A 72,089-nucleotide genomic window follows, 5' to 3' on the forward strand; every position below is an offset into this window, starting at 1 on the left:
TTACTAAATCTGTATACATGAAGAAACAATATATTAATCATACTTTATTCCCTTTCAGCTGCCTTTACCAACGCACAGTTCATACTTCTGTGTGTCAGCATAATGTTTATAATTTCTTCCTTGTCACATGTACATTCATTTATTAGTAGCATTAATACAGAATATCATTCAGTATCCATGCAGAGTGATTTCCCATTTTGTGTATGTCAAAGGTGTTTATCCAATATTTTTATTGATATTTGTTTTGATATCAATGTCTTAACCACTTTTGATCATTTTTGGTTATATAAATCAAGCAGTACGCTTGCTGATTGTCCATCTATATTTTTGATTAAGAATACTCTGGCCTATTATCTGTTTCCTAAGATGCCTGTAGGTCAGGGCCATTTTTGTTGCTTTTAGGAATATGCTCTCTGTTACAGCTATCATTGCAACTAGATGTAGAAACAATGGAAACCGTGAAGGACTTTATTTTCTCGGGCTCCAAAATCACTGCAGATGGTGACTAGAGCCATGAAATTATAAGACACTTGCTCCTTGGTTGAAGAGCTATGACAAACTTAGATAGCATTTTAAAAAACAGAGACATTACTTTGCTGATAAAGTTCTGTATAGTCAAAGCTATGGTTTTTCCAGTAGTCATGCATGGATGTGAGACTTAGACCATAAAGAAGGCTGAACACCAAAGAATTGATGCTTTTGAATTGTGGTGTTGGAGAACACTCTTGAGAGTCTCTCAGACTGCAAGATCGTCATTCAATCCTAAAGGAAATCAATCCTGAATATTATTGGAAGAACTGATGCTGAAGGTGAAGCTCCAAAACTTTGGCTACCTGATGTGAAGAGCTGACTCATTAGAAAATACCCTGATGCTAGGAAAGATTAAAGGCAGGAAGAGAAGGGGAAGACAGAGGATGAGATGGTTGGATAGCATCAGTGACTCAATGGACATGGGTTTGAGCAAGCTCTGGGAGATGGTGAAAGATAGGGAAGCGTGGCATGCTGCAGTCCAGGGGGTTTCAAAGGGCTGGAAATGACTGAGCAATGGAGAAACAGCATCGCAATCATGTCCATTTTGCCTCCTTCACTTAAGTACTACTATTTGACCTCTGCTTTTCCAGAATCCTGTCACTGACACTGGAGTGCCCAGTTTCTTAGAATCCTCCCTTTCTGCTATTTCCTAAAAAAGACTACACAAACTGTGATGTCAGTGATCCCCTGACTAGCAAATTGCTTTTATAATTAGTAAGTGATATGTCTTCTAATAACCTGTCCTTATATAAAACATTTATTCTAACACGTCTCTTTTTGGCATTTCAATCCTCACTTTAATACTCTGTTTGTTCTTGTTCCTATCACAGTTTTGGTAGACATCACTTTTTTTTTTTTTTTAATCCTTCAAGAAGCTAGGCATCTTCAATTGGAAGCAGTATCAGATGTATTTGCATGATGTTAATTCCTGAGTCAAAGGAAAGTTCCTCCATATCAATAAAGTTTCCCTTACTCAGATTTATACTCTGTACTCTCACTGGTCCAGTATCCTCAAGATCCGTTACTAGGAGTGTCCTCTCATTTCTTCTTGTTTAGTCGCTAAGTCATGTCTAACTCTTTGTGACCCCTTGGATTGTAGCCCATGAGGGTCCTTCTGTCTGTGGGATTTTTCAGGCAAGAATACTGTAGTGGATTGCCATTTCCTCCTCCAGGGGATCTTCCAGACCCTGAGATGGAATCTGTGTCTCCTGTGGCTCCAGCATTGACAGACAAATTCTTTATCACCTAGGAAATCACAATACATGACCTTATTTTGTGACTATTTTTTGGATACCCAGAAGCTATTTTTTGTCATTTTGTTTATACAGTTTGGTAAAATCCTTTACTTGATTATATTATTGATTAATTATTAGATTGCCTATTATAATTATTATTTGATTATTTATTATATTCTTATATTTAAGAATATTTTTTGTCCAGTTGATGTCTTATTCTCAAGAGGTGTATGAAGGTCTCTGGTTATTAGGATATTTCTGCTTATGTCTTTTTGTATATCATAAATGAAGAAGTAAATGACAAGCCATTCCAATATTCTTGTCTGAGAAATTCCATGAACAAAGGAGCCTGATGGGCTACAGTCCATGGGGTCTCAAGAGTCAGACACAACAACTAAACCAGAGTATCACAAAATACCTATTTCATAAAAGTGATTGCTATGTAAATTGGTGCATATTCTTAAGTGCTATATATTTCTCCTGTGTCATTTAATGTCAAAAGATATCCTTTTTTAAAACTGTCTTTTTTAGTTTGAATTTTGTATATTATATCACTATTTCTTTCTGTTTATTGTTTCGATTTACCTGGCAGAATTTTACACATACCTTTATTTCAGCCTTTCATAACTTTGTTTTACATGTGCAGGGCATGAATTTTGCTTGAATTGCCAAAATGAAATTTAATTTTAACAAAAAAGAAAAGTGAATTGATTGAATCCATTCAGATTTATTTATTTGATTGACTGGTGCTGGCTCTGTAAAAATATTTTATAATTATAATGTGTTCATTTTCTGTATTTCTTTTGCTGAAAGCTGTGTATTCTTTCCTTTTAAATTTATATTTTGTTTATAAAAATGTAAATGCTTATATGTTAATATAAATATGATTATGTATTGTATTTATGTGTTTATGACTTGTATTTTTTCTGTGAATCATTTTTTTTTAAGTCTTTATTGAAATTGTTACAACATTGTTCCTGGGTTTTTTTTTTTTCACATTTTGGTTTTTTGACAATGAGGCATATGAGATCTTTGCTCTCTGAGTAGGGATTGAGCTGGCACTCTCTACTTTGGAAGGCAAAGTCTTAACTACTGGACAGCCAGGGAAGTCCCCTGGTTTGGTTTTTAATTTTTTCACATGCAGGTATATCAGGTTTTATGGTATCTTTTAAGTTTCATCCATTTTCTCTGCAAACATCAATAATTATTCTACTTTCCTATTGTATATTTTTTATTTTGTCAGACTATATACCTGGACATTGAGCTTCCAGTTTGCCGTTCCTTTGTTATAGTCTTATATTATACATATATTCACATAAATTAAAATGTTCATTATCAGACTGTTTGCTGACTTTTTCCATATCATTAATTGCTTGGGTGAGTTCATTCTCAGCTGCTGCTGCTGCTAAGTTGCTTCAGTCGTGTCCGAGTCTGTGCGACCCCATAGATGGAAGCCCACCAGGCTCCCCCAAGCCTGGGATTTTCCAGGCAAGAATACTGGAGTGGGTTGCCATTTCCTTTTCCGAGTTCATTCTCTAGTGTATTCTGTGAGAAGGGCTCATAGTTGCAGCACTGCCTAATTTCTTGCACTTCAAAAATTGTTTTATATCACATTAATATTGCAGTAGTTAAAAATAGATTCCAGTACCAAGATGCCTTACTTTGATTCTGTGCTGTGCTAGGGCTTCCCATGTGGTGCTAGTGTAAAAGAACCCACCTGCTAATGCAGGAGATGTAGTAGACATGGGTCTATCCCTGGGTCTGGAAGATCCCCTGGAGAGAAAATGGCTTCCCACTCCAGTAGTCTTGCCTGGGAAAGACCATGGAAAGAGGAGCCTAGTAGGCTAAAATCCACAGGGTCACATGTGGACATGATTGAAACAATTTAGCATGTACACAAGCATAATTTGTTCTCTAGGTATTTACCCTTCTTATATTTCACCTTGTTCTAGTCTAACAGTTCAGTTCAGTTGCTCAGTCGTGCTTGACTCTTTGCAACCCCATGGACTGCAGCATGCCAGACCTCCCTGTCTGTAACCAAGTCCCACACTTTACCCAAACTAATGTCCATTGAGTTAGTGATGCCATCCAACCATCTCATTCTCTGTTGTCCCCTTCTTCTCCTACCTTTAATCTTTCCCAGCATCAGGATCGTTTCAAATGAGTCGGTTCTTCACATCAGGTCGCCAAAGTATTGGAGTTTCAGCTTCAACATCAGTCCTTCCAATGAATATTCAGGACTGATTTCCTTTAGAACTGACTGGTTGGCTTAAAACTCAAAATTCAGAAAACTAAGATCATGGCATCTGGTCCCATCACTTTGTGGCAAATAGGTGGGAAAACAATGGAAACAGTAACAGACTTTATTTTTCTGGGCTCCAAAATCACTGCAGATGGTGACTGCAGCCATGAAATTAAAAGACACTTACTCCTTGGAAGAAAAGTTATGAACCACCTAGACAGCATATTAAAAAGCAGAGACAATACTTTGCCAACAATGGTCCATCTAGTCAAATCTATGGTTTTTCCAGTATTCACGTATGGATGTGAGAGTTGACTATAAAGAAAGCTAAGTGGAGGAGAATTGCTGCTTTTGGACTGTGGTGTTGAAGACTCTTGAGAGTCCCTTGGACTGCAAGATCAAACCAGTCCATCCTAAAGGAGATCAGTCCTGAATATTCATGGAAAGAGTGATGCTAAAGCTGAAATTCCAATACTTTGGTCACCTGATGCAAAGAACTGACTCACTTGAAAATACCCTGATGCTGGGAAAGATTGAAGGTGGGAAGAGAAGTGGACAACAGAGGATGAAATGGTTGGATGACATCACTGACTCGATGGACCTGAGTTTGAGTAAGCTCTGGGAGTTGGTGGTGAACAGGGAAGCCTGGCATGCTGCAGTCCATGCGGTTGCAAAGAGTTCGACATGACTGAATGACTGTACTGTTTGACTTCCCATTTTCTGAATTTTAAGAACATTAAATTCCCCACTATTATATATACTTTCCTCTACTTGAAGCTTCTGCTACTGCTGCTGCTAAGTCACTTCATTCGTGTCCGACTCTGTGTGACCCCATAGATGGCAGCCCACCAGGCTCCCCCATCCCTGGGATTCTCCAGGCAAGAACACTGGCGTGGGTTGTCATTTCCTTCTCCAATGCATGAAAGTGAAAAGTGATAGGGAATTTGCTCAGTCATGTCCGACTCTTCGAGACCCCATGGACTGCAGCCCACCAGGCTCCTCCATCCATGGGATTTTCCAGGCAAGAGTACTGGAGTGGGGTGCCATCACCTTCTCCTTGAAGCTTCTAGTTCAACTGATGTTAAGATCTATGTGTTTCATCACTGTACCTGAGTGCCGCATCCTGGATCCCTTTTCTTTTTCAGCTCATACTAATAGAAAATCTTCTATGTGATGTTGACGGATAGTGATTAATGGATCACTATTAATGAATAAAGATAGAGAGTATAAATGATTCCCTGAAATGTTTTTTCATATATCTGCTATAGTTATTTTATATGAGTAAATACTGTGTTAAAATGGTATTATGAAAGGAAAATCAGCATTAATTTTTAGCTTTTAATTTTTATATAAATATATATTATAAATATATATATATATTTTACTTTGGGAAAGCAGGCAGATGAGTGATACCAAATAGATAAAGTCTGATCTAAAGAAGAGCTGGGAAATTGTCAAGAAATAGAGCACTGAGGATCTTCAGTCCAAACTGAGAGCCTTTGCCAGGGGATTGCTTTGGGGATCAAGTGACAGAGCTGGGAAAGAGAAGCCTTGGAGTGCAAAGGGCATCTCTGAAGACATACTTCATCATTTTGCCCAAGGTCAATTCCCAGATGAGGGGGAAATTCACAGCTAAGACATTTATTTTAATGGCTTCATGTCTTAACCACTATAATTTAAAGAAAAAGCATTGGTTTGTGCCTATACTCTATTGTTCTACTGTAAAAGTTGACGAAAATTAGTACAATTTTGACATTCTATAGATTTTTTTTGGGGGGGGGGGCTAGAATCCTAAATAGCATTATTTTCTATCAAAATGCTAATAAACAAATCTAACCTCCAGTGAAAGTCCTTATTTTGTTATTTTGTTTACAACTCCTTGAAAATGAAAGTGAAAGTGAAGTCGCTCATTCCTGTCCGACTCTTTGCGACCCCATGGACTGTAGCCTATCAGGCTCCTCCGTTCATGGGATTTTCCAGGCAAGAGTGCTGGAGTTGATTGCCGTTTCCTTCTCCTTGAAACAAAGTACCTAAATTGGAACTCATGCTACCAGATACAATAAAGTGGATTAATGGGTTTATCTGCTTTAAGTGAGTCAAATTGGCAAAGGTTTGAGGATAGAATATGATTCTGATGTGTTTGTGTTCACATGGGCATACACATGTGTATATTAACTGGGAATGGGAATAAGATAGAACTATGAATATGATAGCTTGCATTTGGTAGTTCTCCTGTTATTCTATTCTATTTTATTTGCTAATGATTGCATGTAAATTCAATGCATAGAAATGGACATCAGAAAGGCCAGAAAAACAGAGGTAAAAAAGAAAATGAACACAGTGGAAAGGTAGGTATGTACTGTAGAATGGGGCACTGATGAGTCATTTGTCACTAAGCTAAATAAAGAAAATCAGAGATCATAATCCAAAATGAGCCCAATACTCAGTGTACAGGCAGCTGTGCATGGTTAAGAATAACATCCTAATTTCTTTTAATAAAAATCCAAATATGATGACAAGAAAATTATGTACATTACCTTTTTTGATACGTTTGACAATGTCAGACACACTTGCTAATACAGCTCCTTCTATAATTGTTCCATTTAATATTTACAAAGTTGTGAAGTAGTTTCGTTTTGCTTCAGTTTAATTGATTTTGACCTTTGATTTTTTTGAGAACTCAGCCACCTGACTTCAAGCACTGTACTCTTCATATAAAATAAATATTACACATTCTTGGATTAAGAGAATCAAATCAGCCATTTGAAAGGGACTATTAGTAAATGTTAAAAGAAGGCCAGGACATTTGCTGTCTTCCTGTCTTCTCACTCTCCTCTATCATTATATTGATGTTAGAAATTCTCACTTAACTGCCATATATTTAGCTTGGAAAGACAAAAGTCTTGTCAAAACAAAATCTTCCATTTAGTTTGTAATAGTTAAATTTGTAATTTAATCACTTATACCATAGTATGAATTATTCATACATAAATATGTGAGGAGGAAAAAAAAAAAACTAGTATTAGGCTCCTAGGCTTCTGTGATAGGACAGACAGAGAAATTATCATTTTCAATAATTGTTCTAGGTCAAGAATTGTTTTGGATGTGAATTCTCCTAACAATCTTGAGAAATACTAATGGCAAGTTTGCAGATGAGGAAAATGAGGCTTTTTAAGATTTGTGTGGGTTTGTGTGTGTGTGTGTGTGTGTGTGCTTTTTACCCACATTGTCATGAAAGAGTACAGCAAAAGTACAAAATAAGTACAGCAAAGAGAGACCAACACACCAAAAGATATGTTTTACTTACTTTTAAAATTTGCATGGAAAATGGGCCAAAAACTCTGAAACTAAATCTGTGCATTTTAAGCCACATTACTTTTTTGTATTAAATGAGTTGCTTATTATCTTGCTATTCATGCCTTCTTTGCTAGTCTTTCTAAATAAAGCAGGGGTTTGAAGTAATATTTTTGAGCTGTGAGAGGGACATTGGGATTCTCTACAATGCAGCAGATCTTTTTCAAGATCTTCTTCTATTTTTCAAGACCATTCATGTTTGAACAAGGCAAAGTTGCAATATAGGCTCAAAGTACTTGTGTTGTTTATAAAACTTTTCTCAAGTATTCTTTTGACAACTTTATTCTTCTTAGTATTACTTTCTTATGCTCCTGCTCACTTTTGGTATACTACTGCTGCTAAATTGCTTCAGTCGCGTCCGACTCTGTGCGACCCCAGAGACAGCAGCCTACCAGGCTCCTCTGTCCCTGGGATTCTCCAGGCAAGAACACTGGAGTGGGTTGCTGTTTCCTTCCCCAACTCTTGGTATACGTTAAAGCAAAACAAACACATAGTAGGATATAAATGACTGATAATACTAATCATATAATAATTATTTCTTTCTTGATTATTATATTCTATTTAAAAAAATAAATTCAAATCTTAATGAGTGTTCCTGTTACTTCTTTCTCTACACAGTACCACCATAAATCAGATCTAAAGTGTTAGCTTTCTATTACTCCTGCTGCTGCTGCTAAGTCGCTGCAGTCATGTCCGACTCTGTGAGACCCCATAGACGGCAGCCCAACAGGCTCCTCTGTCCCTGGGATTCTCCAGGAAAGAATACTGGAGTACGTTGCCATTTCCTTCTCCAATGCATGAAAGTGAAAAGTGAAAGTGAAGTCGCTCAGTCGTGTTGGACTCTTAGCAACCCCATGGACTGTAGCCTTCCACGCTCCTCCATCCAAGGGATTCTCCAGGCAAGAGTACTGGAGTGGGTTGCCATTACTATTACTCCTAAGTACATCTAAAAGTGTGGCTTTACAGCTATATTAGATGGTAAATATATGGGTCTGTAGTTTCTCCTTCTTTTACATATTTAAGCCAATCATTTTGGCTCAGTTCAAAAATCACTCCCTCCAGGAAAACATTAACCTTAAGCTACGAGAAGTACATTTTCCATCTTTTATCTATGGGACATTCCATTAATTTAGTGTATGGTATTAAAATAATTTTACAAGGTTTTTAAATATTTAATTAATTTATTTTTAATTGGATGATAATTGCTTTACAATACTGTGTTGCTTTCTGCCATACATCAACATAAATCAGTCATAATCCCCTCCCTCCTGAACCTCTTTCCCATCTCCCACAGTGGGGGAAGGATAGAGTGAGACAAACTGAGAGAGTAGCACTAAAACATATATATTACCATATGCCAAATAGATAGCCATTGGGAATTTGCTGTATGACACGGGGAACTCAAACCCAGTGCTCTGTTACAGTGTTGTTTTTTTACATGCTAAACTCATTGAAGGCAGAAACTATGCCTTATTTTTCTTTGTACCCACAATGCACAGTGCTTGATACATGCAGTGTATCATGTGTACATGTTCCTTTATATAAAATATTAAATTGATTAAAGGGCATATAGCAGCCTTTTCTAACAAAATCTTTAGAAATAGGAAATAATTGGGTCACAGTAAATTTTAACTTATTTGTTTTGAATTTTACTGCTTTCTTTGAAGCTTTCTGTTAAGAAATTTGAAATATGTTAGAGACAAAGATAGTAAGTACATGAATCATGAGGAGAAATCTATATCTTTAAAAGGACAGTTATTAAAAATTATAACAAAATATTTTGAACATTTTGTAATGATTGTCTCTTTCATTAAGAACCCTCATCTTATTAAACATCAGTGTTTGCCTTTTAATTATATCTACAGAAATATTGAGTGCAACAAGCCTTCTATTAATCATTAATTAAAAAAAATTTTATCTGTAGTTTCTAATACAACAACAATACTCTGTGCAGTGTTGCAATTTGTCTTTTCCTACTGATACCATGAGCTCTTCTAATACTGAAAATTGGCTTCTGCAAGCAAATAATTTTTGTCAGATGACTCAAAAGTATCCAACAGGTTATTTTTGCAACTCCAAGAAAAGATGAGTGTGAAACAGTTGGATCCTCAAATTACAGTTTTCCTATGCAGAAAGAAATAGGATCTGTTAAGGTTTAGTATGTCAGTAAATCTTGTTTCCTGTGAAGAGACCAGACAGGCAAAGAGATAATAAAATTGCTCCACAACCTAGCCTGGCAGCACATGAAATACTACATATCAACTAAGGCAGAATTAGTTCTTTTAAGTGCGGTTTTTTACTGGTTACTGTTTACCTGATCACCAAAAATTGGCACTTAAATCATAATATCAAAATTCCTATTGACACAAAAATATTAATTTTTTGATTCAGAATATTTAGTCAAGATTCTCTTCTTAGTTACCCTTAACAAATCTTAACTAGACATTTAAAAACAACAACAAAAACATTGTCAAGAAAAACTAAATTCAAAATTTATAGTTATCTTCATATCATTAACTAAAGAGGTACTTTCTATCTAAAATGATATGACAGAAACAATATGCAGGTATATTTAAAGTGTGATTCTTTTCTTGACACCAGCTTTTTAAATTATGTAAGTTTGGACAGCTTTATCATATCTGTTGCCATATTTCTCTCAGTGGGGCTTCCCTGGTGGCTTGGTGGTAAAGACTCTGCCTGAAATGCAGTCTATGGGATTGCAAGGAGCAAGATGCCATAGCAAGATGCTATAGAATAGATGGCTTAAACAACACACTCGTTCCTTAGACCATCTTTTCACCTGGTCTGTTCACAAAATAGAAGAGCTAGTAAGTGAGCTCCAGTGTCTCTTCCTCTTCTTATAAGAACACCAGTTCTATCAGATGAAGGCTTAACTTTATGATCCTTTTACCTTACTTACCTCCTTAAAGTACTTATCTCCAACTACAGTCATATTGAGGGTTCAGTTCAGTTCAGTTCAGTTAAATCGCTTAGCTGTGTCCGACTCTTTGCGACCCCATGAACCACAGCACGCCAGGCCTCCCTGTCCACCACCAACTCCCGGAGTTCACCCAAACCCATGTCAGTTGAGTTGGTGATGCCATCCAACCATCTCATCCTCTCTCATCCCCTTCTCCTCCTGCCCTTAATCTTTCCCAGCATCAGGGTCTTTTCAAGTGAGTCAGCTCTTCACATCAGGTGGCCAAAGTATTGGAGTTTCAGCTTCAGAATCAGTCCTTCCAATGAACATCCAGGACTGATCTCCTTTAGGATGGACTGGTTGGATCTCCTTGCAGTCCAAGGGACTCTCAAGGGTCTTCTCCAACCCCACAGTTCAAAAGCATCAATTCTTCAGCACTCAGCTTTCTTTATAGTCCAATTCTGATATCCATACATGACCACTGGAAAAACCATAGCCTTGACTAGACAGACCTTTGTTGACAAAGTAATGTCTCTGCTTTTCAATATGCTGTCTAGGTTGGTCATAACTTTCCTTCCAAGGAGTAAGCGTCTTTTAATATCAGGACTTCAAAATATGCGTTATGAGGGGATGCAGTTTAGTTCATAACATGTCCTTATCCTAGTTATGATAGATTATGGTATTTGGCTATGCTTGCAGTCATGGACTAATATGTAAACACTACTTCACTGAAGAGAAGATAGGAATCACTTCCCATTGTTAAAAACTCCTTGCAAGGAACTGTGTCATTTTATTTGCCTCAACACTGCTCTGCTTCACTTTTATGGAATAATTTGAAAAGGGTATGTGTAAGTTCTTCTTTATGCATTTGGTAAAATTCCCCAGTGAAGTCATCTGGTCTTGGACTTCTGTTTGCTGGGAGTTTTTAATTACAAAATCAGTTTCACTTGTAGTGATCAGTCTGTTCAAAATGTCTATTTCTTTGGATATATCCTCAGGAGTGGGATTACAGTATCATATGGTAATTTATTTGCAGTAAAATGGATGGACCTAGAGATTATCCTATTAAGTGAAGTAAGTCAGACAGGAAAAGACAAATAACATGTGAATCCATTTACATGTGAAATCTATAAAATATGATGAACCTGTTTCAAAAACAGAAATAGACTCACAGACATAGAAAAAAGACTTATGGTGGTTACAGTGGAGGTAGCTGGGCAGAAGGTAGATAAACTAGGATTTATCTCCTATTTAATTAATATAAATTAATATAATTTATATTAATTGATAGGATTAACCTATACATTAATGTAACATAACATAAACATTAATTAAAATAACATTAACATATACATACTACTACGCATAAAGTAGATAAAAATCAATGACCTACATATAGCAGAGGAAACTATATTCAATGTCTTGTAATAATCTATAATGGAAAAGGATATGAAAAATTATATATATATATGAATCACTTTTCTATACACCTGAAGCTAACACAAAATTGTAAATTAACTATACTTCAGTTTTTTTTTTTTTGATCATGTAAATACATAATGTTTAAAATATCTGTTTTAGACTCAAATATTTTCTTTTTGGCTGTATGTTTCTGGAAATATATCCATTTCTTCTAGGCTTTCCAGTTTGTTGGCATATAACTGTTCACAGTGTTCTTCATGAGTTTTTTCTATTTCTGCGGTGTCAATTGTTATTTATTTGCTTACATTTCTTATTTTGTTTATTTGGGTCCTGACTTTTTCTTAATGAGCCTGGCTCATCAAGCATGTTGTTTAGTCTCTATATGATTGTGTTTTCCTTATTTTTCTTTCTTCAGGTTCATTTTGAGTTTTGTACCTTTGCAGTCAGAAACCATGCTTGATATAATTTCCATCCTCTTAGATTCATTGAGGTTTATTTTGTTAACTAGTGTGTTGTCTGTTCTGTAGAACATTCCTTGCATGCTTGAAAAGAATGTGTGCTCTGCTGTTTGGGGTTGTAGTGTCCTGTAATTATCAATTAAATCCAACTGATCTACCATGTCATTTAGGACCTCTGTTGGCCTATAGATTTTGTTTCTGGGGCATCCTTCTACTGATGTCAGTGAGCTGTTAATGTGTCCTACTATTAACATATTATTGTCAGTTTCTCCATTTATATGTTAGTATTTACTTTATATATTTAGGTGCTTCTGTTCTGAATGAGTATATATTGAGTGTAATATCCTCTTCTTGTATTGATATCTTAATCTTTATATGATGCTCTTCTTTGTCTACATTATAGTCTTTGTTTTAAAGTATATTTTATCAGATATGAATGTTGCTTCTCTTGCTTTCTTATCATTTCCATTCACATGAAATTTATCTATTCCTCACTTTCAAGCTATGTGTCTTTCACTCTGAAGTAAGTCTCTTGTAGGCAGTATATTGAAGGATCTTATTTTTTTTTTTTTTCTGATCAGCCACTCTATGTCTTTTGATTGCTGTAGTTAGTCCATTGACATTTTAAAGTAAATATTCATAAGTACATACTTGTGGTCATTTTATTCCTTGTTTTCAAGTTGTCTTTCTAGTTCTTCCATTTTAATTTTTTTGTCTTCTTACAGTTTTTCTTTTTGTGGTTTGATGACTATCTCTTGTTTGTTTTTAGTGTATAGAAATGGGATTTATTTCTGCACTTTGTTTTTCTGTCCTGAAAGCAAAACTTTTCCTTAGTTCTAATAGTTTTTGTTGTTGTTTTTGGATTCTTTAGGGTTTTCCATATTTAAGACCAAGTTGTATGCAAGCAGAAACAGTTTTATTTTTTCCTTTATCTATTATATTTATTATTGAAGTGCTATTTACATATAACTTTGTATTAGTTATATGGTAAACAATATAATGGCTTAATATTTGAATATATTTTGCAAAATGTTCACCATAATAATTAAGATGTTAACTGGATTTATTTCTTCTTTTCTAATTTGGTTACAATTTTTTCTTATCTCGTTAAATTGTTCTGGCTAGGATTTCCAGTATTTTGGTGAGTAGGAAAAGACATAAGGCACACATAAAGAAAATTATAAATAAAAGAGCAAGCATTACCATTTATACCACAGAAATACAAAATATCCTAAGACACTTCTATCAACAGTTATATATCAACAGTTTGGAAAACCTGGAAGAAATGGCCACATCCCTACAAACCTATTACCTGCCAAGATTGAATTGTGAATAAATAGAAAATCTTAACATATCAATAACAAGTAATGATATTGAATCTTAATCAAAAATTTTCTAAAAAAGAAAATCTTAAGAACAGAATGCTCTCACTGGTGAATTATAAAAGCATTTCAAGAAATTAATATCAACCATATCATACTTTTTTAAAAAAATTAAGAAGAGGGAACTTTTTCAAATTGATTTTATAAGGCCAACCTTACCCTGGCACCAAACTCAGTTAAGAAAGCCACAAGATTAGAAAATTTTAATAGAGGCCAGTATCCTGAATATAGTTGCAGAATTTTTCAGCAAAATGCTACCAAACCAACTTCAACAGTGCCTTAAAAGAGTCAGACCCTGTAATTGGGGAGAACTTATCCCTGGGATGCATATCTGAGGAATGGAAGTGATAATTAAATAGTTCACAGAAGAACTGTACAAAAAAGGTCTTAATGGCCAGGATAACCATGACGATGTGATCACTCACCTAGAACCATTCAGCATGGAGTGTGAAGTCAAGTGGGCCTCAGGAAGCATTACTATGAACAAAGTTAGTGAAGGTGATAGAATTCCAGCTGACCTATTTCAAATCCTAAAAGAGATGCTGTTAAAGTGTTGTACTCAATATGCCAGCAAATTTGGAAAACTCAACAATGGCCACAGGACTAGAAAAGGTCAGTTTTCATTCCAATCCCAAAGAAGAGCAATGCCAAAAATGTTCAAACTACTGCACAAGGGCATTCATTTCACATACTAGCAAAATAACGCTCAAAATCCTTCAGGCTAGGCATCAACAGTATGTGAACTGAGAACTTCCAGATGACAAACTGGATTTAGAAAAGGCAAAGGACCAGAAATCAAATTGCCAACATCCGTTGGATCATTGAAAAAGCAAGGGGATTCCAGAAAAGCTTCTACTTCTGTTTCATGGCCTATGCTAAAAACTTTGACTGTGTGGATCACAATAAAGTATGGAAAATTCTTAAAGACATGCAAATACCAGACTACCTTACCTGTCTCCTGAGGAACCTATATGAAGGTCAAGAAGCAACAGAACCATACATGGAACAACAGATTGATTCAAAATTGGAAAAGGAGTACATCAAGGCTGTATATTGTCACCCTGCTTATGTAACTTATATGCAATGTACATCATGTGAAATGCTGGGCTTGATGAATCATAAGCTGAAATCAAGATTACCAGGAGAAATATCAGTAATCTCAGGTATGCAGATGATACCACCCTTATGGCAGAAAGTGAGGAGAAACTATAGAGCCTCTTGATGAAGGTGAAATAGGAGAATAAAAAAGTTGACTTAAAGCTCAACATTAAAAAAACTAAGATCATGGTATCCAGTCCTATGATGTCATTGCAAATAGATGGGGAAAAAATTGAAACAGTGACAGACTTTATTTTCTTAGGCTCAAAAATCAGGTGGTGACTGCAGCCATGAAATTAAAAGACAGTTGCTTCTTGGAAGAAAAGTTATGGCAAGCATAGACAATCATATTAAAGAGCAAAGGTAGCACTTTGCCAACAAAGGTCCATATAGTCAAAGCTATGGTTTATCTAGTAGTCTCATACAAATGTGAGAGTTGGACCATAAAGTAGATTGACTGCCAAAGAACTGATGCTTTTGAATTGAACTGAAGACTCTCGAGAGTCCTTTGAATGGGAAAGAGATCAAACTAGTCAAATCCTAAAAGAAATCAACCCTGAGTATTCATTGGAAGGACTGATGCTGAAGCTGAAGCTCCGATACTTTGGCCACCTGATGCAAAAAACCGACTCATTGGAAAAGACCCTGATGCTGGGAAAGATCATGTGCAGTGGGAGAAGGGAGCCTCAGAGGATGAAATGGCTGGATGGCATCACTGACCAACGGACATGAGTTTGAGCAATCTCCAGGAGATGGTGAAGGACAGTGAAGCGTGGCGTGCTGCAGTCCATGGGGTCACAAAGAGTTGAAAACGACTGAATGACTGAAAAACAATAATTATATATTTCATATAGAAGTGTCTGTAACATAGATTTTTTTTTTCCATTTAAAAAAAAATTAATCAATGGAGAATTCAGCTAGTATGAAAAGTTTCCATAATGATGGATGGATGCTTCTCCTGTTAGATTAGATGAAAGGATACATGTCATTGGGATTTTAAAACAATGATCATTAAATCCCTTTTTTTATTTGTAGGATACATGTTGAAAGTATTTGACAGTTTTCCAAAGCAGATTCTATGAAAACTGTCATGGATATTATTATCTTATTATATGTATGCAGATGCTATTAAACCTTGTCAGTTTATGGAACTACTGAAAGAAATAGACAATCACTTTAATGACATTTAATGATTCTTTGCTTATAACTGCTGTTTGAATCATGGAAAAAGCTTTCTAAGTTTGTTGTTTCTATTGTTTAGTTGCTAAGTCCTATCTGACTGTTTTGCCACCCTACTACTGTAGCCCACCAGACTCCTCTGTCCATGGGGTTTTCCAGGCAAGAACACTGAAGTGGATTGCTATTTTCTTCTCCAGGGGATTTTCTTAACCCAGCAAACAGACCGGGGTCTCTTGCCTGGCAGGCAATTTCTTTACCACTGAGGCACCTTCAAAAGTTTGGCTGTAATGTTAATTCCAATTCTAGATTTTCTTGAACAGTAACAATAATAAAGGAGTGCTTGCCAGAATATTCATTAATCAAATAAAAAAATGGCCTTTTGATTTATATTAAGCTCACTAATACTGTACTTTCCATGAATGGGATAAATTTGAACTTGTAAGAAAAAAAAAAATTAGTCATGACTTAAACAGGTAAAATAACATGTTGATGGAAAACTTCCATAGTATAAATCAATAATACTGATGTTTCCTATTTTCCAGCATGCATAAAATATACTAATTATAGTATGATACAAATTGGCTACAAAGTCTGTAAGAAAAATTTGGTTGACATTGATAAATTTAGAGTTGGTGTTCAATGTATATAGTGTGAATTATGTGACAATTAAAATAAGAATTATTGAACTTACTTAATTTAGATTGATATAATCTTGAAAGTAATATGCTTTTACTTCAGAGTTAAATCAGTTTTTCCTGAAAAAAGTTAACCTGTCTTATCAATGTGAATTGAAAGATTAAAGACAATTATTTTGTTGTATTCAGTTAAGTTGTTGTAAAATATAAATATGTTTTGCACAGTTGATATATATGTAAGAATCCTTTTTAAACTGTAAATTTTATGAAATCTGAATATAGATCACATATATCCAAAATTTTGTGTGTAAATTAAGATGTTCTATAATTGTAAAATATATATCAGATCTTTTAAGAATTAGTTGAAAAAATATATTAAAATATCTCAGATTATTTTTGATAGATTATATTTGAGATAATCCTTTATATGTGTGCTTTATTTATATAACTATATAAATATAATGTTAAATGCAGTCAGCCCTTTGTGTCCACAGGTTTCATGGGTGCAACCTATCAGAGATTGTACTTCAGTCCCTAGTTGTTTGGACCTGTGATATGAAACCACATGCAGTGGGCAGATTGTATTCATTACACTACATCATTTTGTATAAGGCACTTAAGCATACTTGGGGGCCCTGGGAGCTCTTAGAACCAATTTTCCATGGATACTGAGGGACAATTGTGCTTATTATAGTATTAATTTTATTTTCAGTCACTTATATTTTATCTTTTAATGTGGATGCTAGAATATTTAGTCTTAATGTGTTACTCGCATTGTATTTATTTTGGAAAATGCTGTTATATAACTTTCATATTCTCAAGGGAATCATATCATCAAAGGGATGAGAATAACTGCTTTGTGAAAGAATCCAAAATCATAAATTCTCCACCAAGATTAGCTTATGGCATTGACCCCTTATTCATTACACTCTAGCCATCATACTTTCTTCACTGATGCTTCTCCAACACGTAGAAAACGTTCATATGTAGAAAGGTGCTTTGATACAGCCAAGACTGAAAGAATAGAAATACCCAAAAATCCAAGTCAACACTTAAATTTATACTTAAAACCAATTTTCAGTCTGAGCAAATGTCAAAGCACAGAAGTTCTCTGGTCTGCATTGCTAATATCCTTTGTAAAATGAACAACTGATTTTAGTACTTGAGACTGTCAACGGGTACGACACTTCATCTCTACAAATACAGTCACTTCAGTCTATCCAGGCTTTCAGTTTACCAGTGTACTTTATTATTATCAAAGAACAAAATAAAAATACTATTTTGAAAATTAGAATACCAAGATCACTAATTGAAGTATATACATCGCTTTTAAAATGGTGTCACCACATCCTTCAATTCTAATGTGGGCAAAGAGTTGGAGTAAATATATTTTTTTTAATAGTAAACTTAAGTTTTCAGGAGATTTCATGTAAAAAGACATCTTTAATTGTTTCTAAGAGCCACTTAAATTTTTCTTCCTCAATAGCACACACAAATACAGACAATCTTGATATCACAGAATCTTTAGGAAACAAACAGCTAGATTTAAATGTCAGCTAGGTATTAAAAGCAGCATAATAAAAATGAAAATTATGCCTTAAAATACTAAAATAGTTATAGTTATATCAATAATACATATTAATTTAACTTATATTGCCATTTTATTGCAACCAATTTATGTCTGACCTATTTGTTTTACCTTTGCTGGAAGTACTCTCCTTTCAGCATTAGCCCACAAAGATGCTATATCACCCAATATGTTAGACACACCTATAAGAATATTTCAACAGGCAATCCGATGTGTACTTTTAGCACATTATGATTAAACCTAAACCTCTTTAAGACCAAGAATTGCAGAAAACTAGACTGAGAATGAAACAATCAAAAAAGAAATGGTGTTTCTTTTTGTTCAATATGCATTGACCATTGCTCTAAGAAAAACAAGATGTGTGTGCATGTGTGTGGGTGGGTGGGTGTGTGCGCATGCACATGCTCAGTCGTGTCTGGCTCTTTGTGATTCCATGGACAGTAGCCTACCAGTCCCCTCTCTCTATGGAATTTTCCAGTCAACAATATTGGAATGCGTTGCCATTGTCTGTCAAGATGCTTTAAAGCAAATTCTAGAAACATACCGTATATAGTTGGACTGCCAGTGTTCAGGACTTAAAACACATTCTTTTTAATATATCTTGGACTAATTAATCTCTTGCACATGATTTGGCATGTGATTCAGGAAAATAATCCTTCTATTCAATCATTATCTTATAGCATCAGTAAAGGATGCTGAACAAATTTACTTTACAAGAGCAAATAGGAGACGATAGAATGTTGAGAGAGTCTAAAATGCAAGAATGTAATGGGTTGTAAAAAAAGTTTATGGAGAATATTTTTATTTTTTTTATTATTCCAGAATAGTAAAGAACTATAAATCAATCTCTGAGATTTCACTAGTTGTTCCCTGAGTTGTCCTTGTAGAACACTCACCATTTTTTTTTCTTCAGCTGGATATTTTCCCTCAGAAAGGAAAATCAAAACTATAAGTTTGACCAAAAGATCTTTTCTCCAGCAGCTTTGAAATAATGATTTCATCAGTTATTACTGCTACTGAATGACTATTTAATTAGCAAATTAAGATGCTATTTGTTAAAATAAGAATCCCTTGCTCATAATTTTGAAAGTGCTTTTTTTTTTCCATCTTCCTAACTTACACAATATAATTTGCAATTAGAATTATTTCCATAGCAACTTATTATTTTCATTGCAAACTTAAGACTGATAGACCACCTACTACAGATAATGAACACATAAACTCAGGAAAAAAGCCAAGATCATTAAATCTTTCAGTTTGGATGAATGCATAGAGTGGTCCATATGCAAGCATTAAAGAAATAGCTTTTGCCTTCAACTGGCCTAGCACAGAAGAGAACTGCCAATTGTGTAAAATGATGTATGCAAGTGGCGCAGATATCTAAGTGTGGTAGCATGTAGAGGTAAGGCATTGTAGCTTCTTTGGGCAAGTGTGGATTTACCAGATAAGTAATAACTGAGTTTTTTATCTTCACTTTAACTGGTTAGAGTAATGGCATTGATAATTTGTTATTGGTTCTGTTGAAAATTCATTTACATCTGAGCTTTACATTTCAGTTCAGTTCAGTTAAGTCACTCAGTCATGTCCGACTCTTTGCAACCTCATGAATCGCAGCACGTCAGGCCTCCCTGTCCATCACCAACTCCGGAGTTCACTCAGATTCATGTCCATAGAGTCAGTGATGCCATCCAGCCATCTCATCCTCTGTCGTCCCCTTCTCCTTCTGCCCCCAATCCGTCAGAGCATCAGAGTCTTTTCCAATGAGTCAACTCTTCGCATGAGGTGGTCAAAGTATTGGAGCTTCAGCTTTAGCATCATTCCTTCCAAAGAAATCCCAGGGCTGATCTCCTTCAGAATGGACTGGTTGGATCTCCTTGCAGTCCAAGGGACTCTCAAGAGTCTTCTCCAACACTACAGTTCAAAAGCATCAATTCTTCGGCGCTCAGCTTTCTTCACATCCAAGTACGGCATTTCAGACTCTTTTGTGGACCATGATGGCTACTCCATTTCTTCTGAGGGATTCCTGCCCATAGTATTAGATATAATGGTCATCTGAGTTAAATTCACCCATTCCAGTCCATTTTAGTTTGCTGATTCCTAGAACGTCAACATTCACTCTTGCCATCTCTTGTTTGATTACTTCCAATTTGCCTTGATTCATGGAACTGACATTCCAGGTTCCTATGCAATATTGCTCTTTACAGCATCGGACCTTGCTTCTACCACCAGTCACATCCACAGCTGGGTATTGTTTTTGCTTTGGCTCCATCCCTTCATTCTTTCTGGAGTTATTTCTCCACTGATCTCCAGGAGCATATTGGGCACCTGCTGACCTGGGGAGTTCCTCTTTTAGTATCCTATCATTTTGCCTTTTCATACTGTTCCTGAGGTTCTCAAGGCAAGAATACTGAAGTGGTTTGCCATTTCCTTCTCCAATGGACCACATTCTGTCAGACCTCTCCACCATGACCCGCCCGTCTTGGGTTGCCCCACGGGCATGGCTTAGTTTCATTGAGTTAGACAAGGCTGTGGTCCTAATGTGGTTGAATTGACTAATTTTCTGTGAGTATGGTTTCAGTGTGTCTGCCCTCTGATGCCCTCTTGTAACACCTACCATCTTACTTGGGTTTTTCTTACCTTTGGCGTGGGGTATCTCTTCACGGCTGCTCCAGCAAAGCACAGCCGTTGCTCCTTACCTTGGACGAGGAGTATCTCCTCACCGCCGCCCTTCCTGACCTTCAACATGGGATGGCTCCTCTAGGCCCTCCTGCAGCCACGCAACCACCACTTCTTGGATGTGGGGTTGCTCCTTCCTGCCACCGCCCCTGGTCTCGGACGTGTTCCTGCGCCATCACAGCCTGGCACTCTAGGCCACTGCGCTTGACCTCAGATGTGGGGTAACTCCTCTTGGCTGCCACCCTTCGGGCATGGGGTCCTCCCAACTTCTGCCCCTGACCTCGGACGTGGGGTAGCTCCTCTCGGCCATGCTTAGTGCTTAGTGTGCTGGCCGCAACCGCCTGTGCTTAGTGCGGGACTTCCCTGTTAGCTCAGCTTTACATTTAGAAGTGCCAAAATCAAATCTCTTATAATTATAAAACTATGTATTGGCTCATATGAAACTTGTTTATAATTTAGAGTATCTTAAAACACCATGCTATGGTTTTTTCAGTAGTCATGTATGGATGGGAGAGTTGGACTATAAAGAAAGCTGAGTGCTTAAGAATTGATGCTTTTGAACTGTGGGGTTGGAGAAGACTCTTGAGAGTCCCTTGGACTGCAAGGAGATCCAACCAGTCCATCCTAAAGGATATCAGTCCTGAATATTCATTGGAAGGACTGATGCTGAAGCTGAAACTCCAATATTTTGGCCACCTGATGCCAAGAACTGACTCAGTGGAAATGACCCTGATGCTAGAAAAGTTTGAAGGCAGGAGGAAAAGGGAACAATGGAGGATGAAATGGTTGGATGGCATCACTAACTCAGTGGACATGAGTTTGAGTAAATTCTGGGAGTTGCAGATGGACAGGGAGGCCTGGCATGCTGCAGTCCATGGGATCACAAGGAGTTGGATACTACTGAGTGACTGGACTAAACTGAAAACACCATGTCTCTGAAGGTTGACTTTATGAAATGGCAAAATATTTGGACTGACTATAGGTAGACCTGAGTTTGAAGTTCTGCTTTAGCAATTTCCAAGCTGGGATTCAGATTAAATTCTTTAACCGTCTGAATGCCTGATGTTGAAATAACTTTCTAGGCCCAAAATGAAGCCATTTCTGCTTATGGTGCCACATCAGAAAATACAATTTATTTGACTTTTGTGTCCTTATAAATTCTCCATGTAATTAGAAATACAATATGGTCAGTCAGACTATCCTCAGATGTCAAACTATCCTCAGATGTCAAACCAACTCTAGGCCTTCTTACCCCAAGCAAGGTTGACTATGTGGCCTCAGCCAACAGATATTTTCTATTCATCTCTTCCTTGTTTTTATTTTTTATCCTGTAAAAGTTTATTGCCATTTATCCCATTTAGAAGTTCTCCATGAGGAGATTACCCATTTCATGAAGTGTTAAAGTTTGTATTTCTAAATTTTTTTCTTGAATTTTTTTTTTTTTTTTTAAGTTTTTGGTGCACAGATGAGATTGAAAGCTGATTGCTAATGGCCTAAGTGACAAGATATACTGGCGAGGTGCCTGTTGAACTATTCAGTATTCCTCTTATAGTAACTGATGGCTGTGGGTAAGTCATTCTTGATTTGAGCTCCACTCCCTTGTGTTCAGGTCTCCAAGCAAACTTTATTTAGTGTGTGTGTGTATATATATGTGTGTGTGTGTGTGTGTGTGTGTGTGGTTCCCAGAAAGGTTCTGATATCTTGGAAAGATTATGGGAGTCCACAGTGGGTGGCCACCACTAGAGTACTCACAAAACTTCAAGGTAAGTTCAGAGCATAAACCACTGAGGGACTTGAGAAAATAAATAAAAGCAAACACATATAAATCCAGAACATAAGAGTCTTTTGATTTCTGTTTTACTTGAAGATCTTCATCTTGAAATAAAGAAGCATATTAAAGATAATGTAATTGAATTGGTAAATTAGTGTCTTTCTGTCATTCAGGTTATTACTCAGTTCTTTGAGGAGCTAAAACAAACTGTTCTATAAATTGAGTCTTTAAAAGAACAGAGAAAGCACATCTGTTCTTTTTATCAATCCTAAAGACACCCAGTTATCTCAAAAGATTTATGGATACTGTAAATAACCTGGGCTTTAGAAACCAAGTCCTTGGAGCAACTTGTATTCTTTCTCTGTTCTTTTGAGATGTAAATATTCTACCTGGTCTTCTCTAGGAACTGACAGCCATGTTTTTGAACTGTAAACACCAGGGAGGTAATAATTATCAGAAGGAACAAACAAAAAATAAGGGCAAGCTATTTGGAAACTAGTTGAAATTATTGTCTCCCCACAAATATTAATAAAAAGTTTAAGTCATCTGAGCACATACCCTAAGTTACCATATGCCAGAAATTGTACTATGATATGACTCAAATCCAACTCTTCTTTTTTAAATAGTTTTACATTATTGTACCCGTCTCATGATTAAAAATTTTAAGTGAAAGCCATAAGATCTCTCTTTGTGTCTGTCTGTATTTTTGTATATGTCAGTGTATGTATGTTATAGATGTGTGCCATACTATCTCAAGTTAGTTTTGCCAAAATTAATTTTTAAAGAGCACTTGGTAAAGTAAGTGTCTGCCTACAATGCAGGAGGCCAGGGTTCAATCCCTGGGTTGGGAAGATCTGGAAAAGGAAATGGCAATCCACTCCAGTATTCTTGCCTGGAAAATCCCATGGACGGTGGAGCCTGTAGGCTACAGTCCATGGACTGGCAAAGAGTTGAACACGACTGAGTGACTTTACTTTCACTTTCAATTGGCATAAAGAAAATTAAGCATTATGTCAATCAAGTATACTCTCAAATACTAAAAATCTAACCTAAATATTTTTCAAGTTCACATGATCTAGGATACTCTTCAATTAAAAAAAAGCAAATTAAGGATTTGTTTATTTAATTTTTTTTTAAAGCATGGTTTTAAAGCTATTAGTATTAAATATAATGTAGGTTTGTTGCTGTTGTTTAGTCACTCAGTCATGCCCAACTCTTTATGACCCCATGGACTGCTGCATGTCATAGTTCTCTGTCCTTCACCATCTTCCAGAGCTTGCTGAAACTCATGTCATTAAGTTGGTGTATCATCCAACCATCTCAGGCTGTGTCATCCTCTTCTCCTCCTGCCTTCCATGTTACCCAGCATCAGGATGCTTTCTAATGACCTGGTTCTTTGCATCAGGTGGCCAAAGTATTGGAGCTTCAGCTTCAGCATCAGTCCTTCCAATGAATATTCAGGACTGATTTCCTTTAAGATTGACTGATTTGATCTCCTTTTTAGTCCATGGGACTCTCAAGAGTCCTCTCCAACACCACAGTTCAAAATGTTAGGTAGTTAGAATAAGAGTCCAGAATGATGGTGGCTAAAAGATAAGAAGGGGAAAAGCCCGCAAAAATATAGCAAAGGAAGGTCTGAGGACCAGAGTGAGGACATCAGGTAAAACAAACAACACTCCTGGCTAGCTCAGTTTACATAGGGCAGGCTCAGGGGGAGGAGAAAAATAACATATAAAAAGAAAAGCCAAAATTGAGCTGGGGGCCTCTCTTCACGTCTTTTGGGTCAGCATACTGTCATGCCTCCAGGATGTAGTTTCCTTTACTTTCTAAATAAAACTGAGCAGTAACATGGAGCTGTAACACCGTTCTGTCCAAGGGCTGTAATGCTGGTCCATCCGTCGCTTCAAATTTTTGTTGCGATGAGATAGAACTGAGGAAATTGCACACTCCCCTGACATTTATGGTGCCATTTCTGGGATTTAACCTGGCTGAAACAACCTCAGCTTGGCCCTTGTAAGAAGGAAGCCAAGCAAAGCAGGAGCCCAACTTGGCAAAAGCTCCTGTGGTGGAAGCTGAATGCAAAGAAAACCCAGTGCGGCAGAAGTGACAAGAAGCCCAGCGTGCTGAAAACTTGGACAGTGGAAAACGAGCTCAGCAGAAAGCTTATGCAGCTCAGTCTCAGATTCTAGAAGACCTCCGGTTAAGGTAGGAGATCCTCCCTTCTATGACTGGAAGGAGATATGGCTAACAAAATCTTAATTCCTTTAAAAACTCTCATTTCTTATTTCCTCAAACCCCCCATGAATAGGTGAGCAATGGTGGGTGCAATTGAGGGACTCTGGCAGGACTACTCCTCAGTGTATCCCAAAGGTTCCACTATCTGCTGGGCCTCAGTAGCTGTTACCCAAGCTGGTGGGGGTTCTTCTGTCCTTAATCTTATTTTGTACCAAGGATTAGGCTGATGAAAACTGTGGGCATAGGTCAGGTATTTAGCAGATTTTCTGGCAGGTTATGAAGGGGATTCCTTGGCACGTTTTCCCCACTGCTTTTTCCTCCTGTCCTTCAGCTCCTCTCTCCTGGGACTTGAGCTGGCCAAAACCCATGGTGCCTGGCTTCAGGAGCTAATGAAGCTCAGGCTCTGATGTCTCATTGCAAAAATTCAGTTAGAGACACAGTGATAGGTAAGAGGTGGATTTGTTTGGATTCAGAGAGAAGCACACTTCACAGGGTGTGAGCCATCACAGAGGGCAAGTGCTGTGGCCATGGAATGTGGTGTGGCTAGTTTTTTCGAGCTTGGTGAAGTCATATGCTAGTAAGTGGGAGAATCATCCCAACCATTGGGGAACCACCCACTCCATCTTTTGGCAGTGCCTTGGAACTCTACTGCCACCTCTGGGTGTGTCATTTAGCTTACAGATTGGGGATCAAGGCTTAGTTGAATTTGACTTGTCATCTTAGACTAATTTGATTTTAATCGGTTTATGTTATGCCCTTGGACTGTGTCATTCTTTCAAAAGCTGTGCCTTGCCCCCTTTTCTCCTGTTTCATGCTCTTCTTCTGAGCCCCTTCTGGGCCCACAATGTTGCCTCTACAATCTTCTGGAGGGACAACCAGAAAATAGCTGGCCCTTGGGAGGGAAATACTGTTTAATATCCAATCCCATTAGATATTCAGGCCATCATCTACCATGTTTCCTACAACATGTGCAATAAGAGCATCTCTCAGTGGAATCACTAGGATGGGTGACAGTCACACAATGCCTGCTAGAAGTCCATCTGTTGGCATCCCTTCAAAGGCAACTGGGCTTCCAGGGATGTTTGTTACTTTGGGAATTAGCCCTGCAGGCCATTTGGGCCCAAACCCTTAGCACCTTTTTCCTAAAAGTAACAAACATACCCTGGGATCAAATCTCCACCCCACTTTTATGGAACATCTGGTACATTGCCTCTTATCAACTTGTTCTTAAGCCACTTACTAACTCATACAACTAGGATCCTGCCCACTTGTAGGCAACATTGCTGTTTATTATTAAGATACTCTTAATGTCCCTAACAGGGCCAGATAACCCACTCCTTTGTCATTATGTTTTTTATTAACTAAAGTGGGTCTATGACAATGAAATATTTACAATTGGATACACCCTAACCTGCTCTTATGGAGGATTAGGGGAAGAAATCAGTGACTTACATTTCCTCAGAGCAGCAAGAGGATAAGGCTTTTGGCTGCTTCAACAGGTCCCCAGTTTCAGGGGAAAGCCATGGATTGCTTTACATCATGATATCTATTCACATCTGCAGTGAACAAGCAGGCAACACTAGAATGGGTTGCCATTTCCTTTTCCAATACATAAAAGTGAAAAGTGAAAGGGAAGTTGCTCAGTCGTGTCTGACTCTTCGTTACCCCCGTGGACTGCAGCCTACAGGCTCCTCCATCCTTGGGATTTTCTAGGCAAGAGTACTGGACTGGGGTGCCATTGCCTTCTCCGGAGTTAAAATTACAACCCCTTAATCCTACCCAGCAGTGATCATGCTGGAGACTTTGGGGATGCCCATCTCCGGTCCGAGGGTCCCAGGCAGTTGACCTGCCTCGACCTGCCTAAGGATCTAGTCCTCAAAAAGTTGTCATACCTCAGCCTGCTTGGGGATCCACCAGTCCAGGGGTCCTAGGAGGTCGACATGACTCGACCTGCCCAGGGATTTGATCTCCAGAAGGCTGTCATACCTCCCCTTGCCTGGGGATCTGCACCCCAAACTGGGGACGTGTGGCTCTCAGGTTGCAACAGTACTGGGTAGGATAAGCTTTAAAAAGACTCACCCCTAAGGAAGTTCACCCATGGAAACTGAAGGAGTCCTATTGTTTTTTTCTTTTTCCTTTTCCTCCATGTCATCACTGTCTTTCACATGGGAAATAACCTATCCATTTCCCGACAGACGCCCTTGAGATGAATCTTTTAAAACTGGAAGCTGTTCTATTCTCTAAGCAGAAGTCACTTAAAATTCTTTTGTGCCACTGCATGACCACAGTATCCTCTGGGGGACAAGGAACACCGGCCTGAGGATGGGAGTTTAAATTACAATACCATCCTGCAGCTAGATTTATTTTGAAAAGACAAGGGAAATGGACAGAGACCCCCTATGTCCAACTTTTCTTTTGACTAAGAGATATAAAGGAACTCTGTCTTAAGTATGGGATTGCTGTATGCCCTAAAAGTGAACCTATTTATTAGGCGAATGGTGTTAGGCACAGACAACCAAGAGAAGGAACTGCCTCATGAAGGCTCACCTCCCATGGCTCCCGAGTTGCCTAGTGCTCCTTCCTTATAACCAAACGTGCCCTCATACCTGGAAGCATCCCCTCCACAAAAACCAACTCGAGTATATCCCTTATTGAAACTGGAGGAGAATTCAGAACAATGTGGGTCCATAAGCCCTTGTCACTCTTAGAACTAAGACAGATCAAACAAGACCTGGGAAGCTATACCGATGACCCAGCCAAGTATATAGGTACATTCAAACACATTACCTTGGCCTTTGACTTGACATGAAAGGACATCACGGTCATATTTAGCCATGCTTTATCTGACCCTGAGCATCTGTTCAGTTCAGTCACTCAGTCGTGTCCAACTCTTTGCAACATCATGAACCACAGCCAGCCAGGCCTCCCTGTCCATCACCAACTCCCAGAGTCCAATCAAACCCATGTCCATTGAGTTGGCGATGCCATCCAACCATCTCATCCTCTGTCATCCCCTTCTCCTCCTGCGCTCTATACTTCCCAGCATCAGGGTATTTTCAAATTAGTCAGCTCTTCGCATTAGGTGGCCAAAGTATTGAAGTTTCAGCTTCAACATCAGTCCTTCCAATGAACACGCAGGACTGATACGCTTTAGGATGGACTGGTTGGATTTCCTTGGAGTCCAAGTGACTCTCAAGAGTCTTTTCCAACACCACAGTTCAAAAACATCAATTCTTCAGCACTCAATATTTTTATAGTCCAAACTCACATCCATACATGACCACTGGAAAAACCATAGCCTTCACTAGATGGACATTTGTTGACAAAGTAATGTCTCTGCTTTTTATTATGCTGTCTAAGTTGGTGATAACTTTTCTTCCAAGGAGTAAGCATCTTTTAATTTCATGGCTGCAGTCACCATCTGCAGTGATTTTCAAGCCCAGAAAAATAAAGTCAGCCACTGTTTCCACTGTTTCCCATCTATTTTCCATGAAGTGATGGGGCCAGATGCCATGATCTTAGTTTTCTGAATGTTGAACTTTAAGCCAACTTTTCCACTCTCTTCTTTCACTTTCATCAAGAGGCACTTTAGTTCTTCTTCACTTTCTGCCATTAGGGTGGTGTCGTCTATATATCTGAGGTCATTGATATTTCTCCCGACAATCTTGATTCCAGCCTGTGCTTCCTTCAGCCCAGTGTTTCTCATGATGTACTCTGCATATAAGTTAAATAAGCAACGTGACAATACACAATCTTGACGTACTCCTTTTCTTATTTGGAACCAGTCTGTTATTCCATGTCCAGTTCTAACTGTTACTTCCTGGCCTGCATACAGGATTCTCAAGAGAGGCATGTCAGGTGTTCTGGTATTCCCATCTCTTTCAGAAATTTCCACAGTTTATTGTGCCCACACAGTCAAAGGATTTGGCATAGTCAATAAAGCAGAAATACATATTTTCCTGAAACTCTCTTGCTTTTTCAGTGATCCAGTAGATGTTGGTAATCTGATCTCTGATTCCTTTGCCTTTTGTAAAACCAGCTTGAACATCTGGAAGTTCACGGTTCAAGTATTGCTGAAGCCTGGCTTGGAGAATTTTGAGCGTGAGAGATTAGCGCAATTATGCAGTAGTTTGAGAATTCTTTGGAATTGCATTTCTCTGGGGCTGGAATGAAAACTGACCTTTTCCAGTCCTGTGGCTACTGCTGAGTTTTCCATATTTGCTGGCATATTGAGTGCAGCACTTTCATAGCCTCATCTTTCAGGATTTGAAATAGCTCAACTGGAATTCCATCATCTCCACTAGTTTTGTTCATAGTGATGCTTCCTAAGGCCCACTTGACTTCACATTCCAGGATGTCTGGCTCTAGGTGAGTGATCACACCATCATGATTATCTTGGTCGTGAAGATCAGTTTTGCACAGTTCTTCTGTGTATTCTTGCCACTTCTTAATATCTTCTGCTTCTGTTAGGTTCCTACCATTTCTGTCTTTTATTGAGCCCATCTTTGCATGAAACGTTCCCTTGGTATCTCTAATTTTCTTGAAGAGATCTCTAGTCTTTCCCATTCTGTTGTTTTCCTCTATCTCATTGCATTGATTGCTAAAGAAGGCTTTCTTATCTCTTCTTGCTATTCTTTGGAACTCTGCGTTCAGATGCTTATATCTTTCATTTCCTCCTTTGCTTTTTGCTTCTCTTCTTTTCACATCTATTTGTAAGGCCTCCTCAGACAACCATCTTGCTTTTTTGCATTTCTTTTTCTTGGGGATAGTCTTGATTCCTGTCTCCTGTACAATATCACAAAACTCCATCCATAGTTCAATAGGCACTCTATCAGATCTAGTCCCTTAAATGTATTTCTCACTTCCACTGTGTAATCATAAGGGATTTGATGTAGGTCATACCTGAATGGTCTAGTGGTTTTCCCCACTTTCTTCATTTTCAGTCTGCTAAGTTCTTAAAAGAAACAAGAAGGTATGCTACAGGGCTTCACATGTCAAGTGATAAATAATCAGTAGGGGAAGCAGTCCCCTCCTCAGATCCTATTTGAAATTGTAATGACCCTGAGCACATTTGGGAAAGGGATTACTTTCTGATCTGTGTGAAGGCAAGACTGAAAGCAGCCCGGCAAAACTCAGGTGCCCAATGAGAGCCCCATTGCCTTTCTCAAAAGGCTAAAAGAGGTCCTCCAAAAGTTTACCAGGACTTAGACTCTTGCAAGGGACAGGTGATTTTAAAGGAGACATTCTTGTCCCAACGTGCATCAGACATCAGGATACAGTTACAACAGCTATAGCAGCAGGACTCTGCTGCCTCTTTCGATGAGATGATCCAGACAGCCACCAATACCTTTTATAACAGAGAACAGGAAACGGAGCCCAAGGCCCAGGAAAGGGAGAAAAGGAAAGAAACAAGGCATGCCCAGATGCTGGCTGCCCTCCAGGGAAGCCCTATGGGAAACCCCGAGTCCTTGAAGGATAAGGCAGGAGGCAAGTGCTTAATCTGTAGATAGGCAGGGCATCAGGCCAAAGAGTGTCCAAACTGTGACAAGTCTCCTAAAACAGCTTGCTGCAAATGCCATCAACTGGAACATTGGCCGGCACACTGCCCTGGGGACCCAAGAACCTCAAGGTAAAGTGTGAAGCCTTCCCTCATCATGGTTTAACAGGACTGAAGCAGTCCACTCCAGCCAGCCTCCCTGTCACAGATAGCCATCATGGGGCTTTAGCCAAAGGTGCAGTTGGATGTGTCAGGTAGATCCGAGAATTTCTTGGTTGACACAGAGGCTACCTACTCTCTTCTGACCTCCTTCTCTTGATACTTCTCCTCCCAAACCTGTACCATTTTGAGTGCCTTAGGAAAAACAATTACTAAAAGATTCACCTGAGCACTTTTTTGTTGGTGGGATGGACAAATATTTTCTCACTAGTTTCTGGTGGTCCCTCAGTGTCCTACTCCTTTATTGGGAAGAGATATACTCACTGAACTGGGGACCACCCTTGTGATGGGAAGCTTTTCAGCCCCTAGAGCCCTACAGCTTCTGGTTACTACTGAGGAACTCATTACACCCTGTCAAATACAGAGGGACCAAAAATTATGGAGAACAAAATTAACCCCCAGGTGTGGGACCAGGGGACTCCTGGACGAGCCCACCAAGGTGAACTGGTCATCATTGTCCTCCAAGATCCCACTCGGTTTCCTAACTGGAAACAATATCCCCTCAGAAGAGAATCTCAGGAAGGACTACAGCCTCTAATAAATAAATTCCTTGCCTGTGGGCTATTGGTCCCCATCAATTCACTGTGTAACACTCTGATCTCCTTGTAAAGAAAAAGGATGGAATCTGGTGAATGGTTCAAGATCTCTGGGTCATAAATGAAGCTGTAATCCCCCTCCATCCCACAGTACCCAATCCCTATAATATTGGGAGAAATCCCACCCAGTGTCAAGTGGTTTACATTCTTGGATCTCAAAGATTCAGTCTTTTCCATACCACTGGCTAAAGAATTCCAATATCTTTTTGCCTTCAAGTGGGGGGCTCCAAGAGAAAAACACCAACAGATGACTTGGATACTGTTACCCCAGAGGTTCAGAGATAGCCCCACCTGTTTTGGCAGGCTCTTAGCTGGGATCTCCTAGATATGGACCTGGGACCTAATGAGAAAATATTACAATATGTAGATGACCTACCGATCTGCTCTCCAGATGAGAAAAATGCCCAACAACATGTAATTCAGGTTCTAAACTGTTTGGCAGAGAGGGGATATAAAGTCTCCCATGCTAAGGCACAGATGATCAAGAGAAAGGTCACTTACCTGAGAGTTCAGATTACAGGCCCACGAGGCTGTCCTCTGATTAAGTACAAGGAACCCTCTGGTTACCCTCCCCCAGGACTTGAAAACAATTGAGATCTCTACCAGGGCTAACTGGATATTGTAGAATGTGGATACCCAACTATGATCTAACTGTCCAGCCCCTATGTGAAAGCTTGAAGGAACGGAATGATTCAATCCCACTGTTGTGGGGAACTCCTCAAAAGAAAGCAGAGGTACACTAAAACAAGCTTTAACTCAAGCACCTGCCTTGAGGTTGCCAGACCCAATTTTATGTCCACGAAAAAGAGGGAATAGCCTTGGGAGTGTTAACACAAATGTTCAAATCAAAGCCCCAGCCTATAGCTTACTTATTCGAGAGGCTTGACCCAACGGCCTAAGGCTGGCCTCCCTGCCTTTGAAATCTTGCAGCTATTGAAGTCCTGCCAGAAGATGCTTTAAAACTCTCTTTTGGGGCAAACTAACTATTTATACCAGCTACCAAGTGAAACAACTCCTAAATGGGTGAGGCCATTTATGGATGCCTGATCAAAGAAACCTCAGATATCAAGTAGTTCAGGCCTCACTATATTCCCTTGTAAGGTTCTTAACCCAGCCACCCTCCTGCCTACCCTGAAGGGCTCTCTCCCTTTTCACTCTTACCTAGAAACCTTGGACCACTGGATGAAACCCTGAGAAGGATTATCAGAAGAACCTGTGACTAATTCTAAGGAAATCTGGTACACTTATGGAAGCAGCTTTGTCTTGGGTGGAAAACAGAAGAGCCGGATATGCAGTGGTCTCCAATTTTGAGACCACAGAGGCCGAACATTTGCCACCAGGTACTTCAGCCCAATTAGTTGAGCTCATAACCCTGACTCAAGCTTTAGAGCTGGGAAAAGGAAAAAGAGTAGCCATTTACAGTGACTCCAAGTATGCCTTTCTGGTGCTAAATGCACATGCTGCTATTTGGAAAGAAAGAGGTCACTTGACCACCCGAGAGTCCCCAGTCAAATACAGTGATCAAATCCTTAGGCTCTTGGAGGCAGTCCATCTGCCTGCTGAGGTTCATCTGCCTGCTGAGGTTTCAGTCTCCCACTGTAAAGGACACCAAAAATGGAGCACAGAAGTGGCACGACAGAACCAAGCAGCTGATCAGGCAGCTAAGAGAGCAGCATTACAGAACAATGACCTGATAGGGATTGCTACCTTAGTTCCACAGACTAATTTGTCAGAAATTCTTTCATATACTGAAGCTGAGACTCTTAAAGTTAAGTGGCGCTTTCAAGAAGACCATCTGGGGTGGTTCCAAAAGGAGGGAGTCATTTTTCTGCTTGGGAACCACCAATGGAAATTGGTTAACTGCTTACATGCCAGCACTCATTTAGGGAAAAAGGCCCTCCAAAGATAACTAGAAAGATCCTTCAAAGGAATAGGCCTCCAAAAGACTATAAGGCAAGTGGTCTCCTCTTGTCCCACTTGCCAATTAAACAACTCCCAAGGAGCTCAAAGACCCCAGCTGGCCCAGCCTGTCCAACAACGTGGGACCTACCCAGAATAGAACTGGCAGATGGACTTCACCCAGATGCGAGCTTCTCAAGGGTATAAATACCTATTAGATAGGTATGATAGATACATTCACAGGATGGGTTGAAGGCTTTCCCACCCAGGCTGAGAAGGCTGAGCAGGTGGTTTAAAAAAAAAAAAAAAAAAAACTGCTCCATGAATACATTCCAAGATTTGGTCTGCTGAGGTCATTACGAAATGACAGTGGGACACCATTTACTTCAAAGGTCACTCAAGGGGTCTCAAAAGCATTCAGTTCAGTTCAGTTCAGTCGCTTAGTCATGTCTGACTCTTTGCAACCCCATGAATTGCAGCACGCCAGGCCTCCCTGTCCATCACCAACTGCCAGAGTTCACTCAGACTAGGCATTACTTATTATCTCCATTGTGCCTGGAGGCCTCAGTCTTCAGGAAAAGTACAAAAAGCCAACCAATTATTAAAATCAGTGATAAAAAAGATAATCCAGGACACCTACCTGGGATGGAAGGGGACATATAAATAGCTCTCCTCCCCACCCACGTTGCCCCTAAGGAACAGGTTGGTCTTCAGTTCAGTTCAGTCAGTTCAGTCTCTCAGTCGTGTCCGACTCTTTGCGACCCCATGAATTGCAGCAAGCCAGGCCTCCCTGTCCATCACCAACTCCCAGAGTTCACCCAGACTCGTGTCCATTGAGTCAGTGATGCCATCCAGACATCTCATCTTCTGTTGTCCCATTCTCCTCCTGCCTCCAATACTTCCCAGCATCAGAGTCTTTTCTAATGAGTCAACTCTTCACATGAGGTGGCCAAAGTACTAGAGTTTCAGCTTCAGCATCATTCCCTCCAAAGAATTCCCAGGGCTGATCTCCTTCAGAATGCACTGGTTGGATCTCCTTGCAGTCCAAGGGACTCTCAAGAGTCTTCTCCAACACCACAGTTCAAAAGCATCAATTGTTTGGTGCTCAGCCTTCTTCACAATCCAACTCTCGCATCCATACATGACCACTGGAAAAACCATAGTCTTGACTAGACGGACTTTTGTTGGCAAAATAATGTCTCTGCTTTTCAGTATGCTAGCTAGGTTAGTCATACCTTTTCTTCCAAGAAGTAAGCATCTTTTAATTTCATGGCTGCAGTCACCATCTGCAGTGATTTTGGAGCCCAAAAAAATAAAGTCTGGCACTGTTCCCACTGTTTCCCCAACTATTTCCCATGAAGTGATGGGACCAGATGCCATGATTTTCGTTTTCTGAATGTTGAGCTTTAGGTCAACTTTTTCACGCTCCACTTTCACTTTCATCAAGAGGCTTTTTAATTCCTCTTCACTTTCTGCCATAAGGGTGGTGTCATCTACATATCTGAGGTTATTGATATTTCTCCTGGCAATCTTGATTCCAGCGTGTGCTTCTTCCAGCACAGCGTTTCTCATGATGTACTCTGCATATAAGTAAAATAAGCAGGGTGACAATATACAGCTATGACGTAGTCCTTTTCCTATTTGGAACCAGTCTGTTGTTTCATGTCCAGTTTTAACTGTTTCTTCCTGCCCTGCATATAGGTTTCTCAAGAGGAAGGTCAGGTGATCTGGTATTCCCATCTCTTTCAGAATTCTCCACAGTTTATTGTGATCAAAACAGTCAAAGGCTTTGGCAGTCAATAAAGCAGAAATAGATGTTTTTCTGGGACTCTCTTGCTTTTTCCATGATTCAGCAAATGCTGGCAATTTGATCTTTGGTTCCTCTGCCTTTTCTAAAACCAGTTTGAACATCTGGAAGTTCATGGTTAATGTGTTGCTAAAGCCTGGCTTGAAAAATTTTGAGTATTACTTTACTAGCGTGTGAGATGAGTACAATTGTGCAGTAGTTTGAGCATTCTTTGGCATTGCCTTTCTTTGGGACTGAAATGAAAACTGACCTTTTCCAGTCCTGTGGCCACTGACGAGTTTTCCAAATTTGCTGGCATATTGAATGCAGCACTTTCACAACATCATCTTTCAGGATTTGAAATAGCTCAACTGGAATTCCATCACCTCCACTAGCTTCGTTCATAGTGATGCTTTCTAAGGCCCACTTGACTTCACATTCCAGGATGTCTGGCTCTAGATGAGCGATCAAACTATTGTGATTATCCGGGTCGTGAAGATCTTTTGTGTACAATTCTTCTGTGTATTCTTGCCACCTCTTCTTAATATCTTCTGCTTCCGTTAGGTCCAGACCATTTCTGTCATTTATCGAGCCCATCTTTTCATGGAGTGTTCCCTTGGTATCTCTGATTTTCTTGAAGAGATCTCTAGTCTTTCCCATTCTGTTGTTTTCCTTTATTTATTTGCACTGATCACTGAGGAAGGCTTTCTTATCTCTTCTTGCCATTCTTTGGAGCTCTGCATTCAGATGCTTATATCTTTCCTTTTCTCCTTTGCTTTTCACTTCTCTTCTTTTCACAGCTATTTGTAAGGCCTCCTCAGACAGCCATTCTGCTTTTTTGCATTTCTTTTCCTTGGGGATGGTCTTGATTCCTGTCTCCTGTACAATGTCAGGAACCTCCATCCATAGTTCATCAGGCACTCTATCTATCAGATCTAGGCCCTTAAATCTATTTCTCACTTCCACTGCATAATCATAAGGGATTTGATTTAGGTCATACCTGAATGATCTAGTGGTTTTCCCTACTTTGTTCAATTTAAGTCTGTATTTGGCAATAAGGAGTTCATGATCTGAGCCACAGTCTGCTCCTGGTCTTGTTTTTGTTGACTGCATAGAGCTTCTCCATCTTTGTCTGCAAAGAATAAAATCAAACTGATTTTGCTGTGGACCACTGGTGATGTCCATGTGTAGAGTCTTCTCTTGTGTTGTTGGAAGAAGGTGTTTGCTATGACCAGTGCATTTTCTTGGCAAAACTTGATTAGTCTTTGCCCTGCTTCATTCTGTATTCCAAGTCCAAATTTGCTTGTTACTCCAGGTGTTTCTTGCCTTCCTACTTTTGCATTCCAGTCCCCTATAATGAAAAAGACATCTTTTTTGGGTGTTAGTTCCAAAAGGTCTTGTAGGTCTTCATAGAACAGTTCAACTTCAGCTTCTTCAGCATTACTGGTTGGGGCATAGACTTGGATTACCGTGATAGTGAATGGTTTGCCTTGGAAATGAACAGAGATCATTCTGTTGTTTTTGAGATTGCATCTAAGTACTGCATTTTGGACTCTTTTTTTGACCATGATGGCCACTCCATTTCTTCTGAGGGATTTCTGCCTGCAGTAGTAGATATAATGGTCATCTGAGTTAAATTCACCCATTCTAGTCCATCATCGTTCGCTGAGTCCTAGAATGTAGACATTCACTCTTGGCATCTCCTGTTTGACCACGTCCAATTTGCCTTGATTCATGGAACTGACATTCCAGGTTCTTATGCAATATTGCTCTTTACAGCATCGGACCTTGCTTCTATCACCAGTCACATCCACAACTGGGTATTGTTTTTGCTTTGGCTCCATCCCTTCATTCTTTCTGGAGTTATTTCTCCACCAATCTCCAGTAGCATATTAGGCACTTACTGACCTGGGGACTTCCTCTTTCAGTATCCTATCATTTTGCCTTTTCATACTGTTCCTGGGGTTCTCAAGGCAAGAATACTGAAGTGGCTTGCCAATCCATTCTCCAGTGGACCACATTGTGTCAGACCTCTCCACCATGCCCGCCCATCTTTGGTGGCCTCACAGGGCATGGTTTAGTTTCATTGAGTTAGACAAGGCTGTGGCCCTAGTGTGATTAGATTGACTAGTTTTCTGTGATTATGGTTTCAGTGTGTCTGCCCTCTTGCAACATCTACCATCTTACTTGGGTTTCTCTTACTTTGGACGTGGGGTATCTCCTCACTGCTGCCCCTCCTGACCTTGAATGTGGAATAGCTCCTCTAGGCCATCCCGCACCCATGCAACCACTGCTCCTGGCCGCCATCCCTGGCCTCAGACAGGGTAGCTCCTTTCGGCTGCTCCTGCGCAGTCACAGCCTGGCACTCTGGGCCACCGCCCCTGACCTCGGACGTGGCATAGCTCCTCTCAGCTGCCGTCCCTGACTTCGGATGCGGGATAGCTCCTCTAGGATGCCACCCCTAACCTCGGACATGGAATAACTCCTACCCCACATCCGAGGTCAGGAGCGGCAGCTGGGAGGAGCTACCCCACATCCGAGGTCGGGACGGCAGTCGAAAGGTTGGTCTTAGTCCTTATGAAATGCTGTATGGGAGAACTTTTGTTTATGTCAATGACCTCTTATATCCAGAGGCTTAGACCCTCTGGTCTTATACTATGGCCATTGGGTGATTCTAACAGGATATATGCTTGTGGGGTGTCAACCAGGACCCAAAAGATTCTAAAGAGTCACCACTATATGCTCCAGAGACTCAAGTTCTAATTAAAGTCTGGAAAGATGGGTCCCCAAAGGCTCAAAACGAACCCACATGGAAGGGCCTCTACCCTGTAATACTTTCTACCCCCACATTAGTCAGGGTACCAGGACATGACTCCTGGATTCACTACTCATGAGTCAAGCCTTTGAAGAAAACAGACGAGGGCACTCAATACACCTGTGAGACCCTGGGGGATCTCAGATACTTATTGAGAACTACAAAGAGTGAGCACCCCGCAAATTATAATGAACACCCCCAAAATTAAGTTTCTAGGGATAAGATTTATCAGGACAGCTCTAAAGAGCCAACACAGCTTGACTGGGGTTGTACTACAAAACAAACAGGAGATAGATCTTCTGATCTCTGAACAAGGAAGGACTTGAGCCATCCTAATGATGGGAATTTGGACTTGGCTAACCGAAAAAGCAAGACAGTTCTAGAAAAGCATCTATTTCTGCTTTATTGACTATGCCAAAGCCTTTGACTGTGTGGATAACAAGAAACTGAAAAATTCTGAAAGAGATGGGAATATCAGACCACCTCTTGAGACACCTATATGTGGGTCAGGAAGCACAGTTAGAACTGGACATGAAACAACAGACTGGTTTCAAATAGGAAAAGGACTACGTCAAGGCTTTATATTGTCACCCTGCCTATTTAACTTCTATGCAGAGTACATCATGAGAAACGCTGGGCTGGAAGAAGCACAAGCTGGAATCAAGATTGCCAGGAGAAATATCAATAACCTCAGATATGTAGATGACACCACCCTTATGGCAGAAAGTGAAGAGGAACTAAAAAGCCTCTTGATGAAAGTGAAAGTGGAGAGTGAAAAAGTTGGCTTAAAACTCAACATTCAGAAAACGAAGATCATGGCATCCGGTCCCATCACTTCATGGGAAATAGATGGGGAAACAGTGGGAACAGTGCCAGACTTTATTTTTTTGGGCTCCAAAATCACTGAAGATGGTGACTGTAGCCAAGAAATTAAAAGACACTTACTCCTTGGAAGAATATTTATGAGCAACCTCGATAGCATATTGAAAAGCAAAGACATTACTTTGCCAATAAAGGTCCGTCTAGTCAAGGCTATGGTTTTTCCAGTGGTCATGTATGGATATGAGAGTTGGACTGTGAAGAAAGCTGAGTGCCAAATAATCGATGCTTTTGAAGTGTGGTGTTGGAGAAGACTCTTGAGAGTCCCTTGGACTGTGAGGACATCCAACCAGTCCATTCTGAAGGAGATCAGCCCTGGGATTTCTTTGGAAGAAATGATGCTGAAGCTGAAACTCCAGTACTTGGGCCACCTCATGAGAAGAGTTGACTCATTGGAAAAGCCTCTGATGCTCTGAGGGATTGAGGGTGGGAGGAGAAGGGGACGATAGAGGATGAGATGGCTGGATGGCATCACAGAGTTGATGGACGTGGGTCTGAGTGAACTCCGGGTGTTGGTGATGGACAGGGAGGCCTGGCGTGCTGCGATTCATGGGGTCGTAAAGAGTTGGACGTGACTGAGTGACTGAGATGAAATGAACTGAACTGAACTGTGGTGTTGGAGAAGAATCTTGAGAGTCCTTTGTACTGCAAGGAGATCCAACCAATGCATTCTAAAGGAGATCGGGCCTGGGTGTTCTTTGGAAGGACTGATGCTAAAGCTGAAACTATAATACTTTGGCCACCTCATGCAAAGAGTTGACTCATTAGAAAAGACTCTTATGCTGGGGGGTATTGGGGGCGGGAGGAGAAGAGGACGACCGAGGATGAGATCGCTGGATGGCATCACTGACTTGGTGGACATGAGTTTGAGTGAATTCCGGGAGTTGGTGATGGACAGGGAGGCCTGGTGTGCTGCAATTCTTGGGGTCACAGAGTTGGATATGACTGATCAACTGAACTGAAGTGAAATGAACTGAATGCCCCTACTAGTCCTTGTTATACCATACTGATGCTGCTTATGATTACTCCATGTATTATCAATTGTCTAACCCATTTTGTTTCTGCACAGGTCAACAAGCTACAACATGCAGTGCCAGTTCAACAAGGATATATAAAACTATAGCTGACCACAGAAAATATCACTCACCCTTAGATGGACACCAATATAAGGACTCTGAGTCCTGAGACTAGCAAGAGGGGGAGGCTCAAGGCCCCTCACCATCCCAGCTCAGCAGGAATTAGCCAGAAAGACTTCGACACCCCTATTCCCAAAGAATTGGGCCTCCCATATCTTAAGGGCGAAATATTAGGTAGTTAGAATAGGAAAAAGGAGCCCAAAATAGCAGTGGCTAAAAGACAAGGAAAGGAAAATCTTGCAAAAATAGAGCAAAGAAAGGTCCGAGGACAGGAGTGAGGAACTCAGGTAGAACAAGCAGCGCTCCTAGCTAGCCCAGTTTACATAGGCCCAGCCCAGGGGGAGGAGAAAAAACATAAAGAGTAAAAGGGCCAGGGGTCTCTTTTTCTCTCTCTTCTCTTCGCATCTTTTGGGTCGGCATGCCATCATGCCTCCAGAATGTATTTTCCTTTACTTTCTAAATAAAACTGAGCTATAATGGAGCTGTAACACTGGTTCATTTGAGAGCTCTAACACCGGTCTGTCCAAGAGCTGTAATGCTGGTCCATTTGTCACCTGAAATTTTTGTTCCAGCAAGACAGAACCAAGGAAACTACAAACTCCTCTGACAAAAAGGATCAGTTTCTTGGTGCTCAGCCTTCTTTATGGCCCAGCTCTCACTTCTCTACATGACTATTGGGAAAACCATAGCTTTGACTAGATGGACTTTTGTTAGCAAAGTGATGCCTCTGCTTATTAATATGTTGCTTAGGATTGTCATAGTTTTTCTTCCAGGGAGCAAGCATATTTTAATTTCATGGCTGTAGTCACTGACCACAGTGATCTTGGACCCACCAAAATAAAGCCTGTCATTGTTTGCATTTTTCCCATCTATTTGTCATGACATGATGGGACTGAATACCATGATCTTCGTTTTTTGAATGTTGTTTTAGGCTAGCTTTTTCACTCTCCTGTTTCATGTTCATTAAGAAACTCTTCAGTTCCTCTTCACTTTCTGCTGTAAGGGTGGTGTCATCTGCATATCTGAAGTTATTGATGTTTCTCCAGGCAATCTTGATTTCAGCTTGTGCTTTATCCAGTGCTGCATTATATAGGTATACAACTTTGATTCCACCTCAACTTACTAAAAGTCAAATAAGATTGTGTTATCTCTATTACAGTATTTGTCAGAAAGAAAGGTAACTCAAAATGATGATTAGCTGTTTAGTGTCTCAAAATATTTTCATGAGTAATCTGAACATAATTTTAAAAACAAGTCAATTAAATAGCTATAAGATAAAAGTTTATAAATATGTTTTTCAACAATAATTATGCTTTATTGTGTGATTACTTAAAAATGTTCCCCAAGTCTTTTTGGTAACTTGAAACCTTGAAGTTATTCTGAAATAAGTTAATGATGGATATTCATTGAATATGCTAATATAAATTATGCCCAAGTTAGAGAAAATACTGAAACAATAATTATAAACAAAAGTTTATCCACATTTGGCTTGCTTTTCCAGAGAAATTGCAAATATTTGGGTTTATTAGTAAACATTCTTTGTGTCATTAAAAAATTCACCATGAGGAAAAAATATACTTCAAGAAATCATGCAATGTATTTATAAATTTGTTGATCCAAGAACACTACACTAGTGCAACAGATAACCTACAGATTTCTTACTTCTTCATTTTCACTAGGAATTAAAATTTTAAGAGTTTAAGAATTCCGAATGCGTGTGTGTGCGTGTTAGTTGCCCGGTTGTGTCTGACTCTTTGCAACCCCATGGACTATAGCCCACCAGACTCCTGTCCATGAGATTATCCCAGCAATATTTATAGAGCAATAATTCTGTAGTGGGTTGCCATTTCCTTTTCCGATGGATCTTCCCAACCCCAGGACTGAACATCTGTCTCTTATGTTTCTTGCATTGGCAGGCAGGTACATTACTGTCTGAGCCATCAGGGAAGCATATACATACACACACACACACACGTATATATATAATTAAAGCTACTAGAAATAATACAAGAAAATCTCTATGCAAGAAAATTAGGAATTATTTTTGATATAAGATATAACATATGCAAATGTTTTTGTTAAGAGAAAAAGAAAGGAATTTTGTCCTAAAGTAAAGCAAATAATTTAGAATGAGAAAGAAGGGGAAAACATAAGACAAATATAATTGAATCTAAACATTTGCAGAAGCTTTGTGGAAAATAAAATAATCTTGGAAATAAAACTGTATGTGTAGTCAAGATAGCTAATATTGGAATAGAATTATTTGTTTAAAAATGACTTTTAATATCAAAAGTACATAAGTATAAAATTAGAATTAGTTTTTCTCTTGGTTAAAAGAAAAATATTTTATTAGATTATTGGTTTTCCCCTGATAAGATATTGTAAACAATATTTGTTTGTTTTTTTCTTTACCCTTTGAGTAAGTAGCCTATAAATCAAAGATCTTGTTTCTCACCAAAATAATTTACTGTGTTTCATGTTATTTCATCAAGTCTTGATTTTTTTTTTTAATTTTAAGGGTATTGTTTATATATGTTATTCTTTTATTATAAATTTATTTATTTTAATTGGAGGCTAATTACTTTACAATATTGTATTGGCTTTGCCATACATCAACATGAATCTGCCACAGATATACACATGTTCCCCATCCTGAACCCCCCTCCCACCTCCCTCCCAGTACCATCCCTCTGGGTCATCCCAGTGCACCAGCCCCAAGCATCCTGTATCATGCATCGAACCTGGACTGGTGATTCGTTTCATATATGATATTATACATGTTTCAATGCCATTCTCCCAAATTATCCCACTCTCTCCCTCTCCCACAGAGTCCAAAAGACTGTTCTATACATCTGTGTCTCTTTTGCTATCTAGCATACAGGATTATAGTTACCATCTTTCTAAATTCCATATATATGCAAGGAAATCCATCTTCCTAAATATTAAAAGAGCTAAGGTCTTTAGAACTCTATAAATTTCTGAATTTGCCTTCAAAGTCTTTAACTGTCACCTTAGTTAAACGGATATTTTTTTATAAACTTTCTCCAAGACAAAATTCAAAATGAAGTCTTTTTGGCTTCAAACTAACTTTGAGATTTCCCAGACAGTCTGTAGAAAATCTCAAAGGATTAAATTAGGTTTACTTGTTATGTTAAATTACATCTGTGTGTGTGTGTTAGTCACATAGTTGTGTCCAACTCTTTGCTTCCTCATGGACTGTAGCCTGCCAGGCCCCTCTGTCTGTGGAATTCTCCAGATAAGAATACTGGAATGGGTTGTCATTCCCTTCCCCAGGGGATCTTCCTGATCCAAAGAGAGATAGAACCCAGATCTGCATTGCTGATGGTTTCTTTACCAACTGAGCCACCAGGAATCCATAAAAACATGGGAAGAATGATCAAATAAAAAAAGTAATACCTTCTTGGTTATGTTTATAAGGAGGCATGTTATTAATATAAATGTTCTAGAAATTATATGAAATTCCTATAAATTTGATATGTCCTTATAAGGTTATCAGCAGTAATTCTAGTTACTACCTTATATCACAAAAATAACCAAATTTCATTGTCTATTCCGTTATAATCAACTCTCATAAGATTAATGATGGGCATTTTTAGGTATTTTGTCATTACAGTTATTGTCTGACCTTGATGCTTTTTCAAAAATGAGTTTCATGGAAGGCACTCTACCAAGCACTGTTGACCACTGACCTTCCTGCCAAAATACTATGGATGGAGGTTCATAACATGGTATAGGAGGCTGTGACCAAAACCATCCCCAAGAAAAAGAAATGCAACAAGGCAAAATAGTTGTCTGAAGAGGCCTTACAAATAGCTGAGAAATGAAGAGAAGCAAAAGGCAAATGGCAAAAGGAAAGACACAACCATCTGAATGCAGAATCCCAAAGAATAGCAAGAAGAGGTAAGAAAGCTTTTTTCAGTGAACAGTGCAAAGAAATAGAGGGGAAAATAGAATGGAAAAGACTAGAGACCTCTTCAAGAAAATTAGAGATACCAAGGGAAAGTTTCATGCAAAAATGGCCACAATAAAGGACAGAAGTGGTATGGACAGATATAGAAGCAGAAGAGATAAGAAAGAAGTGGCAAGAATACACAGAAGAACTGTACAAAAAAAGGTCTTAATGACCCAGATAACTGTGATGCTGTAATCACTCACTTAGAGGCAGACATCCTGGAGTGTGAAGGCAAATGCTCCTTAGGAAGCACTATTATGAACAAAGCCGATTTACCTGCCTGAGATACCTGTATGCAGGTAAAGAAGCAACAGTTAGATCCAGACTTGGAACAACGGAGTGGTTCGAAATTGGGAAACGTTGTATATTGTCACCCTGCTAATTTAACTTACATACAGAGTACATCATCTGAAATGTTGGGCTGGATGAAGCTCATGCTGAAATCAAGATTACCAGAAGAAATATGTGGTTCTAATGATAAAGAATCTGCCTGCCAATGCAGGAGACATAAGAGATGTGGATTTAGTCACTGGATTGGGAAGATCCCCTGGAGGAGGACATGGCAACTCACTCCAGTATTGTTGCCTGGAAAATTGAACGGACAGAGGAGCCTGGCAGGCTACAGTCCATGGAGTCAGAAAGAGTCTGACATGACTGCTTAACTAATAGTTATGCAGATGACACCACACTAATGGAAGAAAACAAAGAGAAACTCAAGAGCTTTTTGATTAAGGTGAAAGAGGAGGAGAGTGAAAAAGTTGGCTTAAAAGTCAACATTCAAAAACTAAGATCATTGCATCTGGCCCCATCACCTCATGGAAAATAGATGGGGAAAAAATGGAAACAGTGACAGACTTTATTTTCTTAGGTTCCAAAATCACTGATGCTGAAGCTGAAGCTCCAGTACTTTGATCGCCTGATGTGTAGAGCCAACTCATTGAAAAGACCCTAATAGTGGGAAAGATTGAGGGCAGCAGGAGAAGGGGGCCTCAAAGGGTAGAGGAGATGGTTGCATGGCATCATCAGCTCAATGGTCATGAGTTTGAGTAAACTCTGGGAGATAGTGAAGGACAGGGAAGCCTGGCACATTGCAGTCCATGGGGTCACAAAAAGTCAGACACCACTGAGTAACTGAAGACTAACAAAAACTTTGGCAATATTTACAGTTGAAGAAGACTCCATCTGACATCTGATTCTGTTGGAGACATTAAAACCAATTCAACTAGGATAAGTACTTGACTCCCAAGATATCAGATCAAGAGAGTCATGAATGTTTCTTTTCTTTCCTACTTTCTTCTCTGAACATCCTTTTCTTGATTCTTATACTACAAAGATCTCTGTGACTCTTTTGTCCACCTCTTTCCTTGCTTTAACTAAAAAGATATTGCCATCATTCACATATCTTACAGTTACAAAGGAGGATAACCCAAGTTTTCCAACTGGCTTAATTGGAATATTAAGCCAATTGGCTTAATTGGGAAATCCAATTTCCCAAGTCTCCAACTGGTCTACCATGCTGGTGATGCTGTACTTCTTTCTGCTTGTCACAAACTTCTCCCTGATTTTTAGTACCTTGGTTTCTCTGGAACAAAATCACTGAATAAACACTTCTAGGGAAGTGGAGACACAGTTACATGAAATACATAGACTAATTGGCTTAGCAAAATTCAAGTTTGCTTACCAGACTGTGGACATTATTTTGCCCTCAATATTTATTGTTGTCTCTATAATACCCTGCATGCCCTCAAAACTTTTAAATGTGTTTGGGCAGCCATTGTTGAACTGACAGATGATCTCTCCTTGACTGGAATGACAAAAGAAAAGGATAGGATAGGAAGTGCAAGGGTAGGAGTCTGAAATCAACTCCTATGAATATGATACTGAGACTCAAAGAGGCAGTGGTAGCTGAGAGTCACTCTAAGACCAGTATGTTTGATCATAGCTTTTAAATGGACAAAAGGATGATCAAAAGGGAGGCACTGTTGAAATAAATTTCTCCAGGATAGATATGCTCCTGCCTGGGACACCACATAAGGAAAGTGAAATTTAGATAACTTTTGTGTTCATGTAAATGCTCCACTTGATTAGAAACACAGTCGATTCAGTCAGACAGTATACACATATGTCAAGCCAACTCTGTGCCTTCTTGTCCCAAACCACTGTGACCAAGGCATCAGATATTTTCTGTTTGTCTCCTCTTAGCTCTTTATTTTTTATCCTATAAAAGCTTCTTGCCTTTCAGCCCATTTTGTAGTTCTCCAAAATGAGACTCTTCACTTCATGAAGTGTTATAATAGTAAAATCTGCATCACTTGAGTTTTATTCTTTAATCATTTATTGCTTGGAGAAGGAAATGTCAACCCATTCCAGTATTCTTGCCTGAAGAATTCTTTGGACAGAGGAGCGTGGTGGGCTACTGTTCATGGAGTCCCACAGAGTTGGACACGACTGAAGCGACTTAGCATGCATGTGTACATTGGAGAAGGAAATGGCAACCCACTCCAGGATTCTTTCCTGGAGACTCTCAGGGACAGAGGAGCCTGGTGGGCTGCTGTCTATGGGGGTCACACAAAGTCGGACACGACTGAAGTGACTTAGCAGAAGCAGGAGCATTTATTGTTTTACTGGTGACTTCTTTGTATGGAAATGTCATAAGGATCAAATGAGATAATGTATGTAATGGCTCAATATACTGCCCTGCACATATGAATAATTCAGTGAAAGGCAGATACTGTTTTTATTGAGAAAAATACGAAAAGTGCCTAGTACTGTGTGAGTATTCAATAAATAAATCAGTGAATACCATTATGGTTTAACAAATAGAATTTGATTTCTGAAATCAATTTAACAAATGAAATATTAATGATTAATACATAGAAAATGTTGATTATATTATTAGATAATTTTTTCCCTGTTCTGTAATCTTTAACTAGAAATTATTTTCTCTCAGATCACTATAAAAAGCCAGACTATTCTTGAATAGCTGTTTGAAAGTTAATACATATTTCTAGACAAGAGCATTATATTTCTTGGATACTATAGTTAAAATAAAGCATTAATTAATTGGAAAACAGATGATTTTTTTGGGGGGATACCTCAAAAATAAATTTTATTTTCATGTCAGTACAATAGAGATATTGTGTTTTAAAAATCTTAACTTTTGGTACTTTAATCAAGTTAATTTGAAGTTTCTATGTATCTTTGTGAACCTTACATAAGAAATGTCACAGTATGTTATAAGGATTGTATCAATTTTTTACAGAATTAGCTATTCTTTCAATTTTCAGTAAAGTTAAGTCTCTTCTGTTCATTAAAACTAAATATTTTGCTTACATGCAAGTTAACCATATTTGCTATTGTGATTCACAGCACCTACCCAATTATCCACACTTAAAATATCTAAATGAAATTAATATCTATTAAAAGTAATTCTCCACTAATTACCCTCATTGTTCTGTTCATTCCTAATAACACTATTTGATTAGCCTCATAAAGACAGCATGTTCCAAACATTATGTACTTCTAATGTGATGTTATTAACTTTGTTCAATATCTCCTTGTTTATGGTGCAACATCAGTATGTAGGTAGAAAATAAAATAAGAATTAATCAAACCTTTTGTTTTAAACTTGCTTTATAGTCTTCATATTCTGTTTGGCTAAATGCAAACTGAGATGTCTTCTCCATTGTTTTAATGCATGTTTTGATTCTTTGAGTTTAGTGGATATGTGTTAGTTACTTTTTTTAGGGTAAAAATAAAATTCAATTTAGCTTGTCTCTAATGTGTGACTATCAAACAGCAAATATTAGTAAAAGAAACTAGAAAATCAGGGCCCAGAGTTACCCAGAGACCAAGGCTCTCCAAAATGGGAGCACAGTTGATGGCTTTGATGCCCCAGGGTAGTTTGGGTGGCATCACTATGTGGGTCTCCTAATCACAAGTATTCTTGAATTATCACTTTAGCATACTTCCTTAATGTGATTTAACAGATTTCTCTGTATCTGTTTTTTTTTGTTTGTTTTGTTTTTGAATCTCTTTCTATTCTGCCTCTACTAATAACTGAATGATATTCTAGGCATATCTCTAGGTCAAATTCCAGGGGAGAATCTCTTGATCCTAACTGTTCTCTTTCCTGTTTAGGCAGAGGTTTCATTTAAACCTAATTGTCACTGATAAACTTATATTTTGGCTTGATTGGGTTAGGTACTAACTTAACCTAAAGATTATGCCAGATTCGTTTGGAAGTGAATAGGTAATCTCTGCCTAGGATTGCTTTCTCAGCAGGGGTTTGGGAATATATTCCTTTCCCTCAGCAAAGGGTAGTGGGAGTTGTAGACATTATAATCAACCTTTTTAAATCTGCTTTACTAAATTTAAACCAGAAAACAGTTTTAGAATTGCCAGGTGTTTCAGTGTCTGTTCAGTGTTCACTTGGCCACTTGCTGGTTTTAGAGTATAATATTCCATATACCAGTAAGTGTTAATAGTACAAAGTAGAGCAGAAATAACAGCCAGAAATGAATGAATAAATATACAAAGTTACTAGTTTCTAGGAGTGATGTAGTAGTCATTGTTCTCCAGAGAAATAGGAACAAAAGGGGATCTATGGATTATATATATATATATATAGGCTTCCCAGGTGGCACTAGTATAGAACCTGCTTGCCAGTGGTGGAGATATAAGAGATGTGGGTTCCATCCCCAGGTCAGGAAGATATCCTAGAGGAGGGCATGGCCTCTCACTCCAGTATTCTTGCTTGGAGAATTCTATGAGCAGAGGAGCCAATCAGGCTATAGTCCATGGGTTTGCAAAGAGTTGGGCACAACTGAAGTAACTTAGAATGTGTGTGTGTGTGTGTGTGTGTGTGTGTGTGTGTGTTTGTATGTATATATGTATGCTCTGTTCTGTTCAGTTCAGTTGCTCAGTCTCTTTGTGACCTTATGAACCACAGCATGCCAGGCCTCCCTGTCCACCACCAACTCCCAGAGTGTGCCCAAACACATGTCCATTGTGTCAGTGATGCCATCCAACCACTTAATCCTCTGTCGTCCCCTTCTCCTCCTGCCCTCAATCTTTCCCAGCATCAGGGTCCTTTCAAATGAGTCAGCTCTCTGCATGAGGTGGCCAAAGTATTGGAGTTTCAGCTTCAACATCAATCCCTCCAATGAACACCCAGGGCTGATCTCCTTTGGGATGGACTGGTAGGATCTCCTTGCAGTCCAAGGGACTCTCAAGAGTCTTCTCCAACACCACAGTTCAAAAGCATCAATTCTTTGGTGCTCAGCTTTCTTTATAGTCCAACTCTCAGATCCATACATGACTACTGGAAAAACCATAGCCTTGACTAGATGGACCTTTGTTGGCAAAGTAATATCCCTGTTTTTTAATATGTTGTCTAGGTTGGTCATGACGTTCCTTTCAAGGAGAAAGTGTATTTTAATTTTATGGCTGCCCAGAAAAATAAAGTCAGCCACTGTTTCCACTGTTTCCACATCTATTTGCCATTAAGTGATGGAACCAGATGCCCTGATCTTAGTTTTCTGAATGTTGAGCTTTAAGCCAACTTTTTCCACTCTCCTCTTTCACTTTCACAAAGAGGCTCTTTAGTTCTTCAGTTTCTGCCATAAGGGTGGTGTCATCTGCATATCTAAGGTTACTGATATATCTCCCAGCAATCTTGATTCCAGCTTGTGCTTCCTCCAACCCAGCATTTCTCATGATATACTCTGCATATAAGTTAAATAAGCAGGTGACAAACAGGAAAGCCAGGAGTCCCCACGAGGAAAGAGGAACAAAGGGTAAGTGTTGGATGTCTTTTTCTATTTTCCATTGCTCCCACTTTAGCTATGTAGAGGAGGCTCCTTCAGGAAGCAACAGTTAGAACTGGACATGGAACAACAGACTGGTTCCAAATAGGAAAAGGAGTACGCCAAGGCTGTATATTGTCACCCTGCTTATTCAACTTATATGCAGAGTACATCATGAGAAATGCTGGGCTGGAAGAAGCACAAGCTGGTATCAAGATTGCCCAGAGAAATATCAATAACCTCAGATATGCAGATGACACCACCCTTATGTCAGAAAGTGAAGAGGAACTATAAAGCCTCTTGATGAAAGTGAAAGAGGAGACTGAAAGAGTTGGCTTAAAGCTCAACATTCAGAAAACTAAGATTATGGCTTCTGGTCCCATCACTTCATGGGAAATAAATGGGGAAACAATGGAAATGGTGTCAAACTGTATTTTTTTCGGCTCCAAAATCACTGCAGATGGTGATTGCAGCCATGAAATTAAAAGACGCTTTCACCTTGGAAGGAAAGTTATAGCCAACCTAGACAGCATATTGAAAAAGAGAGACATTACTTTGCCCACAAAGGTCCCTCTCGTCAAGGCTATGGTTTTTCCAGTGGTCATGCATGGATGTGAATGTTGGACTGTGACGAATGCTGAGTGCCGAAGAATTGATGTTTTTGAACTGTGGTGTTGAGAAAACTCTTCAGAATCCCTTGGACTGCAAGGAGATCCAGCCAGTCCATTCTGAAGGAGATCAGCCTTAGCTGTTCTTTGGAAGGAATGGTGCTAAAACTGAAACTCCAGTACTTTGGCCGCCTCATGCGAAGAGCTGACTCATTGAAAAAGACTCTAATACTGGGAGGGATTGGGGGCAGGAGGAGAAGGGGACGACAGAGGATGAGATGGCTCAATGGCATCACTGACTCGATGGATGTGAGTTTGAGAGAACTCCAGGAGTTGGTGATGGACAGGGAGGCCTGGCATGCTGGAATTCATGGGGTCGCAAAGAGTACGACCCAACTGAGTGACTGAACTGAACTGAACTGAACTGGAGGTTCCTTTTCATCCTATGATGCTGTGAGGACAAGCTGTGATGATCATCGGTTCCAGCTAAAACTTTTTCCCAAAGCTTGAGTTGCTAATTGCCCAGCTAAACAATGTATTTTACTCAATGAAATCTTTTTAAGCTATGTTAATCAAACTATGTATCTTATTTGGAGGTTTCTTTTCCTTCAAGGCATGTCAATTGTTTTCTGAATACAATATATCTTGCCCAGAGATACCTCATCTGGAGACCCTCCCCTTGTGCAGATATGTATGTTGTGGAAGAGATACCTGGTGCAAACCTCTCAGATTTGAAATGTTTCTTTTATCTATGATCAACAGCTTGCTAACAAGTATAAGATGCCTTGCTAAAAACTGGCAAGAGAGTATATTTTCTGCCCCCCTTCTGAAGTCTATGTCAGAAGCTTTCTCTATCCCATTTATACTTTAATAAAATTTTGCTACACAAAAGCTCCAAGTGATCAAGCCTTGTCTCTGGCCCCAGATCAAAGTTTTCTCCTCTGGAGACCAAGAATCCTGGCATTGTTCACGGCTCACAGCCACAACCTTTCACTGGGAACTGGCAAACTATGGCCTGATGATTATGTAGATAAATTTTATTGAAGCACAGCCACTCTTTTGTTTACATATTATCTATGACAATTTTTTCACTACAATGGCAGATTTGAATAGTCACAACATTGATAACATAGACTAAAAGGGTTGAAACATTGACCATCTGGCTTTTTTGCAGAAAGTGCTTCCTGATACTATCAGCAAATTAGCATTTACCTTACCTATCAACAAACAAAAGTAATTGTACACCAGTTTTTCCCTTACGCTTGAAATAATGGAGATAGGTATTGTATTTGGTGATGGTATTTGGTAGAACAAATCCTAAGTATAAAGTATTATGTTTACCATAGAAGAGCAAAATATGTGTCTGGAGAGGAAGAAGGAAGGAGGTGGCAGGGAAAGAAGGAGGGAGGAAAGGAGGGTACACAATTGGAAGAAAAGAGAGAAAAGGGGAAGAAAGGAGAGGGAACTGAGGATACTTAGGAGCAGAACTGTAAAAGGGTTCTAGAATCTGGGTTTGTAGTCCTTAGTCCCATTTGCTTTTGATGGGCTGTCTTTGGCTTTTTCATTTTTGATTCTATGAGACATGCCATTACCCTCATAGTAAGTTCTTTTCATAAACTAGTTGAAGTCAGATTTTGCTTATGTGCAAATGAAAAGTTCATAAACAGTTCAGCAAGAACAGCATATCTGATGACTCAGGTGATGTGCCACACCCGGCAATAGTTTTAACCCAGTATAGACACATAGTCTCCATTCTCATTGCCAAAGGTAACAGCAGGAGAAACCCCACAAACACACTCAGTAGAGCTGTTGAAAGGAGGCCTCTTGAAAAATGGAACTTATTGGAGTAAAACTAGCAGTACACTGGCACTTCTCTTCACTGTAGGAAATGTTTGTTTTCATCAGACCAGTAGACTTTAAATTACTATTCAAATTTACGCTATTTTTCTATTGTTGGAGTTTTATTGAAATTGAAGGAAGTTATCAGTAAAAGTTTCCATTATATATTGAATTTATTGCTATCAAACTTTTATTTCTACTAGAAAAAAAAAAAGGATGTCTAAGTTAAGTAAAAATGAAAGTTTTCTTAGTATCATCTTAAGTGTATTACTTTAGTACTTATACTTTTACACATATTTATGACATTATTCTGGGGCTTCTCAGCTGGTGCTAGTGGTAAAGGACCTATCTGCCAATGCAGGAAACATAATAGACATGAGTTTGATCTTTGGGTGGGAAAGATCCCCAGTAGGAGGAAATGGCAACCCACTCCAGTATTCTTGCTGGGAGAATCCCATGGACAGAGGATCCTGGTGATACAGTTCATTGGGTTGCAAAGAGTTGGACATGACTGAGCGTCTGAGCACACACACAGACACAAACACACGACATTATTCATTTATTTAAAAACTTGACAATCAAAAGACTGAAATCAAATTGGCTCCTTTTTATCCTAAAGCATTGCCACTCTACACTAAAATGTAATAAAGCTGGTTAAGTGGTAGTGAAACTGACTCCTTGAGGTTGTTCCATTTTGTATAAAATGCAAAAATAAGTAATATAATAGTTTCTGTGGAAACTGATTAAAACATGAGCAAAGAAAAATATTGGTTTTTGCTGTGACTCTAAATTCAACTAAAATGAGTGCTTACTATATGCCAAGAACTAAGGAAGTCACTAAGTGACTTCCCTGGTGACTCAGTGGTAAATAATATGCCTGCCAAGCAGGAGATGTGGGTGCAATCCCTGGTCAGGAAGATCCCTTGGAAAAGGAAATGGCAGCCCACTCCAATATTCCTCCTTGGGAAATCTTATGGACAGTGGACCCTGGTGGGCTACAGTCTGTGGGGGTGCGAATGAGTTGGACACAACTTAGTGACGAAACAACAGCAAGCCAGTCTCTGAAGAAAAAAGAAAGAAAGAAAATTTAAAACATAATCTTATCATCCAGCAGCATATAACAGTTCAGGAGAAGAATCAGAGCAGTAATCAAAATATCATATATGATCCTAAATAAATCAGTGATATGAACAAAATATTATAGCAATGAAATTAAACTTTACATCCTAATTGAAACCTGAATATCTTGTGCCTGAGAAACTGTGCTGATTTCTGTTTCATCCTTTGCTTTTCTGATAATATTCATCAGAATGATAGGTGTTCATATAAAACATTTTTCATATAATGTAGGTATTCCATATATTTCAGTGAAGCAACTATTTTCAAAGCTTTGAAAAAAAGGACTTCCTAAACACTAAAAATCTACACAGTATCTTATATTTTGCAATAGCATAAGAGAATGGTTACCTCATATATGAATATCTTAAGTAAAGCAAACTATCTGGAAAGACTGTTGAGATGATGTTCTTTGAACTTGGAAAAAATTATTTAAATGGCCACAATTAGTTGAATTATTTAGCTTTTTAAGCTACAAAATTTTTGTTATCTAAAAACGTGGGTGGTTTTCCTCATCCTTCTCTATATTTTCTTACTTGACTTTAATTCTTTTTTCCTGTTCAATACCTACTGTGCCAGAAAAAATAATGGCTCCACAAAGATATACATGCCTTGATCCCTGGAATCTATGAATATATTACCTTACATGGAAAAAGGGGCTTTGGTGGTAAACATCAATGACTTTGAAATGAGGATATTATTTCAGGATATCTGTGTGTGTATAATTTAATAAAATGAGTGGTAAAAATGGGAGAGAGAGGTAGAAGAGTGGATCAGAGACATAAGCTGTGAGAAACACTCTATTTTTATTATTGACTTTGAAAATGAAGGACAAGGTCCATAAGCCAAAAAATCTAGAAGGCCTTTGGAAACTGGGAGTGACCCTCCCCTGATAACCATCAAGAAAACAAGATCTCAAGTCTACAACCGTAAGGAAATGAATATTCTCCTAGAGCCTTCAATAATGAAGAGTCTTACTAACTCCTTGATTTTATCCTAGAGTGAACTGTGTCAGATTTCTGACCTAGATAACTGCAAGGTATCTTTATTAAGCCATGTTACTTTAAACCACTGAAAAAAAAAATTTTTTTTTTTCAGCAGCCATAAGAGAATTCTGAAACTAATAACTGATTATAGCAAGGTTGCAAGATATAGTTAGTATACAAAAATCAGTTGGATTTCTATGCATCAGCAATAAACAAATTTGAAATTAAAGATATGTAATGATTTATATTAGCACCAAAAAAAAATAAATATTTCAGTATAAATATAACAAAACATATACCTGACCTGTGTGAGGAAACTACAACTCTGATGAAAAAAAAAAATGAAGATGAACTAAATACATACTCCATGTTTATAAATAGAGAGACTCATTATTGTTAATATGTCAGTTCTTCCCAGCCTGATCTAGGGATTTAATAAAATTCTAATAAAACTGCTGGTAAGTTATTTTATGAATATTGACAATCTGATTCAAATGTTTACATGGAAATAAAAAAGACTCAGAATGCCAACACAGTTTTGAAGAAAATGTTAGAGAAATGGGACAAGTCTTGACTTCAAGACTTATTAAAAAGCTACAGAAACCAAAGCAATGTAGTATTGGTGGGTCAGTGGAACATATTAGAGAGCCCAGTAATAGGTCCATACAAATATAGTCAACATATCTTTATGTTTGCCTTGGAAACGAACAGAGATCATTCTGTCATTTTTGAGATTGCATCCAAGTACTGCATTTCAGACTCTTTTGTGGACCATGATGGCTACACCATTTCTTCTAAGGGATTCCTGCCCACAGTAGTAGATAAAATGGTTATCTGAATTAAATTCACCCATTCCAGTCCATTTTAGTTCGCTGATTGCTAGAATGTCAATATTCACTCTTGCCATCTCCTGTTTGACCACTTTCAATTTGTCTTGATTCACGGACCTGACATTCCAGGTTCCTATGCTCTATTGCTCTTTACAGCATGGGATCTTGCTTCTATCACCAGTCACATCCACAACTGGGTATTGTTTTTGCTTTGGCTCCATCTCTTCATTCTTTCTGGAGTTATTTCTCCACTGATCTCCAGTAGCATACTGGACACCTACTGACCTGGGGAGTCCCTCTTTCAGTATTCTATTATTTTGCCTTTTCATACTGTTCAAACCAGTAACACTGAAGGAGCAGAAGTTGAATGGTTCTATGAAGACCTACTAGACCTTTTAGAACTAACACACAAAAAAAGATGTCCTTTTCATTATAGGGGACTGGAATGCAAAAGTAGGAAGACAAGAAATACCTGGAGTAACAGGTAAATTTGGCCTTGGAATGTGGAATGAAGCAGGGCAAAGACTAATCGAGTTTTGCCAAGAAAATACACTGGTCATAGCAAACACCTTCTTCCAACAACACAAGACTCTACTCATGGACATCACCAGATGGTCAACACCGAAATCAGATTGATTATATTCTTTGCAGCCAAAGATGGAGAAGCTCTGTACAGTCAACAAAAACAAGACCAGGAGCAGACTGTGGCTCAGATCATGAACTCCTTATTGCCAAACACAGACTTAAATTGAAGAAAGAAGGGAAAACCACTAGACCATTCAGGTATGATCTTAATCAAATCCCTTATGATTATACAGTGGATGTAAGAAATATATTTAAGGGACTAGATCTGATAGACAGAGTGCCTGATGAACTACGGACAGAGGTTCATGATATTGTACAGGAGACAGGGATCAAGACCATTGCGATGGAAAAGAAATGCAAAAAAGCAAAATGGCTGTTTGAGGAGGCCTTACAAATAGCTGTGATAAGAAGAGAAGCAAAAAGCAAAAGAGAAAAGGAAGGGTATAAGCATCTGAATCCAGAGTTCCAAAGGATAGCAAGAAGAGATAAGAAAGCCTTCTTCAGCTATCAGTGCAAAGAGAGAGAGGAAAACAACAGAATGGGAAAGACTAGAGATCTCTTCAAGAAAATTAGAGACACCAAGGGAACATTTCATGCAAAGATGGGCTCGATAAAGGACAAAAAACGTGTGGACTTAACAGAAGCCGAAGATATTAAGAAGAGATGGCAAGAATACATGGAAGTGTACAAAAAAGATCTTCACGACCCAGGTAATCATGATGGTGTGATCACTCACCTAGAGCCAGACATCCTGGAATGTGACGTCAAGTGGGCCTTAGAAAGCATCACTATGAACAAAGCTAGTGGAGGTGATGGAATTCCAGTTCAGCTATTTCAAATCCTGAAAGATGATGCTGTGAAAGTGCTTCACTCAATATGCCAGCAAATTTGGAAAACTCAGCAGTGGCCACAGGACTGGAAAAGGTCAGTTTTCATTCCAATTCCAAAGAAAGGCAATGCCAAAGAATGCTCAAACTACTGCACAATTGCACTCATCTCACATGCTAGTAACTTAATGTTCAAAATTCTCCAAGCCAGTCTTCAGCAATATGTGAACCATGAACTTCCAGATATTCAAGCTGGTTTTAGAAAAGGCAGAGGAACCAGAGATCAAATTGCCAACACCCGATGGATCATGGAAAAAGCAAGAGTGCTCCAGAAAAACATCTATTTCTGCTTTTTTGACTATGCCAAAGCCTTTGACTGTGTCAATAAACTGTGGAAAATTCTGAAAGAGATGGGAATACCAGACTACTTGACCTTCCTCTTGAGACACCTATATGCAGGTCAGAAAGCAACAGTTAGAACTGGACATGGAAGAACAGACTGGTTCCAAATAGGAAAGGAGTACGTCAAGGCTATATATGATCACCCTGCTTATTTAACTTCTATGCAGAGTACATCATGAGAAACGCTGTGCTGGAAGAAGCACAAGCTGGAATCAAGATTGCCGGGAGAAATATGAATAACCTCAGATATGCAGATGATACCACCCTTATGGCAGAAACTGAAGAGAAACTAAAAAGCTTCTTGATGAAAGTGAAAGTGGAGAGTGAAAAAGTTGGCTTAAAGCTCAAGATTCAGAAATTGAATATCATGGCATCTGGTCCCATTACTTCATGGCAAATAGATGGGGAAACAGTGGAAACAGTGTCAAACTTTTTTTTGGGGGGGGGGGGCTCCAAAATCACTGCAGATGGTGATTGCAGCCATGAAATTAAAAGACGCTTTCTCTTTGGAAGAAAAATTATGACCATCCTAGATAGAATATTGAAAAGCAGAGACATTACTTTGCCAGCAAAGGTCCATCTAGTCAGGAAAGGAAAGTCGCTCAGTCGTGTCTGACTCTTTGTGACCCTATGGACTGTAGCCTACCAGGCTTCTCAGTCCATGGTATTTTCCAGGCAAGAATACTGGAGTGGGTTGCCATTTAAGGTTATGATTTTTCCAGTGGTCATGTATGGATATGAGAGTTGGACTGTGAGGAAAGCTGAGCACTGAAGAATTAATGCTTTTGAACTGTGGTGTTGGAGAAGACTCTTGAGAGTCCCTTGGACTGCAAGGATATTCAGCCGGTCCATTCTGAAGGAGATCAGCCCTGGGATTTCTTTGGAGGGTATGATGCTGAAGCTGCAACTCCAGTACTTTGGCCACCTCATGCAAAGTGTTGATGCATTGGAAAGGATTCTGATGCTGGGAGGGATTGGGGGCAGGAGGAGAAGGGGACGACAGAGGATGAGATGGCTGAGTGGCATCACTGACTCGATGGTTGTGATTCTGAGTGAACTCCAGGAGTTGGTGATGGACAGGGAGGCCTGGCATGCTGCGATTCATGGAGTCGCAAAGAGTCCGACACGACTGAGTGACTGAACTGAACTGAACTGATCCTTATGTTAAGGAGCATAGGTAATTTACATTGGAAAATACAATCATTCAACAAAAAGTTTTTGAACAACTAGACACCCACATGTGAAGAAAAAAAAGATAAAACTAGATACAAACCTTATGCCTTTTGTCTTTCACAAAAATTTAGTGATAAATTTATGGATAAGCAATGGTACGTTCATATATATAAAGGAATTTTACTCAGCAATAAGATGGCATGAGCTGTCAAGTCATGAAAAACATGAAGGTACTTTTTTTCATTTTGGCACTCTAATCGGAGACAATCAGTTAAGTGAATGTAAGTTCTGGCCTGTTGTCCTATGTAAACTTTTTGAGTGAACTGTACATTTTTTAAGGTTATCTCCTAAAAGCAATATTGTATATATCTTTCTTCACTTCTTTGAGAAAGAAGTAAAAGATCTGTTTTGATCTCTACTATTTTTTTTTTGTCCATATAAACTTTCTAGTAGATATAACCACTATCTTTTTCATTGTCCTGTCTTTATAAGTTTACTGTTAAATGATTTTTATAGAAGTGTTTTCTAGGGTAAACATTTCATTTTCTATTTTAGAAATAAAGACACTCTACATAACCAGTAAGATAATCTGATGTATTTTAAAACAATATTGCTCTAGGTAGATATTTTGGCCACCTAGAAAGGAGCTACCCTGCGTCCGAGGTCAGCGGCGGCAGTCGAGAGGAGCTACCCCATGTCCGAGGTCAGTGGCGGCCGGGGGAGCTACCCCACCTCTGAGGTCAGGGTTGGTGGCCTGGAGGAGACACCCCGCGTCCGAGGTCAGGGGCAGCTGGAAGAAGCCACCTTGCACCCGAGGCCAAGGGCGGTGACCATGAGGAGCCACCCTGAACCCGAGGCCAAGGGCGGCAGCTGGGAGGAGCCACCCACACCCGAGGCCAGGGCCTGCGTCTGGGAGGAGCATCGCAGGAAGCAGTGGTTGCGCAGGCGCAGTAGGGGCGAGAGGAGCTATCCCACGTTGAAGGTCAGGAACTGCAGTGGTAAGGAGATACCCCTCGTCCAAGGTAAGGAGCAGCCGCTGTGCTTTGCTGGAGCAGCTGTGAAGAAATACCCCACGCCCAAGGTAAGAGAAACCCTAGTATGATGGTAGGTGTTCTAAGAGGGCATCAGAGGGCAGACACACTGAAACCATACTCATAGAAAACTAGTCAATCCAATCACATTCGGACCACAGCCTTGTCTAACTCAATGAAACCAAGGCATGCCTGTGGGGCAACCCAGGATGGGTGGGTCATGGTGGAGAGATCTGACAGAGCCTGGTCCACTGGAGAAGGGAATGGCAAGCCACTTCAGTATTCTTGCCTTGAGAGCCCCATGAACAATATGAAAAGGCAAAATGATAGGATACCAAAAGAGGAACTCACCAGGTCAGTAGGTGCCCAATATGCTCCTGGAGATCAGTGGAGAAATAATTCCAGAAAGAATGAAGGGATGGAGCCAAAGCAAAAACAATACCCAGTTGTGGATGTGACTGGTGATAGAAGCAAGATCCAATGCTATAAAGAGCAATATAGCATAGGAACCTGGAATGTCAGGTCCAAAATCAAGGCAAATTGGAAGTGGTCAAACAAGAGGTGGCAAGGGTGAACGTCGACATTCTAGGAATCAGCGAACTAAAATGGACTGGAATGGGTGAATTTAACTCAGATGACCATTTTATCTACTACTGCGGGCAGAAATCCCTCAGAAGAAATGGAGTAGCCATCATGGTCAACAAAAGAGTCTGAAATGCAGTACTTGGATGCAATCTCAAAAACGACAGAATGATCTCTGTCTCCAAGGCAAACCATTCAATATCACAGTAATCCAAGTCTATGCCCCAACCAGTAACGCTGAAGAAGCTGAAGTTGAATGGTTTTATAAAGACCTACAAGACCTTTTGGAACTAACACCCAAAAGAGATGTCCTTTTCATTATAGGGGACTGGAATACAAAAGTAGGAAGGCAAGAAACACCTGGAGTAACAGGCAAATTTGGCCTTGGAATGCAGAATGAAGCAGGGCAAAGACTAATAGAGTTTTGCCAAGAAAATGCACTGGTCATAGCAAACACCTTCTTCCAACAACACAAGAGAAGACTCTACACATGGACATCACCTTATGGTCCACACCGAAATCAGATTGATTTTATTCTTTGCAGCCCAAGATGGAGAAGCTCTATACAGTCAATAAAAATAAGACAGGAGCTGACTGTGGCTCAAATCATGAACTCATTATTGCCAAATTCAGATTTAAATTGGAGAAAGTAGGGAAAACCGCTAGACCATTCAGGTATGACCTAAATCAAATCCCTTATAATTATACAGTGGAAGTGAGAAATAGATTTAAGGACCTAGATCTGATAGCTAGAGTGCCTGATGAACTATGGAATGAGGTTTGTGACAGTGTACAGGAGACAGGGATCAAGACCATCCCCAAGGAAAAGAAATGCAAAAAAGCAGAATGGCTGTCTGGGGAGGCCTTACAAATAGCTGTGAAAAGAAGAGAGGCAAAAAGCAAAGGAGAAAAGGAAAGATAGAAGCATCTGAATGCAGAGTTCCAGAGAATAGCAAGAAGAGATAAGAAAACCTTCCTCAGCTATCAATGCAAAGAAATAGAGGAAAGCAACAAAATGGGAAAGACTAGAGATCTCTTCAAGAAAATCAGATACCAAGGGAACATTTCATGCAAAGATGGGCTCGATAAAGGACAGAAATGGTCTGGACCTAACAGAAGCAGAAGATATTAAGAAGAGGTGGCAAGAATACATGGAAGAACTGTACAAAAAGATCTTCACGACCAAGATAATCATGATGGTGTGATCACTCACCTAAAGCCAGACATCCTGGAATGTGACGTCAAGTGGGCCTTAGAAAGCATCACTACGAACAAAGCTAGTGGAGGTGATGGAATTCCAGTTGAGCTATTTCAAATCCTGAAAGATGATGCTGTGAAAGTGCTGCATGCAATAAGCCAGCAAATTTGGAAAACTCAGCAGTGGCCACAGGACTGGAAGAGGTCAGTTTTCATTCCAATTCCAAAGAAAGGCAATGCCAAAGAATGATCACACTACTGCACAATTGCACTCATCTCACATGCTAGTAAATCAATGCGCAAAATTCTCCCAGCCAGGCTTCAGCTATACATGAACCGTGAACTCCCTCTGTTCAAGCTGGTTTTAAAAAAGGCAGAGGAACCAGAGATCAAATTGCCAACATCCGCTGAATCATTGAAAAAGTAAGAGAGTTCCAGAAAAACATCTATTTCTGCTTTATTGACTATGCCAAAGCCTTTGACTCTGTGGATCACAATAAACTGTGGAAAATTCTGAAAGAGATGGGAATACCAGACCACCTAACCTGCCTCTTGAGAAATCTGTATGCAAGTCAGGAAGCAACAGTTAGAACTGGACATGGAACAACAGACTGCTTCCAAATAGGAAGAGGAGTATGTCAAGGCTGTATATTGTCGTCCTGCTTATTTAACTTATATGCAGAGTACATCATGAGAAACGCTGGACTGGAGAAAACACAAGCTGGAATCAAGATTGCCCAGAGAAATATCAATAACCTCAGATATGCAGATGACACCACACTTCTTGCAGAAAGTGAAGAGGAGCTAAAAAGCCTCTGGGTGAAAGTGAAAAACGAGAGCAAAAAAGTGGGCTTAAAGCTCAACATTCAGAAAATGAAGATCATGGCATCTGGTCCCGTTACTTCATGGGAAATAGATGGGGAAACAGTGGAAACAGTGTCAGACTTTATTTTGGGGGGCTCTAAAATCACTGCAGATGGTGATTGCAGCCATGAAATTAAAAGACGCTTACTCCTTGGAGGAAAAGTTATGACCAACCTAGATAGTATAATTCAAAACAGAGACATTACTTTTCCAACTAAGGTCCGTCTTGTCAAGGCTATGGTTTTTCTGTGGTCATGCATGGATGTGAGAGTTGGACTGTGAAGAAGGCTGAATGCCGAAGAATTGATGCTTTTGAACTGTGGTGTTGGAGAAGACTCTTGAGAGTCCCTTAGACTGCAAGGATATCCGACCAGTCCATTCTGAAGGAGATCAACCCTGGGATTTCTTTGGAAGGAATGATGCCAAATTTGAAACTCCAGTACTTTGGCCACCTCATGAGAAGAGTTGACTCACTGGAAAAGACTCTGATGCTGGGAGGGATTGGGGGCAGGAGAAGAAGGGGATGACAGAGGATGAGATGGCTGGATGGCATCACTGACTCGATGGACGTGAGTCTGAGTGAACTCCGGGAGTTGGTGATGGACAGGGAGGCCTGGCATGCTGCGATTCATGGGGTCACAAAGAGTCGGACACGAATGAGCGACTGAACTGAACTGAACTGAAAGCCAATGCTTGGTGTTAGTTACTTTGAAGCAAACAGTGCTTTTGATTCTGCTCAAATCGCAGAATGCATAGTCCAGTGCATTTCCAATCTCCCGTAATTTTCTCCTGATCTTCCATTTTGCTGTTTTATTTATCATACAATTTGGTTTCATTTTTTAAACTCCTTCTATTGTGAAATACTGTGAACTCTAACTTACCTATCTGCTCTAAAAGTTTTTATGTACTGTGTGCTAAAGTCTGATGAGGATCACTTAATTACCAATTTCTAGCAATGACTTTGAAGGCGTTAATGGATTTATGACAGATGTGAAACATATGCACAAATTCTAACATAACAGAATATAGTAAGTGTTATAATTTGAAAAGGTAAATATCACAAGGGTTCAGAAAAAGGAAAGCTCAGTTTCAACAGAGAGGTGTAAGACTTTGGGTAAAATTCAAGTTAGGCCTTAAAATGAGGATGGTTTCTAATGTTGATAAAGGAAAGAGTTTCAGTGAGGTAAAGGCTATTTGCACATATTAATACAAAATTACAGTAAAGGAAAAGGAGATGGCATAATTTTAGCCTCCAAAATGTGACTGACGGTTAAGTATTTTAGGACAGTATTTTGAAGGCCATACAGTCTCTATCACAGATACATAACACTGTCAGTATAGCAAGAAAACAGCCATAGATAAAACATAATCAAATGGGCAAATATGTATGAATGAATTCCAATAAAACTTTGTTTATAAACACAAGCACTTGTTGAATTTGGCCCATGTGCCATAGTTTCCCACCTCCTGACCTAAATTATGAAAAAGGACTTACACACCATTATAAAATTTTTGATGTATATGTACAAAGATACAGCTAAAGTCTGAATGGAGGTGGTGACTCTTGCCTGAGAAAAAGATAAAAGGAACCATTTATTTTCATAAACCATTTGACAAAGATTCTCTCCTTGACCAAACTCTGACCAGGCCCCGCTGAATATTTTTTGAAACTAAACCTTGACTTCTGGGACTTGCATCTTTGTCCAGTTTTAGCAAGAATCTCAGAGAAGGCAATGGCAACCCACTCCAGTACTCTTGCCTAGAAAATCCCATGGACAGAGGAGCCTGGTAGGCTGCAGTCCATGGGGTTGCTAAGAGTCGGGCACGACTGAGCGACTTCACTTTCACTTTTCACTTTTGTGCATTGGAGAAGGAAATGGCAACCCACTCCAATATTCTTGCCTGTAGAATTCCAGGGACAGAGGAGCCTAGTGGGCTGCCATCTATGGGGACACACAGAGTCGGACATAACTGAAGTGACTTAGGAGCAGCAGCAGCAAGAATCTAGCTAGACTTTGGTTAGGTTGGTTTAGCCATCATCAGCTCTTACTCAATTGTTTCCTCATAGCAATTTTCCAAAGACTAACCCCATTCTGCTCTTTGGCTGTGTATTCCCGTTTTTCCTTGGTGTGTTCAAAGTTAAGCCCAATTTATCTTCCCTCAATGCAAAACCTCTTGACCCTCCTACCTTGAATGAAGTCTGCCTTACTGTTCTTTAAGAAGTGAATGAAGAATTTTTTCTTTAACATATGTAAGTGATTAAAAATTATGAGTTTTTAAAGTTATATCCATAGAGATGAAAAATAATCTCTTAACAGATAAAACCAATCAAAGCTATGTTTTACTTATTATACTGTTAATAGCCAGTTGAAACCAATTGATTTTTATTTTTAGACATCAGCTAAATTTTAATTGATTTTTAAAACTGAAATCATACATCAAAATAACCCTTAAATAATTGTAGTACTTTCTAAAAAGGGAGAATCTGTGGTTTTTATGGCAATGACTGTATTTGCTCTGTGTGACTTTTGCTGTGCATGTGTGCTAAGTCACATCATTCGTGTCTGACTCTTTGTGAGCTATGGACTGTAGCTCACCAGGCTCCTCTGTCCATGGGTTTCTCCAGGCAAGAATACTGGAATGGGTTGTTATGTACTCCTCTAAGAGATCTTCCTGGCCCATGGATTTAACCCATATCTCTTATGTCTCCTGCATTGGCAGGCAGGTTCTTCACCACTAGAGCTACCTGGGATGCCTGTGGCTTATGCCATTGTTATTCAAAAAGCCAAATTCATTCTACTGTACAAAATTATTATTCTTTCTTCTAAAACCATATATTGGTTGTTAAAGCCATGCAAATAATTCCCTAAGAAATGTTGTAAACAAAATGTTTCACTTTTAGAATTTATGTATGCCTATCAGAGAGGCTTCTTAAGTGGTGCTGGTGGTAAAGAAACTTCCTGCCAATGAGGAGACATAGGAAAGACATGGTTCAATCTTTAGGTCAGGAAGATACCCTGGAGGAGAGCATGGCAACCCACTGAAGTATTCTTGCCTGGAGAATCCCATGGACAGAGAGGAGCTCGGTGGGCTACCGTCCATAGAGTCACAAAGAGTTGGACACAACTGAAGTGACTTACTTAGCACAGCCGAGCACATACATGTCTGAAACTGGATTCCAGTTTTAAGAATACAGTTTCGATATGTGCAGTTATGGATAGACATTCTTGCTAATGGCATGTTTCTAATATCTATAATCCATCCTGAGGATTTTAGATGCTTATGCAAGTAGGGATGATATTAATATAAATCCATACCTGTTTAAAATATATGACAATGGCTTTACTCTAATCTTTTTGAAGCTATGACATGCCAATCAGCTTCTTGTGACAGATGCTTTGAAAGAAACCTATGAGGAGAAGTCTTTTTAAAACCGACTGTGTAGGAAGTAAGAAAGTGGGAGGCATTATGCTGTACCTTTTCAGGGTAGAGCATGGAAATTGTTCTTTCTTAACATGTATTTTATACTGATAAAGTACAAGATGTTACTTGATCATACATGTAGGAATACTGAGTGCACAATAAATATATACCTGATCTTTTCCTCATTAGATATGATATCAAAGATATTTTTTCCCAATGTATCTAATTACTAGATGTTGGAACAAGAAGTTTGTTGCTTTAAAATATGGAAACTGAATTTTAGTCAAGTTAAATGACTTAGGAATCATATTAGATTAAAAAAAAAAGGTGTGAGTTTTCTTGACTCCAAGTCATATGCTCTGCTTGAGAGAATTAATTTTCTTCCTCATTCAGAGAACACTTACAGACACATCCAACAGAACTAGCATCCTTCTTTTCTGTTTTGAACCTTGCCAGTATAATATTAAAAAAATAATGCTGTATAGAGGGCTATTAAGCCTGAAACATGCATTATATAGTAATAATATCAAGGCTCTTTGTTTTCTTCAGCAGTAATCTGATTCTCTAGCTGTGATAAACTGCTTTGCCTTTGGCCTTCTAGTTTAGCCATTTAGGAATTGGATTATTGTCTCATAAAGCGGAGGGGGCATAGATATCATTGCTTAATTATAATCATTATTAAAAGTTCTGAATCATGCTATCATCAGGAAAAGGGCAACTGATGGTACTTGAATGACTGATTCACAAAGAACATTTCAGTTTATTTTTGTCTCAGGAAAAATAAAAGCATGTTTGGAGTGTAATATGCAAAGTGGAACATGACACCATGCTCTGGTTAAGAGCTTAAGGTTTTGAAACAGTTAGAACAATTTGAATTTCTACTACAACATTTACTCATATTTTACATATTTAACTGTAAAATATAAAGAAAATTTTGCATCTACTAATCTTTAGTTTCTGTGAAAATGAAATGAGATTATATATGTTTCATGTTTAACAGTGCTTAATATCTAGTAAGCACCCAATAAATTGTGTCAATTTAAAATAATATTCACAATAACGAAGATTGTGATCTTATCTTGAAATGTTCTTAAAATTCACTGCAAAATTCAAAGTCACTATAGTCCCAGTCATGCTAGTGTTTTTAACATATAAATATGCAACATTTGGGGCTACAGTTATATCATGCAGTGCCTTATAGTTCAAGTTGACATACATAGATTCAGTGTACAAATTAGGAATTATGACAAATGCATTCATTCAGTAAATATTTCAGAAATGTTTACTTAGTGACAGGAAGAGTGTTAGGAGAAATAAAACACAGTTCCCAAACTTAAGTAAACCGTACAAGAATAATTATTAGTGCCATGATGAGAATAAGATGAATAAGACATGTCTAAAATGTCAGTGACATTAAATTAAGGAGAGACATGTGGGTGATTTACTGTAAAAGAAACCAAGTATTGGAAGTGTTAAAGTTAAAAGGAAGCTATTGCTGGAACTTAGTTATTGGAGAAATTCTGATAGAGGAATCAGAGCTAGCCTTTAAAATTGAGAAAAATTTCGACGAGTAAAGAATGAAAAGCCTTTCAGATTGATTAGTAATAAGCAAATGTAAAGAGATAAAATTTTGTAAGTTTAGAGTTTCTCTATTATGTAAATTTAAGCAGAAATTGCAAACATTGAGTTACATTAGAAATAGTAAAATATAAATCAGCTTCCCCAGTGGCTCAGAGGTAAAGAGTCCCCCTGAAGTACAGGCTACATAGGAGACACGGATTTGACCCCTGGGTCAAGAAAATCTCCTGGAAGAGAAAAAGACAACCCACTCCAGTGTTCTTGTCTGGAGAATCTCGTGGACAGAGGAGCCTGGTAAGCTACAGTCCATACAGTCACAAAGACTGGGACATGATTGAGCGACTGAGCACAGCACAGCAAAATTTAAGTTATAAATAGATAAAAGTTACAATGAAAAAGGATATGAATTAAAAAGTAGTACATAAATGGAAAAGAGAAAATCAAGAATTAATGGTATACATGTTCAAGAGAACTTTATAGGAATGAGACATTGATTGTATCAGAAGCATATGAAACAGAGGCATGTCAAAATATGCCTGTGTTCCAAATCCATATAGCAGTTGGGAGAATAGTGCAGCATCATTAATCAAAATATAGAAGAATAAAGGTGGTATGTGTGTTATAGGAGAAAGTGACACATTTTAATTCAGAAATCATGAACATCAAACACCAATAAGATTCTAAGAAGACATGAAAAACAGGTGCAGAATAAAGACATAAGTTTTATGCTCCACATGACGTAGGAAAACTAAATAAAATTATATTTTGTGAATGTTGAGATAAACAAAGGAAGGCACAAACTGGAAAATATCCTATTGATTAGAGAAAGAAGAAGAGGGATATGGAAGTCAGAAATAATCAGAAAACCAGAATAGCATGAAGTCTCAAAAACTTCAGATTAAAAAAAATCCAAGAAGAGAAGATAGTAATTCTAGAAAGGTGAGAAATGAGAAAATATGTGATAATTAGGAAGACATTTGTGACTTTTAGAGAAGTGATTCAAGTCAAATCAGGTAGAATATATGTGAAACACTAGTGAGAGGGGTAAGACAGAAGATTCAGTGATAATAAACTCTTTTTTTCAGAAATGTGGTCATGCAATGTAGTGAATGTTTGTTTTATTTTGTTTCAAAGTTAGAGGACATCTCTAGCCCAAAGTAAACTGAAGTTTAATAAAAATAAATAATTAACTGGTGGAACCAATTCATAGAGAAGGCAGGAAAATATTCAATAATGAAAATAGTTCTACAAGCATTCATTGAGTACCTAGTAGGTTTCAGAGACCATGCTACATGCTGAATGTATAAATCTATGCTGAGTATACAATCTATTTGAAGAAAAATGCAAAAAATAATTATAGTATAATATGTATCTTAAATATACACTTACATATATATGCATGTAATTATTATATATGCACATATATAATTATATATATTATATATATACAATTAGTATATTATATATATATGATGAATATATGTATAATGAATACCAAAAAGAAATTGTGTCTATATCTACCTAAGTAGAGGGGAAAGTTCACAAGGAAGACTTCCAGATGAGGCTGCAGTTAAATTAAGCCACAGAGGATAAATAAATAGATATATCCATGAGTTACAGGTAAGAACAGAGTTAATCTAAGTAGAAGCAAGAGCTAGTAGCTTCAGGTAGTGATGGAAAAGGCAATTTGAGAAGCTCTACATTTTCCAATAGAGTTTGCTATGTTAAACAGGCATTGTCGAGTTTTTTTTAATACATTTTAGATGTATAATTGTAAGACAAAATTATAAGTGTACAGTATAATTATCTGATATATATTTACATTTGAGAGAATTCATACAATCAAGTTAACTGATACATCATCACTTCATATAGTTAATTTTTTAAATTATTAAAACCCTTAAGATCTCCTCTCAACAAGTTTCCTGTATCTTATGTAGTATTACAAGTCATAACACAATGCTATATGTTAGGTCATCAAAACTTATCTGATAATTGAAAGTTTGTACCCTTTACCAACAATTCCCTATTTCCTACACTCTCCAGATAAAACTACAATATAATCCAGAAATCCTACTTATGATTATAGATCCAAAAGAAATAAAATCACCATGTTCATTTCAGTTCAGTCGCTTTTTGTGACCAACTCTTTGTGACGCCATGGACTGCAGCATGCCAGGCTTCCCTGTCCATTACCAACTCCCAGAGCTTACTCAAACTCATGTCGAGTGAGTCAGTGATGCCATCCATACATCTCATCCTTTGTCATTGCCTTCAGTCTTTCCCAGCATCAGCGTCTTTTCTAATGAGTCAGTTCTTTGCATCAGGTGACCAGAGTATTGAAGCTTCAGCTTCAGCATCAGTCCTTCCAATAAATATGCAGGACTGATTTCCTTTAAGATTGACTGGTTTGATCTCCTTGTTGCCCAAGGAACTCTCCGTACTCCCACGTTATTTGAAGCATTATTCATGACAGACAAGTTGTTTCATGGAAATAACCTTTGTATTCAATAGCATGAGTGGATACAGACAATGTGATAGGTACACACACGTGTATACAATGGGATATCACTCCATCTTGAAAAAAAGAAGGAAATCTGGAGGGCATTAGATGGAGAAAAATACTGCTTGGCATCACTTGCATATGGAACACCCTCCTTGTAAATTATATATATATATATATATATATATATATATATATATATATATAATTTATACACATACATATATAAGAATGGAGTAGAATGATGGTTGACAGGGCTGGGGAGTAGAGGAAATAGGGAGATGTTGCTTTTTGGTTTCATTTTTTGCTCAGAGGCATAGAATGCTCAGTTAACTCGGGGCATATATTAGAATTCAAAACCAACAGTATTTAGTAAGGGAATGATTCAGCTAAATTATAAACACTTGAAAGAGTTTTAGAAATTCTTAAAATGTATTCTACAAACCCACAGTAACCTGGATGAAGCTTACATTAGCAAAACTAATGTGAAGAGATTAAATTTGCTAAATCTAGTTGAGTCTCTTTATTTTGAGATAAATATTCAGAATTTTCAAAATAATCAATTTCATGAAATTATTTACAGAAATTTTATGTAATTGTGGATCAGGAACGCACACTTTTTTTTTTTTTTTCTGCCAAGAGCTACATTTCTGGATTTTATTTTGAGTGGTTAGACAATTGCAATTGATTGTATAGCATTTATATTTAAGACACTTTATTCTGAGGAAGTTAAACACTCTTCACTAAGTTGGTCTCATTTGGGCTCAGTGAAGCCACTTACATCTGTAAACTCATGTACCTGCTCAACTGTCTAGGGAATCTCTCTACAGTTTTCATGAAATGCGTTTATGACAGATTACTAAGAAATACGTTTATCTTCCAACAAATATAGAGATAGGTAAATCTTCCAAAAAATTTAGCTTATTTCTTATGTGATTCTGTTGTTCATTTTTGTGAAAGATTTAACCAAGAAGGATTTTTTTTTTTTGTCCTAGCAAGGTAATTTTCTTCCCAACTTTGTTATTGTTCAGTTGCTTAGTCGTGTCTAACGCTTTGCAACCTCATGGACTACAGCATGCCAGGATTCCCTGTCCTTAACTATCTCCTGGAGTTTTCTCAAACTCATGCCCACTGGATCAGTAATGCTATCCAATATATAATCCTCTGTTACCTCCTTTTCCTCTTGACCTCAATCTTTTGAAGCATCAAGGTCTTTTCCAATGATTTGGCTATTCGCATCAGGTGACCAAAGTATTGGAACTTCACCTTCAGCATCAGTCCTTCCAATGAATATTCAGGGCTGGTTTCCTTTAGGATTGACTGGTTTCATCTCCTTGCTGTCTATGGGATTCTCAAGAGTCTTTTCCAGCACCACAGATCTAACGGATCAATTCTTCACTGCTCAGCCATCTTTATAGTCCAACTCTCACACCCATACATGACTACTGGTCTATATAGCTTTGACTATATAGACCTTTGTGGGCAAAGTTATGTCTCCGCTTTTTATATGCTGTCTATGTTTGTCATAGCTTTCCTTCCAAGGAGCAAGCATCTTTTAATATTGTGGCTGCAGTCACCATCCACAGTGATTTTGGAGCTCAAGAAAATATCTGTCATTGTTTCCATTTTTCCCTATCTATTTGCCATGAAGTGAGGGGACCAGATTCCATGATCTTAGATTTTTGAATGTTGATTTTTAAGCCCGCCTTTTCACTCTCCTTTTTTGCCTTCATCAAGAGGCTCTTTAGTTCCTCTTTGCTGTCATTAGGATAGTATCATCTGCATATCTGAAGTTGAAATTTCTTCCAGCAATCTTTTTTCCAGCTTATCTTCATCCATCCCACCATTTCACATGATGTGCTGTACATATAAGTTAAATAAGCAGGATGATGATATACAGCTTTGATGTACTCCTTTCCCAATTTTGAACCCGTCCATTATTCCATGTCAGGTGATTTTCTTTTCCCCACTCTAGCAAGTACCTGATTTCTATGCTGTCTTTTCTACAATAGTTCCTTCATTTTCCCAGACACTGTATTTATACCATTTCTGTGGTCCTAGCTATGGAAATGTGAATTTGCCTAGATTTCAGAAGTGATGATGTTTAAGAAATATTGAACGTTTAAAAATATCTACCGCCTGATCCTCAGGGAATAGTACCTATTCCCAATTGTACCTACTAGTATTCTTTGTGTCTTGCCTCACCCTCAATCTTCCACTCACAGAGCCAGAGTCAAGGGTTATAGCTCTACTGGCTTTTGGTAAGAAAAAACACCTTTTAGGCTAAGCTCAACCTAAGAATTATGTTACCTATATGAAAAGGATGAATGATAACCTTACAATATTATTATCAAAGGGAAGTGTTTGAGTCTTAAATAATATACATGACATGCTTTACTTTTAAATGTGTAAGCTTCCCTGGTGGGTCAGAGAGTAAAGAATCTGCCCACAGTGTGGGAGACCCAGGTTTGATCCCTGAATTTGGAAGATCCCCAGGAGAAGGAAATGTCCATCCACTCCAGTGTTTTTGCCTGGACAATTCCATGGACAGAGGAGCCTGACAGGGTACAATCCATGGGATCACAAGGAGTCAGACATGACTAAATGACTTTCACTTTCACATCATTATATTGATAGAGTTTTGTGGTGGCATTTTATTAGTCTAGTATTTTATATAATTGTATGATTGAGTTAAAAATATGCTATCTCTGGTTGCTCCATGATTATCTGTATATTTTGTTTCATTTGTAACTGGTGCTTACTCATTCTGAAATATTGCATTCATAATACAACACTGTTTTAGACACTGGCAATACAGTGATCATTAAGAAATCAGTTCAGTTCAGTTCAGTTGCTCAGTTGTGTCTGACTCTTTGCTCCCTATGAACCGCAGCATGCCAGGCCTCCCTGTCCATCACCAACTGCCAGAGTCTACCCAAACCCATGTCAATGGAGTCGGCTATGCCATCCAACCATCTCATCCTCTGTTGCCCCCTTCTCCTGCCCTCAATCTTTCCCTGAATCAGGGCCTTTTCAAATGAGTCAACGCTTCACAACAGGTGGCCAAATTATTGGAGTTTCAGATTCAGCATCAGTTTTTCCAATGAATACCCAGGACTGATCTCCTTTAGAATGGACTGGTTGGATCTCCTTGCAGTCCAAGGGACTCTCAAGAGTCTTCTCCAACACCACAGTTCAAAAGCATCAATTCT

This window comes from Budorcas taxicolor, chromosome 8 (genome assembly GCF_023091745.1).
Source record: "Budorcas taxicolor isolate Tak-1 chromosome 8, Takin1.1, whole genome shotgun sequence".
In the NCBI taxonomy this organism is placed as follows: Eukaryota; Metazoa; Chordata; class Mammalia; order Artiodactyla; family Bovidae; genus Budorcas; species Budorcas taxicolor.